Here is a 64,619-nt window from a genome sequence, read left to right on the forward strand (position 1 = left end):
CAGAGGCTGACCTCCCTCCGTCTGCCCAGGACACAGCACCAGGATTTCTAAATCAGGACCGAACGCAACAAAGTGTAAACCCTACATTCCATTCCTTCTGTAAGAGAGTCCTGTGAAAGTTCTCTTCTTGGAAAGGGGGGTGGGGATGGGGGGAGCTACCACTGGCTGCCTGCTTTCAGGGCAAATCCTTCCATCTCCCCATAGAAGGAGACTTTGAAAGGAGACTGTTTAGGGTGATGCATCGTGCCCCAAAGGTGGTCCATGTACATTCTGATACCAAACAATTTCATTTTAAAATAAGGTTTGGAAATAATGCATGTTACTGACTCTCAGAGATTCACACTGACGTGTTAAAGGTTCTGAGAAAAAAAGCTGTTTGTTTTTTTGCTTTTATACTTTATTTTTTTAATCATTTATTCATTTATTTTGGGCTGCATTGGGTCTTTGTTGCTGCACGCGGGCTTTCTCTAGGTGCAGTGAGCAGGGCTACTCTTCATTGTGGTGCGTGGGCTTCTCATTACAGGGGCTTCTCTTGTTGCAGAGCACGGGCTCTAGGCATGCGGGTTCAGTAGTTGTGGCGCATGGGCTCAGTAACTGTGGCTCGCGGGCTCTAGATGCAGGCTCAGTAGTTGGGGCACACGGGCTTAGTGGCTCTGCAGCATGTGGGATCTCCCCAGACCAGAGCTCAAACCCGTGTCCCCTGCATTGGCAGGTGGATTCTTAACAATTGTGCCACCAGGGAAGTCCAGAAAGCTGTTTAAGTTTAGTGCAAGATTTCCAAAAGCTATTTGACCATACTATCCTTTTTTCTCTTTTATGCAACACTTATAAACGTCTCTTCTGAAGAACACAAACTGGGGAATGCAGGTTTAATGGAAAATCGTGACCTTTGGTGTTAATAAATCTAGATTGGAATCACCATTGTATTGGTTACTTGCTATGGGGCCCTGGGAAATTTACTTAACCTCTCTGAGTCTCTGTCCTGCCATCTTTAAAAGTAAGCTAATAATTCCAACCTCATGAGGGTACTGTGAGAATGAAATAAGTGAAGGCATTGCTTGATACCTGATGGGAGTCCAATGAATGGTAATTGTCATTTATAAAAATGACACCTTGTGCAATGGCGGTTGTGAGGCACTTTCCAGATTCCCCCTTCCAGAATAAAGGAAGGAATTATTTCCCCAGCTGCTGAGAATGCTACCCAGGAGGGCTCAACTCTCAGCCCTCTTCAGGAATTATCTTGGCTGGAGACAGCATGTCAATGACATACCCCATCCTTCCAGCAGCTGTGGAGGAGCCAGGGTTACAAAGGTCGGACCCTCTCACCCAATATGGGGAACTGTCTGAAGGGTCATCTCAGCTTCAGAGCTTCCTGGGGAGTCGGCTAAGGCTGTCCTCCTCCCCCAGTCCAACTTTCCTCTGCTCCCCTCCCCGCTTCTTTCCCCCATTCCCTCCCTTCTACAGGTGTCAATCCAACAGCACTCCCTAAAAAACCTCCAGCACACCAATTTCCATTTCAGAGTCAGCTTCCTGAGGACCCAGCCAGCACCACTGTGATTCTAATAGCCCACCTTCCATCAGGACTTTGATGGCAGGAAGAAAAGGCAGTAGGGCTCAAACAGCCTCAGCAAGACCCAGATTTATGCATCTAATGAAGTAGGAGTTCCTTAAAGGAATACATCTTATGCCAGGCAAATGTCCTCCCCAACTATGTCTCTGACAGGTTCTCTCAGTAGCACGCTATGGTATCACCTGAGCAGCTTGAAAACCACGGGGCCTGTCAGACCCATCCCAGACTGTCTTAGGAGGCACTTTGGGATGACAATTGAGAATCAATATTTGTAACAAACCCTCCAAATGATGCTGGTGTGGGCTACTCTTGGACCACTGTTAGAGAATCAGTGCTGCAAACTTTTTCTCTTTTAGGTGTGGCAGGTCAGATAGCCTGTGCCATAACTGCTCAACTCTGCATTCGTTGTAGCATGAAAGCAGCCACAGACAAAATGTGAGATGAAACAGACGGCTGGACTCCAGTAAAACTTCATTTACAGAAACAGACCGCAGGCCACATGAGTCCGTACCGTAGGCCATGCTTCGGCACCCCCCATCCTAGACTCTTATTTTTCAAGGCATGATGCTAAGATCATCAACTTCACCTTGGACCCTGCTAGAAAAGGCTGGTTCTCAGGCCCAGACCCAGGCCCAGAATTACTGAATCAGAATCTGCAGTTTAACAAGCTGATCAGGTGATTTCTACTATGTTTAAGTTTGAGAAGCAATGCTATATAATGTCCATTGGAGCAAGGTCATAGATCTATATGGCCATGACCTAGTTAAGCTTCTCTCTGTTCCATGATTACAGAGGAAAGATTGGAACCTTCCCAATCTGTGCTAGGTATCTTGCAAAAGTGTGCCATGTAGAGCAGGTCGGCTCAAGTGCCCCTTTCCTGGGCAAACACAAGTAAATTCTGACTTTCTAACTGGTGGCCAGTGGTTAATTAGTGTGAAAGACACACATTTGTAAAAAGATATAATCAAGCTGATACGGGAGCCAGGTGGGGGTCAAAGAAACCTTTTAATCTTTGTGGGGAAGTAGAGTGGAAGAGACCATCTGGATTGCCAGGCACAAGAGCTCATCTTCCTGACTCATGCAATCCTGTTATTCTGGCAGAGAATATTTGTAATATTGCATTAGTCAAATGATTCTGCAACATCATTTAAATGACATAAAATGTCTGCTTGTGTCTGAGCATGATTCTGAGGGGAGACTTGTGCCAGCCCATCTGTTTCTCTGGAGAATAGATCCAGAATTAATTATATTAGAAAAAACAGGCTCATTTTGACAGGATGACCCGGGTAAGTGCGTATAAAAGGCCTATATGCTAGAACTGTCCTCACAAGGGGCATCACCAGCATAAAGGCAGATACATCTTGTCCTGCCCTCCACCCATGCCCTGACAAAAGCCCAGAGATGCTTTCCCAGTTGGTCTTAAGCACTCCATCTTCTAAAGCAGTGATTGGTAAACTTTTTCTGTAAAGGGCCAGAGAGTCAATATTTTAGGCTTTGTCAGCTATAAGGTCTCTGTTACAACCACTCAGCTCTGCACTGTAGTACAAAAGCAGCCAGAGGCAGTGCGTAAAGGAATGAGGGGGACTTGCTTAATAAAACTTCATTTACAAAAGCAGGCCGTGAGCTGGATTTGACCTACGGATTTTAGTTTGCTGGCTCCTGCTCTAGAGTGGTTTAAACCACTGCTTCTCAAATTGTAATGCGCATAGAAATCAGCAGGGTGTCTTGTTAAAATGCAGATTCTTATTCAGTAGGTGAGGCCTGAGATCCTACATTTTTTTTTATCCATTTATTTAATTTTTGGCTGCATTGGGTCTTCACTGCTGCACGTGGGTTTCCTCTAGTTGCTGAGAGTGGGGGCTACTCTTTTGTTGTGGTGCGCAGGCTTCTCATTGCGGTGGCTGCTGTTGTTGAGGAGCACAGGGTCTAGGCACGTGGGCTTCAGTATTTGTGGCACACGGGCTTCAGCAGTTGTGGCTCGCGGGGTCTAAAGCGCAGGCTCAGTAGTTGTGCCTCATGGGTTTAGTTGCTCCGTGGCATGTGGGATCTTCCCGGACCAGGGCTCGAACCCGTGTCCTCCGTATTGGCAGGCGGATTCTTAACCACTGCGCCACCAGGGAAGCCCGAGATTCTACATTTTTAACCAGCTCCCATATGGTAATGATGGTGGTGGTCTAGAATCATGTTTTGAGCAGCAGGGATTGAGTTTAGACCAGAAGCTCTCAAACTTGGATGCTCCCTGGAATCACCTGGAGAGCTTTAAAAATACCATTACCCAAGAGGAATGACAACGATGCCTCGTTCCTACCCTTACCCTCTGAAGTTCTTAGTTCACTGGTCTGGTTGAGACCTGAAAATCAGCTTTGTTTAAAGCTCTGCAGGTAATTCTGATATGCAGCTAAAATTTAAAATCATTGTCAGGATAGAATCTGGAAGTTGGGGCATTCATGTCAACTGTTTGGTAGAGGAAGGGATATTCCCCCAACAAACACTTCCTGAGCATTTAGCATGTCCCAGGGAAGGTCATCTATTGAGTGCGGGAAATGCAGGTGGAGTGGAGGACTTGAAGAAAATTGTGAAAATTCAGAACAGGTTCTCAGAACACTAGGAGAAGATGCAGAGCAGCGGATAAAGGGATTTCCCAGTGCTGTAAAGGGCCCGTTGCAGTTAGAGACATTTTCAACTGAATAAAAGGAAGAATTTGCTGACAGTAAACTGTCCAAAGTGGTCATGGGCTCCCATCGGAAATGGTGAACCTCTGTCACTGGATGATTTCAACCACTGGTGAAATCAGCACTTTTCATGCACAAAACCTAGGTATCAAGAACAGCCTAGCAGGGTGTTACTAGTAATTTTGGCTATTTGGAGTTAAACTGCTAACTTTTGCAAATGAATGACTTTAAAAATATACTTTAGAATATAGTCAAGCCTGTTTCTGTAACAGCATCCCTCTTAATTATTTGCATTATTGATTCACTTTGAGTGGAAAAAAAAAGGCATGACACAAAGTTAATGCCAGGAATTGCACACAACCCACTAACTCTCTTAATCTCATCAGGAGAGGTGTTGTATCTCACAGGTAGCATCAACCATCAAGTGTGGAGTAGTAGAAAAAAAGGACTTTGAACTGCTGAGACAGATGGTACCATGGTAGAGGGGATCCAAGAATTGAATTTGGAGTAGAGGTGTCGAAGCAGCAGCAGTTCAAACTCCTTCCAACTCTGATACTTTGTGATTCTAAGAAAACACCCGTGCTTCTGTTTTGAAAGTAAAAGCTTCCTATTAAGAGGAAGAATGAATCACTTCATAAATTATTCAGGGCTTGAAGTCCTTTAGAGAATTGCTCTCTGGTCTTTGAGGCAGGGATCTTCTCTTACAGCTCAAGTCTGGGTCAAGCCTGCATTTATTTTTCAGATGCAGAGAAAGGCCACACGTAGATAATTAGGCCATAGGAAACTAGGCCTCCTCGATCTCGTATCTTTATGATTATCAAAAGTATCACCTTGTGCATAGCTTGCAATAAATTATTTTCCTTAAAGCCCAGAATTGTTGTTTGGCCTAGATTAGGTGTTGCTGCAAGGGGATGTCATTGCTAGCAAGATGCAGTGTGACAGCAGTGTGCCTGCATTCACATACCAGCTTTGCCACTTTCCAGGCAGTTACCTTAGATAGGTTGCTTTTCTGCTCAATGCCAGCCTCATCATCAGTAAAATGAGGATAATGGTACCTATGTCAGAGGGTTAGTATGAGGACATAATACAGGTCGAGTGCTTAGATTAGCACCTGGCAGGTACAAAGGTGAGTATTCAGCCTACATTAGTTATTATATAATTCCTGCCTTGTAGGAGCTGAGAGAAAGATACACTTAAAGGACACAGTTCTACAACACATGCAGCCAACAAAATAAGAGCATAAAACAAAAACAAAATAGACAGTGGGTATTTTATTACTTTTCTTTTACAGATTCTACTTGTTTTTAAAATTAAGCACCAACTCTTTAGCTTGGCATCAAAGTCCATTATGATCTGATGCCAACATTTCTACACACATGACACATTCTTCCCCATTAAGTAAATAACCTATACTAGAACCTAACTGGACCATTAACTGTGATCTAATGGGCTCTATACCTTCTTATCTCTAAAAACTTAAACCTGTGTGTAATATACTTTTTACTCACCTTGACTGGTCAGTATCTCCCCACCCTTCACTATCCAGGCCAAATGACTTTCTCCATGAAGACTTTCTTTATAACCCCAGCAGACAGAACGTATCTATCTTTCTCTGTGACGTCAACACTTTATGCCACCATTACCATATTTATCATATACTCCCATGGTTTAGAGTTATTTTGTGAAGCCCACTAGGTTTTAAGTACCTTGAAAGACAGAAATTGCCCCTTATTCATCTTTACATCCCATCCTCTGACCTGACCCCACCATCACCACCTTCACAATGCAGGCCATGGTGCCGTATACACTGTAGGCATTTGACAAATATAGGCTGGGTCTGTGAATCTCTGGGATATAGGAGAACAGAAGTGTGGAGATGGGGGAGAATTTCCTATGTAGCCCACGTAAGAAAAGAGAAAGCATGTGACTATAACCCAGGGGCTTAACCACTTATTAAAATTTGATACTCAACATCTGAGAACAAATTCTTGCACACATGTAGTATTAGGCATCTTTTAGGTGCTAGCCACACTCACACCCCCTTCTAAAAGGACTGTCCCCCCTACTCAGAGATCCTGATGAAATGGTGGATGAGTCAACTGTGTTGTTCTACCATAGTTCACCCTCCAGCCTGAATTGATTGGATCAGGGCAGCCAATTCACAGAAAGCCTGGTTACCCACAGCCTCGCAAGACAAGATGAGCTCAGCCAATGGCTCTCCCACTGAGAACATCAAATTGGGACTTGGGAGTATTCAACCAAGAGCTATAAACACCAGAGCTGCTGTAATAATAACAACAACACAGCTGTATTTATTGAGTATGTACTATGTGTCATGACTATGCTGAGTATTTAAGGACATTATCTTAACTACTCCTCACAATATTCTGTGAGATTGAGGCTGTTATTAGCTCCATTGTATAGATGAGGAAACTGGAACACAGAGAAGTTAAGTGATAAATCAGGAGTCAAACTCAAGCAATCTGTCTCTAGAGTCTATGCCCTTAACCACTGTGCCCAAATGTTTGTTTCCCCAGGGCAGGGCAGGATGAAATGTCTGAAGACTGAGAGATGAGATGACCCTTTGAAGGTCACGGACAAGCCAAGGAGTAAGGGAGGAAGCCAGTCTTTGTAGGAAAACAAAACAACAACAGAAGGAGGGTCGAAGAGAGAAACATAAATGAAAGACTACACAGTGGCAGAAAGACCTCATTTCCCGTCAGCTGTAAAATTCCCAGGGGCTTGGCAGTGTTGTGTTTCCTGCCATAGAATTTTGTAACCCAACTGCTTATGATAAACTGACTTTTGTATGAGTTAAATTGAGTGGGGCTTCTTTGCAATGAAACGAACCCGTGTGCACTTGTTCAAAGCCTGTGTTTCCATATTGCACGTTCAGCCTGTGGACTCAGAGGCCCCACTCATTGCATGGTCCCCAACTCAGCCCTGCTCCAACTCTGCAGACCCTCTGGCTCAGGGAAAAATTCCTTACTCAGAGTCACAGGACCTTGTTGTAGTTCTAGCTCAGCCATCTTATTAACTATGTGACCTTGAACTGGTCCTCGATGTGTCTAAACCTTAACCGCTTCATTTATAAAGTGGGTGTCGGGGAGGGGATGGCCAATTACAAAACATTTGTCCTGCCTCCTGCCTCCAGCCAAAAGTTGTGGTTGCAGTTTAACTAAGTTAACCGAGTAGGGGAAGAGACTGTGCAAAATATGGAGCACTCTTTTCAGCATAGCATTCCTTAGGGCTTGTTTGTAAACTACAGCTTTTATCAGTGGTGCTGGGCCAGTCAGTAAAGAAAAAGGTAATGTTATCACCATCGCATTCCCTTACTCGTGTCTCTGTTTACAAGGTCACGGGTATTGCCAGAAAATACTCACAATTCCTTTCTTCTCACTAATGAGTCAACTCTGGAAGCACCAGTCTCTATCAGTAAGACATCTATTTTTCCTCTGCTGTGTGTACTCATGAGTGGAAAACACACTCCTGGGCTGGTTCTCCGTAGTCTTGGCTCTGAGTCTTCCCATTTCTCTGCTTCAGCAGACCTTACCTACTCTGCCAACTTGGGCCTATATGGCCTCCTTCTCACCCCCAACGAGAGTTGTGATCGCTGTCCAGGGAACCCTTAATTGACTGGGAAGAAACTTACCTGACAACAAAGAGATGGCCGAGACAGATATTACCTTGAGAGTCAGGCCAGCTGTGTGATTCTCTGATATAATTAAGATCAATTGTATCCTGTGATACAAGACAGAGGGGTTTTAAATCTTGTATAATTTCTTTGGTGAGTTTGTTGGTAAATGAACCTTTCTTATAAATATTATTTTGTGGGGTTTTCCCAACTTCAGAAACATTTATCATCTCAGTAAAACTACAAAAGTCACTAAATCATAGTCCTCCTGTTTTGTAACTCATGCAGACATAACCCAAATTTCCTATAAATAAATGATGAGATAGTTTATGCTTACTTTATTAAGTTAGGGAGTAGGGAGGCTCCTGAGACATAGGAGCCCTGAGGTAGGCTGGCAGATAAAATACAGGACCCTCAAGTTAAATTTGAATTTCAGATAAATAATGAATAAACAACTGTGGATGGAAAATGTCTCTTGCCATATCAGTAGACAAAGGATGTGGCAGCCATTAAGCCATCAGTCATTGCAGCCACCCCCCTGAGAGGTACACTGTGTCCCCTGAGAGGATTCAGGACAGAGAAAAACAGGATACTGGCCCTAGAGTGTTAAGGTGAATATCAAAGAAATGATTTAAATGAACCCAGACTCTTGCATCTTCCCATACATAGAAAAGTGCTAAATTCATTAATTTGAGGTGTCTGTTTTTTCTTTAATTAGCAGTAATCTTTTGTTTTAACTATCTTTTCTTTGTGTTTTTGGTTTTGTTTGCTTGTTTGTTTTGCAAAAACTCCTATATATCCTGGCTCCTCCCTTACCTTTTTTCTTTTTTTTCCCCTTACCTTTTCAGAAAAGTCCCTAAAAAATACCCGAGAGGCTGTCTCCCGGGCTTAAGGCCTCAATGCGTGCACCAAATAAAATATAATTCTCGGGCTTCCCTGGTGGCCAATGCAGGGGACACAGGTTCGAGCCCTGGTCCGGGAAGATCCCACATGCCACGGAGCGACTAAGCCTGTGTGCCACAACTACTAAGCCTGTGCTCTAGAGCCTGCGAGCCACAGCTACTGAACCCCCGAGCCACAACTACTGAAGCCCGTGAGCCTAGAGCCTGTGCTCTGCAACAAGAGAAGCCCCCGCACTGAGAAGCCTGCACACCTCAACGAAGAGTAGCCCCTGCTCACCACAACTAGAAAAGCCCGCACGCAACAATGAAGACCCAATGCAGCCAAAAATAAAATAAATTAAATAAATTATTTTTTAAGAAAACATAATTCTCAACATTTAGGCTGTGCATTTTTTTTTCAGCCGACACAACCAATTCTCCATGGGATGAACTTATACTAAGAAATTATTTGTTGTTAACTGAAATTCTAATTTAACTGGGCATCCTATATTTTTATTTGCTAAATGTGGCAACCCTATCCCATTCTGACTCTTATTAACAGATAACATTTAAATCCTGCAGTCCTCAGAATCCTCTATAAAATGAGAAGTCTGAACAAGATGAACCCTAAAGTTTCCTACAGCTCCATAATTACATAATTCTGTGACTCCAATACTAGTGAACAACAAATGTGATATTGGGTGAGTGATTTAATCTATGAAAGGATCAGTGTTCCCATCTTCAAAGTAAGGATGATAAAGCCAACATCACAGAATTGTTAGATGAGTGGACCTTTGTCAAAGAGAGACAAAGCCAGACATTAACGTGGTGAAAACATTTTATTCAATAAGTACTGACAGTAAGGGAAAGAGCTGAACTCCACTCTGATCTGTGCAGAGCTGACCCGGCATTTAAAGGGAGGATGAGCTAGTGGAGGTTGAGGGGGTGCAATTGGGGGCTCAAATAGAGGAAGTGAAAAATTACAAACGGTTAGTGTAAATTGACTAGCCAGCTGTGTCAGCTAGCTGGCAATTACTGAAACAAGGAATCTATCCTCCCACCAAGACTGGGAGACTGAGGCTCTGGATTCCATCTCAGAGGAATAACTTTTAAGGAAATTTCCTAGTGTTCCAGTGGTTACAACTCTGTGCTCTCACTGAGGAGGTTCCCTGGTTCCTGACCAGTTTCCCTGGTCAGGAAACTCAGATCCTACAAGCCTCTTGGCACAGCCAAAAAAGTAATAGCTTTTAAGTCCTTGAGAAAAACACTCCTGAGTTGTAGGAGATACATATACATCTCAAAGTGACAGAGGAAGAATTTACAGCTGTAAGGGTTTTTTTTTAGTAAATTCTCTAAGAAAGGAAGATCAGGGGCCTATTGTCAAGGACTGTCTAGAACTGGGAGTAAGTTATTTTGACGGCCCTGAGCTTTTCTAGCAGGAACTCAAAAGGGGGCTGGGTCATCCCAGGAACATGGCCTTAGGTGCTGGAAGCCACAGGCCATTGATCTCTAATACAGGGGTTTGAATGGAGTCCTCTTGTGCCCAGATCTCTTTGCACTTCTCACTTTCAAAAGTGCCTGGCACAGGAATTTGTGCTTAACAAATAACGCTCCTGTTATCCCATTAGATGTGAGGCCTCCCTCCTGGCGCCCTATCTGAACCGAAGTCCCCTGCCTTGGTCAGGGAATACCTTTCTGCTCACATTCATGCTGTCCATAACAAAACTGAGTTTGGTACAAGCAAGACAGGCTTTTATTCAATGGCCAGAGAATGTAGAAGAGGAACTCACGTTCCCGAAGGGAGGAAAGTGGGGAACTTTTAAGGGGTAAGAGGCAGGTGCATCATCAGAAACTGGGGAGAAGGACAGAGACTTCCAGAAACAGATGGCAAATGCAGTCCCTCAGGCTCCCTTGCACATGGCACAAATTGTGCCTAGCAGAGTACAGATCTCCCCTTTGGGTGGAGATCTTAGTATGGTAATGAAACAAAGGTAACTTTCAAACACCTGATTTCACCTGCACAGGTACATTCCTGTGGTGAAATCAGAGCCAGTTTGAGGTAGCTGACCACTGTAAATCTCTCAAAGCATATATCTCTCAAAGTACAGCTGCAAAGCATCTCTGCCAAACACCAGGAACTTTTGAAACAAACACAGAGATAAATCGAGGCAATGAAAGTGGTGACCTTTAGCCTATTTTGCCCACTATCTTGGATCTAGCTGGTTAAGTCTGGTTTTGTGGGGGGCCTTTGTGGCATCCTGTTGATAAAACACAACTAGCCTGTATGATTAAAAACATTTTTGGGGCCTGGGGCCTGGCCTGCATAGCAAGGGTGACAATTCCTTTATTCATTCAAAATACTATAAGATCTTTCGTAATCAAACTGTATCCAACCAGAATTTTTTACAGCGTGAAGAAAGAGGTTTTGATGCAAAGTTTTAGTGTAAAAAGGGGTATGGAAAATTTGCTTAACTTGCTTAAAATATCATTGTCTTAAGAAATTGTTGGCAAGTAATGAACATGCTGCAGTTTAAAATTAATCTTATTTTCCATTAAGACATCTCTTAAAACTTGCCATCAATGTTTTTGTTGTCATGGAATTGGTGATTTACAGGTACAAAATACAGATACTTAAATTATTCCAGAATTTGTACTGTACATTAGTTCTCAGCTTTCCCTCCCTTAGTCCAAATACAAAGATTTCTCAGATTCTGAATAGGTCAGGGTACTACATTGATTTAATCATATCTATATTGCTTCCAATCTGAGCTGGGCCTGGGGAAGAGCATACTCCTATTTTTGTTTCCCTTTACTCATTAAATTTCTATTTTTAAATGGTACTGAATTGTGAGTTTCATTTAATGCTCACAGAAGCAGTCATGGGTGGAATTGTATTCCTCCCTGAGTTTTCACAGATTCAGGCTTTGTATAAATAGCCCTTTTATCTTTCTCAGATGAGCTCCTTTCTCTCCACTCCAATGGCATTACCCTAGTTCTGACCTTCATCACTTCTTGGCTGGATTATTCTAATCATGTTTCACCTGGTCACTCTACTCCCAGTTTCAGTCACAGTATCTGTTAGAATAACTTGCATGTGAAAGAAGCACAAACTAAGAGTGGTATAAATGAGATAGAACTTCTCTGGTGCTCAAAAGTCTGGCTGGTGTGGTAGCTCTGGACCATGGGTGCCTGACTCCTTCTATCTTGCTGCTCTGCTCTGGTCTGCCACATACTCCCCATGTTGCAGTTCAGTCTGTGGAGAAAGGGACATGGATGAGGAGGCAGTACCTTTAAAGGCATAACCCAGGAACTGCACTTCAGTTCACATATCCCATTGCCCAGAACTTAGTCATATGGCCCACACTTAGCTATAAGGCAAGCTAGAAAATGCAGTCCTTATTTTGGACAGCCACGTGCCCAGCTAAAAAATTGAGTCTCTATTAGGACAGATAAAAAGGAGAAGGATATATAATAGTGATGTCCAATATGGTAGCCACTAGCCACAGGTGACTATTTACATTTAAATTTATTAAAATTAAGTAACAGCATAAATTCAGTTTTTCAGATGCACTAGCCATGTTTCAAGTGCTCAGTAGTGTAAGTGGCTACATACCATGATACTGGCCAGGACAGATATAGAACATTTTTATCATCATTGAAAGTTCCACTGGATAGAGCTGATATAGACAACCAACAATCTTGTCCACACCCCTCCAATTCTTCATACAAATTTCATCATATATAACTGATCACCTCATTTGTGTGTTTAAAGTTTTTCAACAGGTCTCTAATGCTTTCAGTATAAACTCCAAATCTCCTTAGTTTACCACATCAGTCCTTTGTTTAATCTGAACCCTTCTTATGACTCCATCTTCATCTACTACAATTCTCCACAAATGCCTTTTACTTATAGCCTGTGGAATTGCAGGTCTTGAATGATATCACACTTTTGCATATGTTGTGCTCTATTACCCCCAAATTGAGTTCACCTCTTGGTGGGTGTCAAGCCAAAAGACCCCCTACCTTAACTGCTTACAAAATCCCCCCTTGAGATACTTCACTCCTCAATCTCGAGTGCTACAGGGCCAAAGGTCAATCTTCTGTAATTGCTTCCTGCTGAGAATGGGTGATATAGTCTCCCTAGTTAGAGGAGTGAAACTCCCTTACTGCTAGAGCTAGATACGTTTTGGAGTCCACTGAAGCAGAGTCTGAACCTCGCTTAAAAAGCATTATTCTAGCAGTTGTAGGAGAGGCACAGCAAGATAGACAATAAACAGCAACTTTGCAACCATCATTAGCAGAGATATGAGCCAAGAGCCCCCTAAATCAAACCATTTTTCTCATATTTTCCCTAAACTAGGAAGGGGATCATTCAGAGAGGAAATTTGATTTTTCATATGCATCATAAGTTGAATCACATTAGAAGACTCATCAGGTATAAAAAACAGCATTTGGTATATATTATAGCATAAGTTTCTCCTAGAGAGACTGTTAAAATATCAAGGGCCATGCATTTTTGTAGGACCACTTTTTTTTTTTTTAATCATAGAAACATTTGAGTTCAGCAGATTGACAACCTGATTACCATCATTTTAAGGCTTTCTGGGTAAAATTCATTAAGGCCTCTATGTGAGTGATAATATCCTCTATTTTTTATTTCTAAATGCATTCCCCTCCTCAACAGCCAAAGCAGATGTACAATGCATATTTATAGGCCACAAAACAGGCCACTCTGGTCAGCATAAGGTTTGAGTTAAACTATGTATTCATCAGAATGTCTTCCTCAATTGGAAAATTTCTTTTATCATTTCCGCTTTTGATTGCAAATCTTTTGATAGATCAAAATATCTGTCCCTACATGACAGGGTGGTTGCTGCCTGTCATAGGTCCATCATGTCCATCAATGCTAAGCCTTCTTTTTGTTCATTTATTTGCCTAGTTATCCACATTTTGGGAAAACTAATTAGATATAGTGAACAAGCTCAGAGTTATGTTAATGGGGAAACATTTTATAGGCTAAACATGTTTTTATACTGAATTGTTACACTAACATTGTACACGTGCTTTTAGCAGTAGACTTAAAGCAAGCCATGATACATGCCATGAATAGTTGTGACAATTTCACTAGAGAATTTCCTTCCCGTCCTAAACATTGGGGGAAATTTCAATGTTGATAAGGAGACAAATGTTTGGTAAACAACTCAATTAAATTATTAGGATGGGTCTTACAGGCCTGGTCCAGATTTTCAGGTCAGCTGCCTACAACTGCTGTTGTCTTTTTCCCTTTCTGGTGTGGATGTCCTCTGGGGTCAGCAGTCCTTTGTATAGACCAGTCCAATACAGAGTCCCTTCTGACAAAAATCATTTTAATAATTCAATTAAACTTTACAATAATGTAACATAGTAGCAAGGAGCTATCTGGGAAGTGAGTCTTAGGCAGTAAACAGAGACCTCAGTCAACAAACTAGAATTTAATATCCACAGAAACATAATCTTTTTCTTTCTAAAATTACCCTCATTTCTACCAAATATAGCCAGATTAAGACTAATTTGCTTGCAAAATAAGTCTGGCTAATGGACCACATCGGTTCTTTTAAATTGACTGTGCTGAAACTTTTCATAAGGTAATTAATCTTTTCTGTTAACAGTTTTATGAAGCCATCAGGGTTTTCATTAAGATTCTTTAATTTCTTACCCAGTTCAGCAGTATGATCTGAAATTTATCAGAAACCTGTAATTGTCAAAAACTCCTTCCTGTGAATCTTCTTGAAGATAAAGCACTTTTGCAAAAACATTGGAGTAAAGCAAAAGCTGCCTATGATTGATAGAAGACTCTAAATGCATAATGAAACACCTGATCACAATGCAGTTGACAAAGAAACTTGATTATAGTAACTAGAATTATGACTGATAATATTTTATCAGGACATACCAGATTTTTAGGAATTTATATGATTTTTAGAATACTTGTAATAATAAAATTTACCCATACACCCATATGGATTTTTAGGAATTTATATGATTTGTAGAATACCTGTATTAATAAAATGTACTCATACAGCATAACCTAAGAAGGTTTAACACCAGTCATCTTACAATACTTCCCACATAATTTAACATACCAAATAATTCTAGTTAATTTAGTCTCTCTCTGAGATGCCTCAGGGTTCCTCCAAAGCATCCCAAAGTTAGCTGGTCAAAAGAACTTCAATTAGTATTTGATATTTGGGAAGATTGTAAAATATATCAAAAAGTTTCAAAACACCTGGTCAAATAGGATCAGAGGTCACTGTGAAATACCCATTCACTTAACCAAAGTGATAATAAAAGATCTCATAGGAAAATACAGAAAGTTCCAATCAGATCTCTCAAAAGGCAAATAAACTTATAATCTATTATCAAAAGCAGATCAACACTCTAAGAAAACTGTTTTCCCAGCAGAGAGAGAAAACCAAACACCAGTCTTGCATCAGCCTGGTCTTTATAATGAAGTTCATTTACTTAACTAAATTCAATCTAATCTTAGCCAATCCTAACCATTTACAAAACTCTTTTCTCAGTGTTCCTTTTCCATAAACCTTCTATAACTTTTTGTATCCATATATTTTGCCCCTTATTTTCTTTTCCATTCAAAAACAACTAGTTCTAGAACAAAATAACTTTTTGTTCATTTAGCAAATGAATTTCTATTCCTCATACCTTCTTTTACTCAAAACATGCTTCCTGGGCTTCCCTGGTGGTGCAGTGGTTGAGAATCCGCCTGCCGATGCAGGGGATACGGGCCCAGGTCCGGGAAGATCCCACATGCCGCAGAGCAGCTAGGCCCGTGAGCCATGGCCCCTGAGCCTGCGTGCCCGGAACCTGTGCTCCATAATGGGAGAGGCCAAAACAGTGGGAGGCCCGCGTACAGAAAAAAAAAAAAAAAAAAAAAAAGTGCTTCCTATTTTCCTCACATACTGAAATATTTCCCCTGTGATTTTAGTAACTTTAATTACATATAATTTTAACCCTTAAAAACCTGAATCTCTAACAAAAACCAAGAAGCAAGTAATTGTGAACTGTTTGTCACACCAGCACTTCCTGATTGGCAAACTTATGAACATATTCTATAACCTCTAGAAACATACATTTTCTCATAGCGGAATATCTTTCCTTAATGTGGTATAAGACATGCATTTAATAAACCCAAACATCTTTAGTTTCCCTCTCATAAGAAGACAAAAGTAGGTAAGCTTAGACCTATTTAGCAACTAATGTTCCAGTATTTTATCTTATTTGAAATGACCTAGTCAATGAATTCATTTAACTTAATTTAGTTGCAAGCTACCAAAATCTGGAAAGAGTATTTTTCTTTCTTTTTTTTTTTTTTGTGGTACGCAGGCCTCTCACTGTTGTGGCCTCTCCCGGTGCGGAGCACAGGCTCCGGACACGCAGGCCCAGTGGCCATGGCTCAAGGGCCCAGCCTCTCCGCGGCATGTGGGATCCTCCCGGATCGGGGCATGAATCCGTGTCCCCTGCATCGGCAGGTGTACTCTCAACCACTGCGCCACCAGGGAAGCCCAGGAAAGAGTATTTTCAAAGTAGAAATTCATAAAACATAATTGCTGCTAACAAGCTCACCTTAAAAAAAAAAAAAAAAAAAACTCTTATCTCATCTAATTTACTTAAAAGTTTCATTGTATAAGGTTATTTTCCTTGCTGATAAATTTGCAACAGATATAATACAATCGTATTTGACTTCTAGAAAACCTAGGTACAATAAAAGTATTATACTTAATGTTGATGACTCTAAAGACATGTCTATATTAATTAAACCAACAAGTTTAAGCTAGCCTCAAAACTAGATATCAGTTTAATATTAAATATTTTCCAGATCACATGAACCCGAAATTCATTCCAGTCAGTTTCTTTTTAGGTTTCTGAGAATTTATATAAGCACTTAATTTGCTTTAGGACAACTAAATAGAGCTCATTCACAAATTTTGGGCTTCTCTGGTGGTCTAGTTGTTAAGACTCCATGCTTCCATTGCAGGGGGCACGGGTTTGATCCCTGGTAGGGGAACTATGATCCCACATGCTGTGCGGTGAGGCAAAAAAATAAAAAACAAATTAATTTTGATAATACCATCCAGAGGTAAAGACATTTCATATCTGTAATGAACAAAGACATATTTACATCCACACAGACACAAACATCTCATAGTTTTCCTGCTTGAGTTTAAAAAGTACTTTTTTTTTTTTTCTTCTTTCAGTCTCAGGAATTAAGAATGGTCTAGATAAAAGTTCCTGAGAGGGCTTGCTTGGTGGCGCAGTGATTGAGAGTCCCCCTGTCGATGCAAGGGGACACAGGTTCGTGCCCCAGTCCGGGAAGATCCCACATGCCGCAGAGCGGTTAGGCCCATGAGCCATGGCCACTGAGCCTGCGTGTCCAGAGTCTGTGCTCCGCAAAGTTCCTGAGAGCCTGGGTAGAACATTTACTTCTCAAAGGCACAGGGAGAGAAATGCAGGTTACTTTTAGAAAGACAGTTGTTATTAACTGCATAGCAAAACCAGTTTTAGAATGTCAGAGGAGCCCCATCTTGGCCATTTCCAGGGTGAGATTTCCTAGTATTTTTTTTTTCCTGACACCCCTTTGATGATGTATTCCCTCTTGGAGAGGGGAACACCTTCGGGTTGTCAGCACTGGAAGTGTGGCTCTGGTATCAAACAAAAATTCAATTGGCTCTTCCCTTACTTCTAAGGTAATCCAGGGCTCCTCAGGGGAGACTGGGATAGTGTTTTGAAGATCCAGTTGGGGAGCCCCCAGGCCCCATCAGTCCTTTTCTTTGGCTACTGGGAGCTGAAAGGAAGGGTGGTGAGCTCAGACCTTCCCTCTCTGGGGAGAGTCAGAGCATTCCCTCTTCCAATGTCCCTCTTTCTTGCAGTAAGTGCATAGACTAGGTCCCAGTTTTGCTGGAGGCCTGCATGTCTCACGTTGGGGGCGGGGGCCATTCATCCATACCGGGGTGGTCCACCTTTTGTCTTCAGTTTCTTCTTTCACCATGTTCCGGTTACTGAAAACTCTAAAGGCCACTTCAACTAGTTGGGAGGTGGGGGTGTTAGGTCCCACTGCAATATTTTGAACTTTGCAGCAAATGTCTGGAACACGCTAAGATATGAACTAGGTGTTTATTACTACTGCACTTCTTGGATCATCAGAGTCCAGGGTGGGGTGTTGCCTAAGTCATTCTCTAATCTCCAAAAAGGTGGAGGGGTTTTTATCCTTTCCTTTTATAAAACAGTTCAAGTTGAAAGATGGTGTTATAATTTAATGAGCCACTCTCTGGCTATTTCTCCTAGTTGCCTAGTTGGTATTGTGGCCAGACAGTATTACAAAAGAAAGTAAGTTGTTTTTTGTCATTGGAGTATAGCTACAGACTTTCTGATGACTCAGAATGCATGTTAATTGGCTGAGGGAACCAATATCTGTTTCCCTATATCCTCAGATCTTGGTTGAAGATTTGTCTTCAACTACCAAGAGGTCTATAATAAGGGCTGATGGAGACACAGATTCAGCCATTCTTAGCCCACTGAAAATTTTCTTCTCTAGAGAGTTAGTAATAATTTCTTCTAATCAATAGTTTAAAAGTATATATGCAGGTTGTTCAGGTATACCAAACTGGCACCCCTCTAGAAATAATTCAAGTTACCAGGATCCCCTAGCAAGGGCCAGTACCAGGAGAGACACAGATTGTCTCACTGAAGGCTTTCACAATCAGGCATCCTTCTCCCCCCTTGAGATGGGGGCAGAGCCCTGAAGCCAATCTGTGGGATAAATGTCACTCACCTCTCCAAAGGGACTCCTTAAATTAAGATGTCCAGAGTGGCCATTGAGCCTGTTCAGTGAGTTGAGGTGCACAGACTTGACAAGTCAGGTGCCAAGAGGGATTCTCCTATGCCCTTCCCCACAGGTCCCCCAGCAACACAGATAAATTCACCTGGGTGAGCTGCCACAGCCCACTGCATAGGCTATTGGGAGCTGGAGGAATCCAAAGGGGTTAGGCGAGATATCCCATCTGAGCTAAAATTTGTTACTGGAAAACTGGGTTCACCTCTTGGTGGGTGTCAAGCCAAAAGACACAACCAAGCCAATGAGCAGTAGAAGGAAGGATTTATTACTTGCAGCAAGTAAGGAAAACACCAGGGATCTCTCCCAAAGCAATGTCTCCCCAAACAGCAAAATTGGGGAAGTTTTAAGCTAAGGGTACATGCATATACATTCATATTCATGGCTTAAGCAGAGGGGAATTCAGAATAGAATTGGAGCTTAGGTCAACAGAGTCCAAGCTTTAGTTGATTGAAGGCACGAGGGTCAAAAAAGGTCAATATGCCCCAGATTATGGAAAGTTTTTCTCTCACTCATCTTCATCATGTAAACCAAAACAGCCTACCTGCCAAGGCCTCTTTTTTCTCTCTGGATCTCTCTTCCCATTGGCTTCTCCAATTGTTTTCATCATGAAAGTCTAGGAATTGGGCATGAAAGAGACAGGTACTTCTCGAAGGTCAGGTGTCTTAGTCTACTTGAGCCACTATTGAAAAATAACAAAAAAAAAGGCTGGGTGGCTTTTCAACCACAAAAATTTATTTTTCACAGTTCTGGAGGTTGGAAGTCCAAGTTCAGAGTGCCAGCATGATCAAGTTCTGATGAAGGCCCTCTTCTGGGTTGCAGACTGACTTCTTGTGTCCTCACATGGTGAAAGAGGCCAGCGAGCTCTCTCATGCCTCTTTTATGAGGGCATTAAATTCATTCATGAGGGTGGTGGTTGACCTAATCACCTCTCAACATCCCTCCCACCAATATCGTCGCATTGAGCATTAGTATTTCAACATATGCATTTTGGGATGAGGGCATAGACAATCAGGGAATGTGGGCAAAACACTAAGGACTAAGTTTAAGATAGCATTCCTCTCTTCAGGAAAGGGGAAAGAATGGGAGCATTTACATTTTAATACTTGCTTTACTTTGTCATATTCGTAAAGAGACATACTGAAAGCCAGTCAGAGAACAAGACTTGCAATCAGAGGTTCAGGCAACCTTCCTGGGCATCTGGAGTCACAGTCTGGAGCAGAGCTGCTACTTTCTGATTGGATGATGGCAGCCGAAGGACTAGGTTCCAGGTGCTTCCTAGTATGGTCAGCATCCAGTCCAGGAACTCTGTGTCCCTCAACAAGCAGGGCAGGTGTTCTCCCAAGAGATTCCTCTGCAGCTGGCATCTGCTCCTTCACAAATCCTTTCTTCTAGGCAGAGGCTATACAAATAATTTTCTGCAGTTCTGCAGAAAGAAGAACTTGTATATTTTTGAGCTAAACAAAAATGTCACATCCTACTAATGTGAAAAACTTTTCATTTTCTTCCACTCCAAAACGCTAATCTCTAAGTCGAATCTAGTACCTTTTTTCTGCAAACATACTCAGGATTTCTCCTAAAAAAGATTCAAATGGATATCTCACCAAAAAAAAAAGTGGCAGGTGTTTATGTAAATAATTTTAAGCTGTTTCATAGTTTTTATTTTTATCTTTTGAGAATTGCTTTCACTTCTGGGGGAGAGTCACCAACAATGAGGTTGCTTTAAATTTGTGATCATATTGTTTAAACAAGTCACTTGCAGTTAATACTCCTGCATATTATATTCCTTCAATATTTCTATGGAAGACACCACTGTAGGTCAAGGTATTTTATTCTGATTTGATCTAATTTATCTCACTCATTTTTTTCCCCCCTTGGGTAAATGCCATTCACACTGATGTTTCTAAACGGTGGCCATTCACAAATTTTCCCCATACTGACCACATGCCCTCTTTGTCCAAGCTGTTGTACTGTATGTGAGGCTGTGTGTCGTCATGCCCATCATCTCTTTCAAAATCCATATCCAAACTTCCTTCTCTCCTGCATCCCATTACCTAATTAGCCTCACCACAATTTGCTAGCTCCTTACAGTCTTCTGCATGTTTCTAGGTCATTGCCAGGATGTGACCTGACATCTGCTGGTTCATTGTTTTCTTAATCCTTCCTATGTTATTTCATATCATTATTTTTTACCTATTTTTATTAGTTATTTCCTTTGTGACCTTGCCCTCTCCCACCAATTCACTGAGCCCAGGGGCTGGACAGAACAGTTCAGGAAACCTTCAATCCATGCTCATTTTTCTGACTTTGAGAAAAAAAAAAAATTAAAGAAAGATACTACTTTAAAACTTAGGAAAATAAATACATAAATTTTTGAAAAAACTTAGGGAGAGGCAGTCTGGCACACTGAAGGGATCTGAGTCTTTAATGTTAGACAAAGCCAGGTACAAATCCTAGTTTTGCTTTTGGCAAGTTTCTAAACCTCTTAGCCTCCTTATCTGTGAATTGAGTAAGATAATGTTTATCTCCTGGAGTTCTTGGGGAAATTGATGAAATAACCATGGAAAGCACCCTTCTAGAGCTCACCAACTTGGCAAGTGTTAAAGGAAAGGAAACTAGAATTATGGGTAAAAGAATTCCCAGCTCTCCAAAGCTCTCACTGCATGAAAAGTAAACACTCCTAACAGGCTGGCCTAACGTCCCCTTGAGAGGATGAAGTTTAGGGTGTGGGGGACAGTGTGGACAGGCTACCTGGAGGGGGCCACATCTACATTCCAGGGGTCATAAGGGAAAGGATCAAGAAATCAGCCATAGGGCTTCCCTGGTGGCATAGTGGTTAAGAATCTACCTGCCACTGCAAGGGACACGGGTTCGAGCCCTGGCCTGGGAAGATCCCACATGCCGCGGACCAACTAAGCCTGTGCGCCACAACTACTGAGCCTGCGCTCTAGAGCCCGTGAGCCACAACTACTGAGCCCACGTGCCACAACTACTGAAGCCTGTGCACCTAGAGCCTGCCCCCTGCAACAAGAAGCCACGACAATGAGAAGCCCACGCACCACAACGAATAGCAGCCCCCGCTCACCACAGCTAGAGAAAGCCCACGCACAGCAACGAAGACCCAACAGAGCAAAAAATTAATTAATTAATTAATTATTTTAAAAAAGAAATCAGCCATTTGGGACTTCCCTGGCCATCTAGTGGTTAGGACTCCATGCTTCCACTGCAGGGGGCACAGGTTCCATCCCTGATCGGGGAACTAGGATCCCACATGCCACGTGACGTGACACCACCAAAAAAATTTAAAAAAACAAACATTATCATTTACGACTTTGAAGATGATTAAAATTGTACCTAGCTTAGTTCATCCCCCAAACCCTAGCCCCCCCCCAAAAAAATCAGCGATTCATTCACTATCCTTTGAACCTCTCTTATAGAATGCCCTCTGAGTTTAGGTTTTTCCCACAGTACCCTGATTCAAACCTACTTCTTGGTTTATTTGGAAGCTGCCTAGATTAAATAAATAAATAAAAGGATAACACAAGCATCCCTGCGGAGGACTCCCTCCTTTTAGTTTTTCGTAGAATCTGAGTTAGACAATGCTTGTCATATGACAGACAAGGAAAGGTTTTTAAAATATCTACCCCAGAACCTCGCACAATAGCCTAGGTGTAGCTGACCTTGAAAATGATGAAGGAATAAATGAACGGAGGGATGGAGAAATGATGAGGAAGGAATGAATGACACAGAGCCAGGACTAGAACGCAGACAGAGGTCCTTGTTTGCTGCTATTTTCATTACAATTTCTTTCAAGATTCGTGTCTCACCTCCTCCTTTACAATTTTTCTTCCTCTGTCCTCTGGCTCTTCTATTTTCTCGCTCCAACCCCACCCGTTCTACAAGTGAGCCGCCCTTCTAGCTCTCCGCCCCTCCCCGCGCTCCGCCCCTCCGCCGCGAGGCCCCGCCCCTCCGCCCGGGCGCTGCGGGATGAATGGCAGAGTTGCCGCTGCTCCGCTCTGGGCGCTGATTGGCCGCCCGGCGCGGTGACGCGCCGACGGCCGCGGGAGCACGCAGGCCGGCGGGGCCGACGGGGGCGGAGCCGGGCTCCGCGGCGGGGCGGGGCGCGGGCGATCGTGGGTGGAGGAGCCGGGAGGCTGGAGGCGGGAGGCGCCGGGGCCGTTTAAGCGGCTTCCCTCCCGCCCCCAGCCGCCTGGTCTGGCTCCGGCCCTGTCCCGACCCCCGGCCTGGCCCACTCCGATCCTGCCTGGCCGAGTGGTCCGCCGGGCACGCGGCGGCCTCCGGAGCAGCCCAAGCCCATGAGGGCCGCGCGCCCGGCCGCCGGCGCTGACGAGACCGAGCTCCTGGCCCACGAGGAGGAGCAGAGGATCAATGCGGTTCCAGAATCGATTCCAGCGGTGAGAGGGATGGCGCCCCCGCCCCGCAGCCCGTGCCGGGACCGGGTCCCGGATCCCGCCTCCTCCCGCGTGGGTCCCGGCTCCTCACCTGGGTCCATCCCCTGTGGATCCCGCGCCTCGGCCGGGGACCGGCTCCCGGAGGATTCCCCTCCCTGCTGTCCCTGGGTGATCCCCTTCCTCCGAAGACCAGGATCTCGTGCCTGACCCGGGTCCCCCCTCGCGATCTGCGGATCTCGGATTCCCAGACCTCGGACCACGAGCCTGCCCTTCTCCCGCGGTATCCCATTGCTCACCCGGCTTCACCCCATCCAGACGGGGCTCTTGCTTACCCTGAGGACCCAAACCCCAGCCGCAGGCGCCGCCCGCGAGTCTTCCGACCCCGGCTTTGCCCTCCATCCCTTACCGGGAGCTTGGAGGGCTCCCGGTGCGCGCGGAACCAGGGCCCATTCGTTGCTGCGCCCTGCAGCGAGAGTTGTGGTAAAGCGGGGGTGCTGGCCGTTTTAGGTGCTTTGTCTTTGAACTGCCGTAGCAACGGGGAAACTGAAGCAGGCTCTGCCGGTTTAGTCTTGCCTGGCCAAGTCCGGGCCCTGAGGGTACTCAGGCTTAGAGTCCCAGGGCGTGCTATTTGGGGGCGCCGCAAAGGGGCAAGTTAGCGTCCGGGTGATGAGACCTACTGTTGAGGCGTCGGTGTTAGGAAACGAGGAGGCACCACTGGAAGGCTGGCCGGCTGCCCTTTCGCTGTAGAACCGATGGTAACGCCAGCCTGGGGAGGTACCGTGGCCTTAATCCCGACCCCGGGTCTCTGCCATCTAGCAATGGATGGAGGCTGGCCATAGTTCCAAGAGGAAGCCCTGGACTTTTTTTTTTCTAATCGCCTTCGTTTAAGTGGGTGAAAGTTCACCTCTCCAGTGTTGTGGTAACTCTCCATCCCTTTGTCTGAATCAGGCAGCCGTCCCCATTCCCAGACCTTCACCCTGAGCAGGCTAGCTTAGTGTGCAGTGACAGGGGGAATTTGAAAAAAGGCAAAGAATGCATGAAGTCTTCCAAGGAAGTTATTGTTGAGTTTTTAGGCACTGCTTTTTATTTCAAGATTTTAAAGTGCACTTTTTTTTTTCTTTCCAACTTCCTAATCCGTTGACGCCCCCTCTCCCATTCTGATCTTATTCCTCCTCCAGTCCCATAGGGTAAGGAGTGAAATATGCACAGGGAGAGTTGTGGTGGATTGTGCCATTAGAAGGGGGATCAGGTTGAAGACTTGGATTAACGTCCGCATATTGCTCATCACTCAGGGTGTTGAATGCCTGGCAGTATTCCCCTAGTGGGATATCATATCAGTACTTCTAAAGGCAAAACAAAACCATGGTGTTCTGGCTTGAGAACATGAAGTCAGCCATGAGGACTGGAGGGGCATTCAGGGAGGATGTTAACACAGGTTCAGTAATGGTTGGCAAAGCCCTGTACATGTGGTTTGTTTGATTTGGTTTTACTTCTCTGTACATCTCTGCTCTTCCTGTTTGCAGAGAACAGTGGCAATATTCTGTGAAATTACTTTAGATTAAGAGTTGTATTTCTTTTCTATCCTTTCAATTTTTCTCTAGAAAGAAGAAAAAGAAAAGGAACCTGTTTATTGTTGTCTTACAAACATTAAAAGTGTTAAGATAAATGAAAAACAAACAAACCTTATTTAGGACCCTACCATCTCAGCTGATGGAACTTTTCTTTTTCTTTTTTAAATAAATTTATTTATTTATTTATTTTTGGCTGCGTAGGGTCTTCATTGATGCACGCAGGCTTTCTCTAGTTGCGGTGAGCGGGGGCTCACCGCAACTAGAAGCCGTGGTGCACGGGCTTCTCGTTGTGGTGGCTTCTCTTGTTATGGAGCATGGGCTCTAGGCATGCGGGCTTCAGTAGTTGTGGCACGTGGGCTCAGTAGTTATGGCTCACGGGCTCTAGAGCACAGGCTCAGTAGCTGTGGCACATGGGCTTTGTTGCTCTGTGGCATGTGGGATCTTCCTGGACCAGGGCTAGAACCCGTGTCCCCTGCATTGGCAAGTGGATTCTTAACCACTGTGCCGCCAGGGAAGCCCTGAACTTTTCTTTTTGCTCGACACTAATCTATCCAGTCCTTATTATCACAGTTGTAAGGTGATTTTGCGCTCTACTTCATTCATTTAAAAATGAAAAAATACAGGCATTTTCTTTTAGTGCAGCATAGGCATTGTAATTTTCTCAGCGGCTGTACAGTATCCATGGATATTTAACAGTTATTTTCTTGATGACATCTAGACCTACCCCGATTTTCTTTGAACAATGAATGATACCATAATTTCTTGTTTTTCTGTATTATAGGCTAGAGTGGAAAGATATTTCTAAGAGTCAATTTGAACTTAGAAATAAAGCCTGCAAATAAAAAGTAATGTAACAAAAAAATCATGGTTTTTGTGGTCCATACATTAACATGTTGAGAGTACTGTTTTGCATCTCTTAAAAACTGTGTTTATTATACATCTTTTGAGCATTCAGGAGAGATACAAGTAGGTAAATAACAGAGGAACTAGAAAGAGGAATACACTATCTTTGAACCCATGTGTTCCTTCTGATAGATTTACCAGGACTCCATTGACAAGCATTTGACTGCGGTAAAAACATTTCATTAGACCATAGTTTGTGGTTATGTTTAAATTATAAGAAAACCTGAACACCTTGCTGGTTTGTTCATAATGGAAACTTGGCGGTCACTGTGGCTTTGGATCAACCTCCAGAGTTCTGACGTATCTGTGGAGCAGGGCTGTAGGGAGGCCTAGCCCAGTGTAATAAGTGGAGGGCTTTATGTAGGCATGGCTTCTCAGAAAGCTTAGGATGTGAAAAATCCCAGTGGGACACCCTTTATCTTTTGTGCTTTATCCCTTCCACACTTGATTCCACCCCCCATCCACCCCCCCCTCCACACAGAGTCATTCTCTCCCTTTCACAGCATCTCTGACTGATTAGAATACCTGCTAACATTTATTAAGTACCTACTAGTGCCAGGCAGTAGCTGGGTATTTGTAGATTACTCATCTCATCCTCAACTGTAACCCTAGAAGGCAAATTTTATACCCATTTAATAGAAGAACAAATAGGGTTAGAGAATAAAAGAGAGCTTGCCATCATCACACAGCAAGGGCTCAATTTCATGTTCCTCTCCACCACCCATGCAGCCATTCACCTCTGTCTCCCCGCCCACATCACAACATCTGTATGACCGCACAGAGGCCTAGTACCCAGAGCTTCTAATGTACCTTATTGGTATCTTATTGGTGCATGCTCATTTCTCCAGCCTGGCAACCAAAAATCCAAGGAAAAGGATGCTCCTTTCCTTAGCCCCAGCCTCATGACCACTGGTTAGCTTCAAATTGAATATGTGGCAAAGCATATCATTCTAAAGCATTAGAAGTCTTCCAGGACTGCCTATTGCCTTTTTGTTTGTTCGTTTGTTTTTTGGCGTGTTCTCAGAGCATTGAATCATAGGCATGGGGTAGTCTCCTTATATATGCCATTTCCCTTATTTAAGTTAAATGTATCCCACCACTATCACTATCTCTGGCAGCAGACACTTTTCCTAAACATCATGCTTATTCATATAGGGAAGCTAATTAGTAAGGTTGTGCACAGGGGTCAGCTTATGTTGCCCCATCAAGTGATGTTGAAGGAGCCCTTGGAAAGTCCATGGTATTGGCCTTTGAGAATTTTATTTTCATGAGATTGAGGATTCTCTTTGCTCTAAGACTGCCTGTTTTTCTTTGTTGCATACAGAATCCCCAGTGAAACTAATTGACGAGTGGATCTTTCTCGGGTAGGATAAAATACTCCAGCAGCAGGCAGAATGTCTGTCTTTCTATTCATTCATTCAGCACTTATTTATTAAGCTCTAGCAATAAGCTGGGCCTTGTGTTTGGAACTGGAAATGAAATGATGGACAAGATGGCCTTCATGGAATTCACATTACAGTGGGAGAAAATGAAATAAAAAATAAACAAGTTCAAAAAGTCCAATTCTTACTAATTGTGATAAGGGCTCTGGTGGAGTGAGGAGGGCTGAAGTGATCCTTCAGGTAGGATGGTTAGGGAAACCTCTCCAAGGAGGTTGCATTTGAGCTGAGCTTGACCGGTGAGAGGAGAGCTGGGCATTCTGGAGAAGAACGTTCTACTTAGAAGTAAACAGCAAACACAGACACCCTGAGGCAGATAAGACCTGGGTGGTTTGAGGAACAGAAAGGATGCAGTTGGTTGGAGGCAGAGAGTGAGAGGAAGGTAGCACCAGGCTGGAGAAGTGGTGAGGGCTTGTGGCCTGTGGAGGATGCAGTGTTATCCCAAGCACTTTGGGAAACCAGACAGATTTTAAGCTGTGGTTAGTGTTTGATGTGATCTGTTGCTGATAGACTTGTGGCTGCTGAGTAAAGAAGAGAGTCCATGTGTGGGCAGGCAGGGAGACCAGAGACTTGTATGTTTACAAACCAGAGGTGTCGATGTCTTGATTTAAGGTAGGATCTTTGGAACTGTAGCGAGGGGAACTGATTTGGAATATATTTTGAAGGTAGCATTGATGGCGGTTGCATGTGGAGTATGGGGAACACAGAGGAATCAAGGACAACTTCTGAGATTTGATCTTAGGCCTCTGAGATCTGCTGGTGGGTTGCAGGTTTACCTTTGGAAGGCCGCTGCTTTGGGCTAAATTTAAAGTGTGCTAAGGAGTGTCCCCAGGTCCCTCCCTCCATAGTTTTGAAATTCTATCACGGGGAGAGCATGAGGACACTGGGCCAGGGAGAGCAGAGAGAGTGTTGAAAGAGAAAGTGAGGGGATGAATGAACAAACCCTCATCAACTAAAAACTTTAATCACCTTCCCTCAAACCCTCTGAAGCTGGCTGGATGTTCTCTTCTAGCACTGGATAACCATTCGGGTGGCTTTGCTTTAAGTAGAGGTGTATTCCATAAGTGGGTGCTATTTCCCATAACTCTTGATAACGTTCCTCATTCTTTTTGGGGAGAAGAGAATAGGCTCAGTGTGTGGGAGTTTATTTGCATTTTACATCTGCTTTTCCATTTAGGTCTTGGGCCACTAATTTCTTCACAGTGATTTCTGCAGGAGGCCGTGTTGGAGGCTTGATTGTACCCTGGTAGATCAGAGAGAAATGGAAAAAATGCACTGTAAATTTCCTGGCAGAGCCATGTGCTATCCCATGGGGCCCCAGACAGTGATCTGTGCCTGGAATACTTGCTCTTCCCTTTCCGTATTGCCGGAATCTTGGCCCTGCCCTTAAGGAGAAACTACCTTAAGTCACATGGGTGGGATATTTTTCTCTGCAACTTCTGAGTTTTGTTTTGTTTTGTTTTGTTTTTGCGGTACGCGGGCCTCTCACTGTTGTGGCCTCTCCCGTTGCGGAGCACAGGCTCCGGACGCACAGGCTCAGCGGCCATGGCTCACGGGCCCAGCCGCTCCGGGGCATGTGGGATCTTCCCGGACCGGGGCACAAACCCCGTGTCCCCTGCATTGGCAGGTGGATTCTCAACCACTGCGCCACCAGGGAAGCCCCTGAGCTAATTTTTAACCTGAATGATTCCAGGTGGGCAGGGACAGAGTTGTCACAAACATGGCCACCAAGCTTCTCTGCTTATAGGAGAAAATTTGAAAGTCTATCCCTGTCACTGTGTAATAGCCTGACTATTTTTAGATTGGGCTGCCAGAGATATAAATTGCTATTTTAGTCTGCAGCCTGGTGGTGGGTAGTCAAACCCTACTTACTGTGCCCTGCACAGGGTGCTCGCAGTTTAATCTACCTTCAACCATCCCGGAGCCTTGCTCTTTACCCTTTACAATTCCTAATAGGGTATGCTACTTATAGCCCTGTCGTTATGTCTCAGGCTAATGATTTGGTAGATCCTTGAATGCTAGGGACACTTTTAAAGCATCCTTCCCAAGAGTGTAATTATTTTCCTTTTTACTAATAACTGCTGTATAGCAACACTCTCATTCCTTAGGAAATTTAGTAAAATTATTTAAAGGATTGTCACGGGAGAAAAGATTTATTTATCTGTGTGTGAGAATAGCTTGGAATAATTCTGAAGCTGTTAACTGCACATTTCTCTTAAACAGTTTCCAAGCCATCTGGTGAATTCCATTCCATATGTGTATATTTTGCACGCTAGTTAGATAGCTACCCATTGGTGGTCCAAGTAGGGTATCTTCAAGGTCCCAAATCCATTTCCTAGTGGATCTGCCACTTGAACTCTCTATGTTGGGTTAGCAGGGACTGCCACTTTATTTATTTGCTCTAGGGATAACAGGCACTTCTTAATTCAGGGAGAAAGTATTGGCTAGTCTTTTGTTCTTAAAGTGGGCACTGTTTGGAATCGCTCGACCATGTGTTTTAGTCAGTTTTTGGCAACCTGGCTGTGCCATTTGGTTTAGCCTGGTACCATTTTTTCATGTTAATTAATAAGGTGTGACTAGTAACAAATAACAGAATCTCCTCCCCCTACCCCCTTAACCTAGCTCAAGCAAAAAGCTACTTTATTGTGCAAAGGCTGTTGACATCTTGCATGCCCCAAGCACAGGAATGCTGAGACCTGAATGCCATCATGGCTCTCTTACCTCCGTTATTTCTCTGCATCTGCTTCTTTCAGGCAGCTGCCTTTTTATCTTCCTGAGTTTACATCTCTCTCCTAAAGAACACACAGACTAAACCAGAATCCCTCATGAAACATGGCATGGGTATGAATTGGGTCTGGGGGATCCTCACCCACACACTGAAATAGAAGAAGGCTGTTTATCTCTTCATGTCCAATGGTATTTGTGCTTTTCACTGCTTTGCTGGTTGCCACAAAATTAGCCCAAAGGGGATATGGAATATGGGCGTATGTCTATATGTGTAACAGATTTTGATATTTAGATACATACACATGTGTGTATGTATGAATTTTATAGCCAGTGTATCAGGTGCCAGTCACGTATTTAGATTTTGAAGGAAACTCTTTTAATTCAGGAAGAATGCAGGTGAAAACATACCTCTTGTTTCAGGTGCCAGGAGGCAGCCTGAGAGGTATCATTTATTTATGCTGTCTGGTGCCAGAACAAGTAATGCAATAGAGGGAAACTAGTTCAACAGGCCTGCTAATCATGGGATGGAGGCTTTAAAGATCTACATGTATAAGCTTTATACATTTTGAGAGAAAAAAATAGAAGCCTTTCAAACACACTGAATTTGCATTAAATGGTGGTTTCTGGTATTTGTTAAGTTTAGAAAAATGACCTTGATTTTTTTTTTTCTGTTAAGATTTAAGATTTGGTTGTACCATTTTTTTTATTTTTAATTTTTTTTTACTATGGGGGTACCAGTTGAAGGGGGTGGATATGGTTTTTGTTTGTTTTTGGTTGGTAGAAAGTTTTTCTTTTAAATGAACTGAAAGACTACTTAATCCAGTAAACTAGGGCATTCGCTTTAAGATTATGGCTGTTGGCTCAGTTTATACCTGTTTAGTGGCTTTGGTTTTGTTTCCATAACTATGTATTTCCAACAGTCACCTCTTCAGTTAGAATAGACCAAACAACCACTGACAAGCTTCACCATTGTTCTTTACACGCTCTGAGCTTTTCTCACGTGATGTCTTTGTCTCTACAGGTTCATGAACCACCGGCCCCCAGCCAATGGCCGCTACAAACCAACTTGTTATGAACATGCTGCTAACTGTTACACACATGCAGTGAGTATGAGTTTTCTGCCTTTTCCATCCTTCCCAAAGGGCTTTGGTGGGAGGAAGGGGCAATCATCTCTGTTAACCTTAGCCCCGTTAGCCGGGTTTACCCATCTCTGTGACCTTACCTGCCAAAGTGTCAGTGCTAGGTCATGTCACCAGAAACTGTGAGTATGTCAAACACTTTGAGTGCTCTGACTACAGTCAGCTCTGTCTATCCTGGACTTGCTTTCTCAGACAATATCATCTTTGAGAGAATAATAATAGTAAGTACCTTAGTTATTAAAAAAAAAACAAAGAAAACTCTGAAGACTGTCACCCCTGGAATGAAATGAATGACCTTTTCAAGACAGTCAGCTGTGTTTATTGGCAAGAAGAATTCATCATGTGTTGAAAAAGGTGGTTTTTTTCCCTGAGTGATCCCCTAAAACAGGTAGTCACATCCTCTCCATCTCCACTGTCGTCATTGCTCCTCAGAGCAGATGTTAGTCCATATTGTAGAAGAAAAGTTTGATTTAATCCCTAAATTCTTAATTTTTTTGATAGTAGAAGAAAAAGCTGATTTAATCCCTAAATTCCTAATTTTTTTCTTCCTTATAAAAACAAAACATATTCATTATAAGAAACATAGAAAATACTGAAGAATATATGAGAAAAACAGAACTACTTAGAAATAAATTGTTAACACTTGGGTGCATTTCTTCTTTTTGTCTTCTTTTTGTAAATACGTGTGTATTTTCATAGTTTTCCTATTAATTTCATTTTATTGGCATTTTCTTGTGTCATTATAAATTTCCTTTTATCTATGATTTCATTATTCCCTTTGAAAGTTGTACTTAGTGAGACTTTTGAGGGGAAAGTGGTGGCTGGTGTATAGTCTGAAGACAAGAAATAGAGAAGGAGACCAATTTATTCCTTTAGTGAAGTGTTAGAGCAGGCTAATTTAATTATTTTAGACAGTGTTAGTACAATGTGTAGGTTATATACATATGTTATTAGAATAAAACTTGCTTGAATTCAAGTTGTGCCTTTTCATTTCTTGAACCCTTCTTCAAAGAATAGTCAGTATTTCTATAAAGGAGTCATGATGCCAAATAAACCTGAAATAAGCTAGTTTTTGGTGGATTTCTTTGTAATCTAATAGAACAATGCTGTTTAGTCATTACTTAGCAGAAATCAAACTTTATAAAGTATCAGTTTTATGTATTGTAATCGTGGAATTCAAATATTACTTGGTAATATTGAAACGTTATTCTCATCACTGTCCTTTTTCTTCAGGTGCTCAAAAGATTTTTATTTAAATAATTAATATGCTGAAATCTTACTAAATTTTTTTTCTTTAGAAAAAAGTTTATACCTGACATGCCTGCCCTGGATTCCATAAAAGGGCTTCAATAATGAAATTTGGAGTAACCTCACTAGTGGACAGTCTCCCTGGACCCATGGTTTGGATTCTCGGGGCAGGAAGGATTTAGTGGAATTCTCTACACTTGAGCCGACCCCTATCTTTGCATTAGTGAACGCTTTGTGAAGTGAGCTTCACAGCACCAGAGGGTCAAAATGTTTAGAGTCCAAACTTGGTTTTAAAGGATGCACAGCGGGCTTCCCTGGTGGTGCAATGGTTGAGAGTCCGCCTGCCAATGCAGGGCATAAGGGTTCGTGCCCCGGTCTGGGAAGGTCTCACGTGCCACGGAGCGGCTAGGCCTGTGAGCCATGGCCACTGAGCCTGTGCGTCCGGAGCCTGTGCTCCGCAACGGGAAAGGCCACAACAGTGAGAGGCTCACGTACCACAAAAAAAAAAAAAGCACATCCTAATTTGATTGTCAGCTATACTTGCCTAGATATCCATCTTTTATTCTTTTTTTTTAGTTGAAGTATAAATATAATATTTACAATATGTCAGTTTCAGGTGTACAGCAAAGTGATTCAGTTTTATATATATACACACACACGCACACACATTTTTCAGATTGTTTTCCATTATAGGTTATTACAAGATATTGAATATAGTTCCCTGTGCTATACAGTGAGTCCTTGCTGCTTATCTATTTTATATATAGTAGTGTGTATTTGTTAATCCCATACTGCTAATTTATCCCCCACTCCCTTTACCCTTTGGGAACCATAAGTTTCTATATCTGTGTCTGTTTCTGTTTTGTATATAGATTCATTTATATTATTTCTTAGATTTCACATAGAAGTGATATCATATATTTATCTTTCTCTGACTTACTTTACTTAGTGTGATAATCTCTAGGTCTATCCACGTTATTGCAATTGTCAATATTCCATGCTTTTTTAGGCTGAGTAATAGTCCATTGTGTGTGTGTGTGTGTGTGTGTGTGTGTGTGTGTGTGTGTGTATAATATATATACCCATTCATCTGTTGATGGGCGTTTGGTTTGTTTCCATCTTTTATTCTTAACTAAATGTCTGATGAATTTAACAGAGATTAAAGTTACTTCTGAAGTTAATTGTTCACAGGCCCCTAAGAAAATGTAGGGGTGTGTGTATTTAAATCAAGGTCAGCATTAGGATATAAAGAATATAAAAGTTTGAATAACAGTTTATATGGCCTGTTCCTTCATTTATTGTTCCAATGTACATCCACCATTTTATGGATATGCCTTTACCAACTGCAAAACACTGATAAAAGTTATGAAAAGAGTGCTCTGATAGTTTTCATAATACTGACCAATAAAAGCAATGAGTGAGGGACTTTCCTGGTGGTCCAGTGGTTAAGACTCCACACTCCCAACACAGGGGACCCAGGTTCAATCCCTAGTCGGGGAACTAAGATCCCATATACCACAACTAAATTCTTCGTGCTGCAGTGAAGACCCAGTGCAGCCAAAATAAATAAATAAATAATAAATTTAAACTAAAAATAAAGCAACCATAATTTTGAGCATTGAAATATAATGGTTTGGCTGTTGAGATGCACAGCTCACCTTTAAGAATATTATTTGCTTGAGATAGACCTGAATAATCCCTTAGTTTATCTCTTCTGAATTGTCACAAGGAACACTTGTAGAAACCAAAGTTAAGGAAAAACTGACAAAACATCCACATTAATTTTTTAGAACAGAAAATGTCATCTTATTAAACTTACTAAACTGTATCCCTGATTTTTGGATTTTAGAGAGCAGTAAAATTTCTAAAACTGACAAAATAAGAAACTTCCATCTAATGTCATCATTTCATTAAAGAGAAGATACCTTAACATGAAAAAAGTAGAAAGGACATAATCTCAAAATTAAATTGTTTCATGAAAAACTTTCTTGTCCTTAATTTTCTTTTTGTTCTGGGCCATTGAATACTTAAGCATTTGAAATTCAGTGCTCATCTCATCTGTGGGATTTAATATTCTGTTTCAAGAGGGAAATAGAAGGTGTTGGAGACAAAAAAGATAAGATTGCTAAAGTTTGCATTCTTTGCCAGGTATGTTTATTCCGCTCTCTAATAAAGTTGTTTATCTCTTCTGATGATTTCTGTTATTATAAAATGTTTACTAGTCACACTGATGTGACTAGACATTGAAATTTGTGTCCATATGTAGTGTAAAATGTGCAGAAATCAAAATTCTCTCTAAGATTCTGGTCTCTTAAAATTATTTGAATAAGTAGGAGTGGATTACTCTTGCCTACATGAAAGGTGCTATTAAAAATGAAATAACCCTTTCACTCTGCAGTAGCTCACAAATTGGTGGAATGTAGACATCCAAACTAGAAATCAGGACATATGATTTGAACAAATGATTTATTGGAGTGTGGTATGTACATAATAGTTACTGACTTGATTCATGTAGTTACCCTTTGCTGAAATATTGGGATTTCAGTAGCACATGGGGAAAACAGGAAAGAATATTTAAAGATCAAGACCTCCCTGGGAAATCTGGGTACATGCTTGCCATTTGAATATTTTAAGTGCCTACCCTAAATCACATTAGAGAATAGGATGAAAGGTGTTCTTAGCTAACGAAATTAGGATAGAGGACATTTGTTTTGCAACAACTGAGTAATGTTTCATTCTTACTGCTTGACTGTGTACCCATTGGTGGACACAGGTCCTGGGCCCTAAACAGCAGTACTTGTTTTCAGTGCCGTAAATGGACTACTTCATCAGGCTCTCATTATGATTATCCAGGAAAGGCAAATGTTTGTTTTAAAATGATCTTCCTAAAATTGCCCCTGGTAAACCTATGTATTTCTAGTAAAGTTCTCAATTCCGTGTTTTGCTGAATATTTACTTTTCTTTGCCTTTCTCTCAGTTCCTCATCGTTCCAGCCATTGTGGGCAGTGCCCTCCTCCACCGGCTGTCTGATGACTGCTGGGAAAAGATAACAGCATGGATTTATGGAATGGGCCTCTGTGCCCTCTTCAGTGTTTCCACAGTATTTCACATCGTATCATGGAAAAAGAGCCACTTAAGGTACGCTGTTTTCAACAGGTCACGCAACAATAGTTGGCTTGGGTTAGCCTCTCACGCTGGCATGCTTTGGTCAGGTGAGGCAAAGAGTGGACATTTTCCTGCCTGGTAGAGTCTAATGCTGTCCCAACACTCAGGAAATTTCCTATAGATTGGACAGAATTTGAGCACCCCTATCTGTGTCTTAAGAAAGCAGGTCTTTGCTCGGAAACCGAACAAAATCACATTGCGTCCCCAGGACTTACAATGTAAAATCCTGACACCTGTTTTCCAGTGTGTCAGCACGCTAAGGAAGAGCATGGCAGCTACAGGGCGATGACCAGTACTCTGGACTTGCAGTCACCAGTTGGGCTTTGAGTCCAAGCCCTGCCACTTAGCCTCGTGTAGCCTCAGTTTCTTCATCACTCAAATGAGAATTAATGCCCGACTGGCGGGCTATTGTGATAGGTGAATGAGATGATGCATGTGAGAATGATTTGAAAATTACAAATCACTACAGCTGTGCTCCAGGTATATTACAGCTCGGGTTTACTATTTTGCAAAGTTCAGCTTTCAGAATTAGGTCCCGTGCATCTACTCAAACAAAATTCATATATGTTGCTACAGTTAGCTGTCAAGCACTTCCCAAACAATATTGTGATCGCTAGCCTCCCAATGAGAAGGACATAAAAGCATTCATCCTTTGAGTGAAGGGTTAATTTGGGCGATACAAAGGTAGCAGAACACCATCTAGTTGCTTATGAAATGGATTCTGCACAACCCAAAAGGGCAAAGTTTCTTCTCAAAAAGGAGGACTCAGAACAGACTTAGAGTGATTTAATGTCATATTAGAAGATAACTTTTGGGGGCTTCCCTGGTGGCGCAGTGGTTAAGAATCCTGCCTGCCAATGCAGGGGACACAGGTTCGAGCCCTGGTCCGGGAAGATCCCACATGCCGCAGAGCAACTAAGCCCGTGCACCCCAGCTACTGAGCCTGCTCTCTAGAGCCCGTGTGCCACAACTACTGAAGCCTGTGTGCCTATAGCCTGTGCTCCACAACAAGAGAAGCCACCTCAGTGAGAAGCCCGCGCACCACAACGAAGAGTAGCCCCCGCTCGCCGCAACTAGAGAAAAGCCTGCACGCAGCAACGAAGACCCAACACAGACAAAAAATAGATAAATAAAATTAAAAAACAAGGTAACTTTTGGTTTTATAGATAGAATGTTCAAAAAAATCTCGTTATTCAAACAATCTAATATTAAAAAGATGCACTTTATTTAAGAGCAGGATTTGGGATTCATATGATGATTACTAGTTTCCTCACATGTAAAATCAGACTTTTAGAGCTGGAAGGATCCTTAGGGAACATCTGATCCAAACCCCATAATTTTCTCCTGGGGAAACTGAGACTCAGTGATTCCCCCAGAATCTGATGACCATCCCAAGATCTCTGACTCCCAGTCCTGAGGTTTATTTCCACTGCACTCTTTACAATATTGCTTACAGTTGGCAGTCTGCTACCTTTGCCTATAAGCTGACAGTTCCCAGGGCTTAACATAAAACCACAGCATTGAATCACGAGGGAGCTCTGGTACACACTCAAAAGCAAGCCTCCAAAGTACTTGTCCTGGCTCTTCAGAGTGCACTGTTGCAGAGCCCAGAGGCAGGAGCACTTCATTATCTTCTTGGCACAATCCAGTGCTTGTGGTTGCCTTGGCTGACTTGGCTTTGCTGTCTAGATATCTGAATCAAAGAGTTGTAGGTGCCTGCTTCGTTATTCAGGGCCTCCCTGCCAGAGCCTGAGAAGAAGTGTCATAGAAACCAGTCTCTTGAACCTTGAAACAGCACTGCTAGAATCATAAGCCACATATGGATTTTTGCTCTGCATTAATTCTTTAAAATATCCCAAGTATAGCCTTAATTTAAGTAAAAGAGGGAAGGGAACAAGCATTTATTGAGTACCTACTATGTGCTAGGTGCTGTGCTAAAGGCATGGCTACGTCGTCTCATTTAATGTTCACACGCACTCTGTGATAGAGATGGTATTACTTCTGCTTTACCCTTGAGGAGAGTGAGGGTCAGAGATGGGTGGTGGGTCTTGAATAAAACTGCACGCTTGACTTTACCTGCTGCAGCAGTGCATAACAGTCTAGAAAGCAGAATTAGAAAGACCCCAGACCTGGCTTGGAATCACAGTCATCCAAGGAGTTATTCTTCTCTTCCCTGCATCTTCTACCTCATCTTCTAGCCCTTTTAAATCGGGATCTTCTGGACTGGAGTTTGTGACTGTATTTTATAAGCTCCCCAGGCGATTCTGCAAGGCAGTCAAGTTTGAGAAACATTAATCTAGTGTTTGCTTTTTTAGACCTAAATTATTTCCACTTCTTCACTAACATGTGACTAGCACTAACAGTGACTAAAACATCCTCAGCCTGCTTTGGTCAACACAGAGTGTGTAATGAGGCAAAATCTAATACTTGTGTGCCACCAAACCACAGCTACTACCCCTTGGACTGAAAATGGATTCAAGACAATGCAATGCATTTGTACTTTTAAATTACCTCAGGAACTTCCCTAGCAGTCCAGTGGTTAACACTCTGCACTTCTACTGCAGGGGGCGCAGGTTTGATACCTGGTCGGGGAGCTAAGCTCCCGCACACTGTACGGTGTGGCCAAAAATTTATAAATAAATAAATAACCTCAGTAAAGGGTGGATTCTGTCTAATCCATTTTGTGAATAGACCTCAATGAGCCAAATCTTTGTACACTTGCTGACTCTTCAGTTTTAGAAGGAAAAACTTGCTTAGAAACCCAGGTCGTGGGGCTTCCCTGGTGGCACAGTGGTTAAGAATCCGCCTGCCAATGCAGGGGACATGGGTTCGAGCCCTGGTCCGGGAAGATCCCGCATGCCACGGAGCAACTAAGCCTGTGCGCCACAACTACTGAGCCTGGGCTCTAGAGCCCGTGAGCCACAACTACTAAGGCTCGTGCGCCTAGAGCCGGTGCTCCGCAATAAAAAGCCACTGCAGTGAGAAGCCTGTGCACCGCAACGAAGAGTAGCCCCCGCTTGCTGCAACTAGAGAAAGTCTGCGTGCAGCAACAAAGACCCAATGCAGCCAACAATAAATAAAATAAATAAGTTTGTTGAAACAAAAAAAGAAGAAGCGCCCAAGTGGCTACCCTCTTGACAGCAAATGAGCCTTTTTTTTTTTTTTTCTGGTTTGTGTTATTGCTGTTCCTAAATTAGTTTCTAAATTTGCTTTATTGCAGCTTACTGTCTACACTAAGATTTGGAGTAAAAGCTACTTCTAAGACATTCTAAAAAGAATGTGGCTTTGGGGAGTATTTACTGAGCCTTCATGATTTTGTGCCCTGCACTATGATAGGGGTTGAGAGGTGGTCTGCCCTGAAGGAATTTCATTTTCCTATTAGATAGGATATTAAAAAAATAGAAAATATCAGAAAAGACAGATTTTGAGTTCCTGATTATTGTGGGGTTCTTACATGGAGAGGATCTGTGGTATATGCAATCTTAAAAATAATATAAAGCTTTTACTTGTGGCTCCATATTATTAAAAATAGCTGTGCAACTTTGAAGGCCAAGTTATAAATGCCATGAGAACCAAGAACAAGAGTGGCAGTTGTGACATAGTGGAGTGATAACCCCTACTTCCAGTTGTAAAATTTTCTGAAAACTCTAACTTGTTCCCCCCCCCCCCCACAGGACAGTGGAGCATTGCTTTCACATGTGTGATAGAATGGTTATCTATTTCTTCATTGCTGCATCTTACGCCCCATGGTAAGATACAGTCTTTATATTTTTGAAGATAGTGTTTTTATGGGAGAATTCTCGGTCCTCCTTCCCTCCCTTCTTCTATCTCTGCTCCCTGGTTCCCCCACCCCAACACACATACATGCTTTTTTTTTCTTTCCCATTTTGATTTACTTGGGTCAGATTGCAGATTTTAAGGGGAGAATGTTGCCACCATTCAGAACACGTAGCTGGCACTGGATTGTTTGAGAGACGTGCTACTAAGCTGTGTGCAGGCAGCGCGCTCACTTTTGAAATACGTCACCTTGCCGTCCGTATTCTTTCCGTATGCTTCTGTTGCTGCTCAGGATACCTGGACAGCTAATTGTTTAAGCGGAGGTACTGTAAATACGTACAGAGAAAACAAGCTCACTTTTGAAATTTATAGTCTTCACAGCACAGTAGCTACTATGTATGGAGTGCATTTCTCATTTCTTTAGCTATATGAATAAGAGAACTAGCCTAATTAGTTAGCTATTTAAAATACCTAGTATCCAGTTCAGTGTCCTTGTTCTTCCTGCCTTTTTGGTATAGATCAGATAGAGTCTTTTGCTGCTCTGAAACCCATAATTAAAGAAACATTGATTTTCCTCTGTCAAGATATGGTCCAGTTTTAACCGTTCAGAAATTCATATTATGCCATCAACTCTATGTCATTAGAAACAGCAGGCCTCTAGATTCTGACTAATGCAGCATCCATCATTCAAAAGAAACCTAGTTATCTGTAGGAGTAAAGAGTAAGTGCTGTCTCTCCCTAGTAACTGTTACTAAATTATACGTCTGAATCATACTGGAACGAGAGTACTTAAAGGCTTTTGTGAAGTATACCTCAATTTAAAATAAGTAAATAAAAATTTTAAATGTAGACTGAGGAATCAAATATTACAGTAGGCAGTTTGTTCGCATGTAGTCTTCGATATGCAGGTGATACCTTTTCCATTTGGAAATATTAATTTTGTAGTAATAGCCATTCAGAACATTTTATTTTCATATCTTTTCTTAATCTGAATTTAGTATAGATGAATTTGCAGCATTTTAAATTCAGACCTCACAAGAGTCCATGGTTAAATTCTAACCTACAAAGTATCTTCCATAACATGTATTGGGCTAGATCTTCTCAGGTTCTCTCTTGGTGGAGAGATAGATAATGGAGACACTGGTCTGTGTATTAGGTATCCACTGTGTGTATGTGATCTGGTTCAGGGTTTTGTTGCATTCTCGGTAAGCTTTGTAAACAATCTGCTCCCAAATACGTAGTCAGGAACAACAAGGCAAGTAGCCTTTACAGCAGTCTGCCTAATAAGGAAAGTCGGGCATCACAGATGTGCTGGGACTTACTTCTACATATCTCCTTTTAGCTGGTTCTATTTTTAAACCACATCGGAACTAATTCTGAGTCTTAAAGCTTGAACGACAATTTTATCCTTGAGTTATTAATTTTATCCCAATTGCCCAAATACTTCCAACCGCATGTTGACTGCTTTTTCTTTCTGGTCTTGCCCTGGTACCTTCTCTCCCAATTTTCAAGACTAGAGGAAAACACAGGTTGTATGAATTCCCTTCATTTATTTCTTCTGTTCTTTGTTGTCATGTTTGCATTTTTAGGTTAAATCTCCGTGAACTTGGACCCCTGGCATCTCATATGCGTTGGTTTATCTGGCTCATGGCAGCTGGAGGAACCATTTATGTATTTCTCTACCATGAAAAGTAAGAGAAAATAATTTACATTTGATAGCTTTAAAATTAACTTCCTAAATTTTATCTACATTACAGTACAATTTATATTTGCAGTTCAAAATAGTAGAAATACATAAATAGAATATAGATTGTTTTAACAAATTTTTAGAACCGTTTGATATTCATCATTGGTCTACAGATTGCTGCAGACAGAAATGAATGGTGCCTGTGTGATATGTGATATAGTTGAAGGACAAGGTGCACTTGTTCCTCATCTAAAATGACAGTTTTGGAGTCAGTCAGACCTCATTTCACATCCTCAGCCAGGATAGTCTTAGCAAACTAGCCTTATCCTCTATGACTCACAGTTACCACATGAGAAAAATAACTGCTTTTCTAAGTTTCTTTGAAGGTTGAAGATAATAGCTATTAAGCCCCCACAGAACACCTAGTTAGGAACCCAGAGGATGTTCCAACCTAGGACTTCCTGAGAAAGGGGACATTTGGAAGGGCATCTAAACCCTTAGTATCCTCACCATGGGACACACCTTTTTTAACCCATTATTCGTATCTCCTAGTCTTAAGTGTGAAGCAATATAAAAAGAAAACTTATTGAAATTTAGCAGCTTAGTTCTAGAGGAGACCTTCAAGGTCACCTATTTGTGCTTCATGTTTAAAAAATGAGAACATTTAGTACATGCATCAAATTAGTGACTCATCTGGGATGAGGACCCATGTGTCCTAGTTCCTATTCCATGGCTCTTTTCATTATTTCACATGCCTTAACTTGAGAAACTCAAAACCGTGAAATAATTGTCATTGGATACAGTTTATTAAATTCTTTATCTATTGTTTTTGGCAGAATGACCCTCAGAATTAAACATAACTTGTGTTTGTCACAAAGTAATAAATTGTTTTCTCTTTTCAGAAGAAAGTGGTAGTTTTAGCTAACTTCTCTCTGACTTTGAAATTCACTTAAATGCATTTTTGACCATAATTAGCAATTCTGAGTGGTATTATGTATTATATATACATATCCAAGGGAACAGTTTGCTTCTCAGGCTCAAACCCCTAATTTATATCCTTGGATAAATTAGGAAGTACAGTAAGACAGCTATCTTTTCTCCTATTCCAGGCCTTCTAATATAAACCAAACCCACATTCTTCCCCAGTTCCCTGATATGATTACTTCATGGTGGACTTTCAGTATAAAACACTAAGAATGAGATGCGAGTCACCCTTGGCCATTTGGTTTGGCAGGTATTACAGAGAACCGAAATGGTGCCACGTACTGTTCTAGGCCCTGCAGACCCAAACATAAGCGGAACTTGGTCCCTGCCTTCGAGGAACTTAGAGTCTAGTTTGATTAGGCATAAATATAAGTTGAATTTCAGTATAGTGTGTTTTTTAGCGTTTTCAGACTTCTGCACCTAAGGTGATGAGCCTTACAAACTGGAGTTTGTACAGATAGAAAATTGAGAGATAATCAAAAACACATGCCCTCAAAAAATAAAAAAAATACCAAAAAAAAAAAAACCCAATAACAACAAAAAACACATGCCCTTAGTTCCTTAGGGCTCCCATCCCTTTGCCACTGTTAAACTGCTCCAAGCTATTCCCTGTGCAGCTTCATAATTTCAGTGTTTTATAACGATGGATTGGAATGGCAATGAAGGCAAACACTCTGGGATTAGAAACAGAAAATGCATGGTGAATTGGATTCAATGATAGCTTTTGGCAGAGACCATTTTGCATGTAGTATGTGGAATTTGATGCCTTATCAATCCTGAAAGAAATGCTAGTTCATTGTTACTCAACTACAGTATTTCAGTTAGAGCCCTAATGGTATCCTACAGGGAAAATACATTTCATTTGAATAGTCAAGAGTTTACATTTGTTTTTCAAAAGAAAAAGGGAAAAACTGGTAAGGAAATAGTCTGAGTGTTGTAGGAATAGATAAATTAAGTTAAATTAAATTAAATTAACACATTTCTATTCTGCAGGTATAAGGTGATTGAGCTCTTTTTCTATCTCACAATGGGGTTTTCTCCAGCCTTGGTGGTGACATCAATGGTAAGAAGTTACTTCATAATTTAAGTTATTTCACCTTATTTTCTTTTAAATCACTGTGACTCTTAATATGTCTATAGATACGCTCTGAAGCTTTTTTTTCCTGAAGTTATGACATGTCCAATAGCTAGAGATTCAAAAGAAAAAATATATAAATTACAAAGTGCCACAACTTGTACTACCTACTGTCTGTAGTTTGGAAAAGCTATACATCTAAGTGTGACTCCTTCCATATGGTAATCTGCTGCATTTGTTCTTTGGGAAACCCTTCTGTTCACCCCCCCTCCACTCCCACCCTTTTCCCAAAGAGTTGTGAGATTATGTGAAGGTGGGAATTTCTACTTGGATTACTTAGTGTCTTAACCCTAAATCCATGGTGAGGGTAAATTTTGAGGTTTCTTACAATGAAGACAATATAAATTAGTGACTTCTTTTTTTTTAGAGCAGAAATTTTTTTTCTTAATTAATTTATTTATTTATGGCTGCATTGGGTCTTTGTTGCTGTGAGCGGGAGCTACTCTTCATTGCCGTGCGCGGGCTTCTCATTGTGGTGGCTTCTCTTGTTGCAGAGCGCTGGCTCTAGGCGTGCGGGCTTCAGTAGTTGTGGCATGCGGGCTCAGTAGTTGTGGCGCACGGGCTTAGTTGCCCCGCAGCATGTGGGATCTTCCCAGACCAGGGCTCAAACCCGTGTCCCCTGCATTGGCAGGCGTATTCTTAATCACTGTGCCATCAGGGAAGTTCCGTGACTTCTTAAAACTTAAGAATCGGAAGGACCTCGAAAGGTCATTTGGCTCAACATTTTATTGGATATTTCTCAAATCCCTTCACTCTTACTTTTCCTTTCACTTGCTTTTAAGTCGTATTAGTTCTCTTTCTCAGGAAAGTGCTTTTTTTTTTTATCTTTGCTTGAAATTTTCTTTTGGGGACTTTGATGGGTGAAAGTGTGGCATTCATTACCTGTAGTAGGCATTTGCACATATGTGTTTTGTACTCCCATTCAAACTGATTACTGTTGAGAAATCAATGTTTATCTGTCAACCTCACGATCCCATCTACTGGTCACTTGTGCCTTTAGCTTATGTTTTCTGCATTTTGGGGCACCAGTCACTGGGTATTTAGTTTGAACTCTCTTCTCAGCTTACAAGGGTCAGAATTGTACCTATAATTTCCTCCTGAGCTCATAAGCAAGTTATAAGAATGTAATTTTGCCATGCATAGTTCTTGCCCTGGTCACAAAAACACCTGTAAAAGGTTTAGGATTTATAGGTTTGCTTATGTTTTTTCAGAGGGTATGTCTTATGAGAATGTATCAAGATATGTTCTTTGAGGTATGAAATTTATAATGGCTTTAATAATTACCTCGTAGCAAAAATACATACAGTTTAGCTGGTAAAGGCAACAGGGAATAGTGCGGGGAGGGATGTGAAAGTCAGAAATGAGAAGATCTGCCTTGAAGGCCATACAGATAGAGGGCGATTAAAGACACCCAGAGCAAGGTCTATGTTGATGGGTCACTAATCATTAGAGTGGAACTTCAAGTAAATTCCCTCCGGGTATCATAAGAGCAAGTTTATCCAGTATTTTTACTAGCCTAAATCTTTCATTGACATTTTCAAGTACAATAGCAGGTGACTAATGTTTATGTTAATCAAACAGGAAAATCCCCACACTTCCCCAGATAGAACTTAGAATCAAGCAGAAAAATACAATTCATATAAAATAAGAAATTACCATAAAGTTTTACAGTGTCTTTGACTGGGCAAAGTACAGCCTGCTATGGGAGCACATGATAGGTGTACCAGAGGAAATGCTATTTAAGCTGATTCAGAAACACAAATAGGAGCCAAGAGATGGCAGGAGTGATGCAGGTGGCACAGGAAAAGGATACAGCATGAAGGAGGCCCCAGAGATACGGAAAGCACGAGCATCTGAATGTGCATATATGCATGAGGGGGTGTAATTATGCAGGTAGCACAAGTCTCCTGATAAAACTGGTGAGCTAGACAGAGACCAGATCAAAAAGAACCACACAGGCCATCTGAAGGAACAAGGAAACGGTACAAGTGATGAAGACTCAAACCTTTGGTGTTCCGGTCAGAATAATGGGTATCGGAATTACCCTTCTACCATAAAGAACTTACAAAAGTAGGAAGAGTATGTGAAACAGCTATTTTTTGGCATTGGACACAGACATATAGGACTATGATCCTTGTGGGGAAAGAAACCAAAAGATGAACTTCACACGCACTGCAGTTTTCTCCCCGGAATGCTTTCCAAACTGCGAAAGAAAATGGAGTCCAAGAGCAGCAGTCTGGCTGGAGGAAACAAATCAGCGTTTCAGCTCCCGAGCCAGCTGCAGTTTGCAGGCAGGGTACTGGAGAGGAGGGAACTTCACAGAGAAGAGTCTCCAGAAATCTACAAGGGGTTTCCTTGAGTCCTTGCCTGAATACTAAGCTACATTTGTGCAGGGAAACACTCTGCGTGCCCTGGCTGAGGATAGCTGTTGGAAGGCTGTGAGATAAATGGAGATTCCAGAAGGAGCCTAGTACTGGGAGATACTAGAGTTCCAGCCAGCCAGAGCGGGAGACCATGCTGAACAACTTAGGTATTCCATTGACCCTAGCAAGACCACACCTTAGGATAAGAGCTACTCTGGCCCTAGAGTGAGGGTGGCTCTAGCACTGCCATAACAAAGCCCAGAAACCTCGAAAGGATAAAACTGATCCTTCAGTAAATAAACTGCCTACTGGAACAAACTCAACATTCCTTCGAGGAGGACAACAAAATCTATACTCTTTAACAGCTCAGCATCCATTATCCAACAAATACTACTAGACAAGCAAGAAGGGCCAAATAGAAATTCTAGATCTGAAAACTATATGATAAGAAAAAAATTTATTTGGAGGGGTTTAACAACAGATGGGATACTGCAGAAGAAAAGATCAATGAACTTGAAAATGAATAAATAGGCCTCAGACTGGGAGAAAATATTTGCTTTCTCTCTATATATCTGACAAAGGATGTGTATCAAATATTGTAGCACTCTAAGTCAATAATAAAAAGCCAATCCTATAAAAATAGGTAAAACACTTGAACAGACACTTTACAAAGAGAAAGAGATACAAGTATCCAGTAAGCCCTTGAAAAACTGCTCAGTGTAACTAGTCATCAGAGTCAGGGAAATGAAAATTAAAACCTCAGCATGCCATCACTACACACCCTATAGAATAGTTAAAATTAAATTAAAAAGACTGATGCCACCAAAACCCAGCAAGGATGTGAAATAATTAGAACCCTAATTCATTGTTGGGGAGAGTATAAAATGGTATAACCCACTTTGGAGATTTGTTTAGCAGTTTATTATAAAATTAAGCATAAATTTATGACAACAAAAATGAAAACATATATCTACAAAAGGACTTGTAAAACAATATAAATGTTAATTTTATTCATGATAGCCCCAAAATGGAAAGGATAAACAAATTATGTTAAATAAATCAATGGTATGCTAAATAATAGAAAGGAATGAATAACTCATATACAGTAGCACATGCATGAATTTCAAAAACATTATATTGAGTAAAAAGGAAGCCAGACATAAATGTACATACAGTATAATTCCATTTATGTGAGGTTCTAGAACAGAGAGGCTTAGTCTGTGGTAATAGCAATAAGAACAGTGGTTGCCTTAGTGGAAGGGCAAACCTTACTGTTCACTTAATATCTATGCATTACACTATGTAACTTAGTCATCAATTTTTAAAACACCCCCTCCCCCCAAAAAAGGAATATAAGTTCAGGAAATAAAGCATATTAGTTCTTGGTTCAAATCCTGATTCTGACACTTAAAAGTTACGTGACCTTGGTAGATTATTTAACCTCCATGTAGTCTAGTTTTCTCATCTGTAAAGTTTGTATAAAAATGGTACTGAAGTTAGGGTTGTGAAGATTAAATGAGTGCTTCAAACAAGTCCTGGTACATAGAAACATAGTAATGACATTGGTAATGAAGAAGACATACCTGGTTTTGTTTGTTTCAGGATTAACTATGTTCTGGTTCTTTGAAAATTGATAAGCAGATGTGGTATCTTGAGGAACTACCTATTAACAGAATGTATGTCAAAACCAACCTGTATGCTTGGTTTGCTCTCTTGTTTATTGTTTTAGTGCAAGAAGGAGTGGTGTCTCTCGGGGCAGCAACCAGCTGTGTGACTTTGTTCAGGCTACTTATTTCTCTGGCCTTAGCCTCTTCATCTCTAAATTAAGGAGGTTGTGTTGGATGAGTGAGTCTTCACTGGGGAGTCAGATGCCCCTGTGAGAATCCCATGAAAACCTCAATCCTCTCTAGGAAAATGCCTCTAATAACACATCACAGAGAATTTTGTATAATTAATGGATACTAATTGCTTTATAACCTCTAGGAACTAATAAATGTAGCTGGGGTTTTGTTTTGCTATGTTTTACTTTTTAAATAAGATGAAATCTGACTGATGTGCCATCTTACCAAGGTTAAGGAGAAGTCCAGTATCAGTCAGTCTGGATTGGCTCCTTTCTCATCTTTTGATCTTACGAAAACCATGGTGCTTGTGTGAACTTTGAAAATAGGGCTAATCCTCACCCCTGGCCCTGCATCGTCACACTTGGTTCTTAGCTCGTGTCTGTTGCTGCCATTGCTCTGGCCGAGGCCCATGGGGCCGTTCAAGTAGGTGGCTACACTGGAGCTTCCGCATGTTCCTTGTTGGACTGGGCCACCAGGACCTGCTCCAAGGCTAACAGGGTTACAGCCATCAGTGCCCAGGCCTCTGGGACACCCACATACCTGTCCCCTTCCAAGGCCTTGCCACAGTTTGGCTTAGGTTTCCACTCACCCTGCAGAACCTGAGACCTTTCTGTTCCGGTCCCCAGAAATCCTGACTTGTTTCTCTGTCATCTTCTTAAGCCCTGCCTCTGTTCTCTTCCCCTCTCATTCATACAGCCCAGTCTAATCTTGTAGATGGGTCGAGGTCTTTGAAAACCAAGAGTAGCCTATAAATATTCCTTTTTGTGCTAAAGCACACCTGACTGTTAATTTCCTCCTAAGCTAAGAAACTCCCAGGCACAAAGACCAAAAGGCCTGGCAACATCTAGAAGGTTAGGATATATATTGTGCTACATGGTCTCAGATCCCAGAGGTCACTCTTAGCTATGATTTTCCTGTATCAGTCATAAGGAAGCCATAAGCTCACAGAAGCAGGTGAAGAGTCTGGGAAAAGCGATTAGTGTCGAACAGTGTTTGAGGAGGACAAAGGGAGTGAAAACCAGGCTGAGATGTGGATTATAAATGGAGTGGCATGGGTGTAGGGAAGAAAGCTCCTAGAGAGGAAGATGAAAGCCAAGGGGTGTACTTTATTAAAATGAGCTGTTGTTCATTTTAGATGCGATCGTAGTCTAAGCAGAAGTGCTGAAACATGGTATAAATGAGCAGACGGTGCTTCTTTTTCCCATGGGAACTGTAACCCGACTGCTTGGTCAAATCAAGACGGCCGATTCAGAGGGTAACCCAGGTCAATTTAAGTGTAATTCGTGTTTACAGTTGAGGATTCTGTCTGTTCAGAGCTACTTCATTGTCTAGAAAATCAGGAGACTTAGGGGAAATTGCAGTGATCTCTTTAGCTTGTCATATCAGAATAACATCAAAACCTTTTAATTGTTTTCCTCTGTTGACAGAGTAACACCGATGGACTTCAGGAACTTGCCTGTGGGGGCTTAATTTATTGTCTGGGCGTTGTGTTCTTCAAGAGTGATGGCATCATTCCCTTTGCCCATGCCATCTGGCACCTGTTTGTGGCCACGGCAGCTGCAGTGCATTACTATGCCATTTGGAAATATCTTTACCGAAGTCCTACAGACTTTATGCGACATTTATGACCAATCTTTACTAGGTCTCCAAACCAGTATTATTTCAATTATGGCACTTAGGAGCGGGGTAAGAGCTGAAAACTGCACAGAGGGAAAAAAAAAAGAAGAAGACAGCTGTACTGACTTCCTATCTTTTGAATATAATTACTGTGAAAGTATAAAAGCTGTGTTCTGGAATTTTCCCCCTCACAGCAGATAAATAAGGTAGTGAATTAATTATTCATTCCATTCCACTATCATGAAGTACTCTGGATAGACTTGGCCAACTGATGTTTACAAACCAGAATTTTATATTTTAATTTTACAGATTTTACTACATAATTTTTCTAAATTACTAGGTCAGGCTGTAAAAGTCAGTGCAATAACAAAACTTCCTTTTTAAGAGAAAATGGTTTCTATCACTTTCCCATTAGCTGTGTGAAGAATCATGGACAGAATTTACACTACTTTTTACCATGTTTCATCTTGGCATAACATGGTTATTTTTTAAATAGAAACTTCAGTTTTTTGTAAATTTTTAAAAAATACTTCATTGAAGCGCATTTCTGCAGTTCCTCATTCATGTGAATTTTTGCAGCAAGCTGTCAACATTCCACAAATGAACAGACATTATACCTCTTCTGATGGTTTTATTAAGCATGGAGAAATTGCCAATTTTTAAAAACTAGAAGTTTTCCAAAACTCTTCTGCCAGCCTCTGACTCTGAATGCCATGTTGCTTTGGGCTGTATACTTGACCTAGTTTGGTTTCCCAGCAATGGAAAAGTATTTTGATATCATTAACTTTTTCAAAAGATTCAACTTTTTCTCTATGCCTTTGCCATGTCTCCTTCAGGGTCTTTTTCAACAGCGGATGAGTATCTAGTCTGTACTAAGGGAGTATCGTTGGGCTGGCCATCCACTGAAAACTCCCGAAGAGCGTTACGGGTTATAGCGAATAGTGGTCGTGCCTGTTTGGTGCCCAATGGTTAAGTCATTGTCACTTAGCTTTATATTATCAGTTTGATAGTCATTTTAAACTATGGAACTAGATGCATAAATTCACATTTCTACCTTTCCTTTGCATCTTCTGATACACTTTCCTCTTTTTCATGGAAAAGTATTTAAAACACTGTTTGACAGATAAACTCATGTGTCTGTCGTCCATGGGTTATATCCTGGCTCAGTGGAGTGGTATTTAATATATTGTTTTTGGTTTTCCTTCAGTGTCTTATATTAAGATTAATGTATTAGTTGCTTTGTTGGTTAATCTCCTGTTGGTGTTTCAATAAATGAGATAACCTTGCCTTTAGATCAGGTGCTGCTACTGCCTGTTTTCTAGTGATGGGTTTGATCATTGGAATTGTTGGTTTGACAATACATTGAATTCAATTCATTGAAATTTTGTACTGATGTAGCTTTAAATGAGGGTTTATTGTGTGTGTGTATGTTTAGAACTCTTTGACTTTGGTAAATTGTGTGGGAATGAAAAACAGAAGAACAGCCTCTTGCTGGTGAATTCTTAAATAGGCAAGGTATCCAGTGATAACACCAACCAGACCACACCTTCTGCATGATTCTGAACATCTGGATGCCTCTTGTTTTATTGTGTATATTTTATTTTAACTGTATTAACTTTTGTGGATTCATTTAAAGTCTGCTCAGAAGTACCACTGTCAAAACCACTAAAATGTATGTAAAAAATTGTGCTGTAGACTAAAATAAAATTGTTACTTGGATTTGTTCCACTGTCTCTAAATTAGATGACTGTGAAAATGATAATGCATTTTTGAAAGCCTGAGCTCATCTAGCATATGTAATACGTATAGTAGCCTTTTTTTTTGTTTTGAGAAGTCAGGATGGGAAGAAAAACAAATGTACCCTGACATCTAGAATTTTCTAGTCCAGTTTTTAATAATTGAATTGCCAGAACCAGTGCAAACATTAAAATCAAACCACATTTTCAGTTTAAAATATACTAGTCTGGGCCTAAAGATTAGAAATTGTATAAATGATGTATCTTCATCCCAGAGAAGAGTTTTGGTTTAGTTTATATAATATACCGTAGGACTGAGGTTACACGCTTTTTTGTTACCAAGCAGACACACATATTGCAAACGTAACAGCTCTGTGTTTGTTAAGATTTCATTCTCCCTCTTCTGCAGTGTGGGAAACAGAGTCAGAGCTGCTCTGACTGCTTCATGCTTAGGGAGCTGAGACAGGAACCCAGGTCTCTCCAGCTCTGAAGCCTCCTATTCACTTTACACCACAGCAAAAACAAGTGAATCGAAACATTGAACTGAAAATTCGTCAGAGTCAGCAAAAACAAATGAATCAAAAAAATTGAACTGAAAATTCATCAGGCATGCATATGGAAAAGAAAACTAATAGTCACGCAGTTTAGAGCCTAAAAAACCCTCGGGGAAACCTCCATCAAGTCTAATTTTGAAGATTGAGTGTCTTGAAGCGTTATTATTCCCAAGAATTCTGTCCTCTAGTCCACCAGGGTAACCTCATCTCTCTCTAAAGCATCTGCCCCCACTTCTGTGCTATCATCTTCCTTATCAGTATCTCCAGCCTAAAACTTTTCTGAAGGCCACACCTCTCTAATCAACTGCCCAGATGCCCCCCTTCCCCACCTCTGGAACATTTTACTCACCCTGTTCCAAACGCAGTGCGTTTTCTTTCTTTATTCCCCCACCAAACCCATTTATCTGAAGAGTCCTATATCCCGGTTAATGGCGTGGTCGTAGCCATCTACATCCTTGATTTCTCTCGCCCCTCAGATCCAACCAGTCAGCCAGAACTGTCACCTCCACTTTAGGCCCAGCTCCCTGATCTGGTTTCTCACCCCCTTCCCACTGCAGCTAAAAAGCCTAGCAGCTAAAAGCTAACTAGGGCTAAAAAGCCCTAGTTAGCTGTCCTCAGACTACTGCAGCCACTTCATTTGTACCCCTGCCCTGGTCACACCCATCAGACAGGCTCATCCTCCACACTTAGCATCATTATCTTCCTGAAAGAATCTGAGTATGTCTCTCCCCTGCTTCAAAACTGCCATTGAGGGCTTCCCTGGTGGCACAGTGGTTAAGAATCCTCCCACCAGGGCTTCCCTGGTGGGACAGTGGTTGAGAGTCCTCCTGCCGATGCAGGGAACACGAGTTCGTGCCCCGGTCCAGGAAGATCCCACATGCCGCGGAGTGGCTGGGCCCGTGAGCCATGGCCGCTGAGCCTGCGCGTCCGGAGCCTGTGCTCCGCAACGGGAGAGGCCACAACAGTGAGAGGCCCGCGTACCACAAAAAATAATAATAATAAAAGTAAAAGAATCCGCCTGCCAATGTAGGGGACACAGGTTCGAGCCCTGGTCCGGGAAGATCCCACATGCCACGGAGCAACTAAGCCCATGCGCCACAACTACTGAGCCTTCGCTCTAGAGCCCGCGAGCCACAACTACTGAAGCCCGTGTGCCACAACTACTGAAGCCCATGCGCCTAGAGCCTGTGCTCTGCAACAAGAGAAGCCACCACAATGAGAAGCCCGCGCACCGCAACAAAGAGTAGCCCCTGCTTGCTGCAACTAGAGAAAGCCCGTGTGCAGCAACGAAGACCCAATGCAGCCAAAAAATAAAAATTAAAAAATTAAAAATTTAAAAAAAACCTGCCGTTGACTATGAGTCTATATGACTCAAGCCAATCTCTTTCTCGTGGCCTCTTCCCATGCTAACTCGTCCTGATCCTCTCCCCTGCTGAACCCCACAGGCGAGTCCCACGACAACACCTTGCCCTCATGGTGCTTTTGTAACTCTGCTTTTGTACCTGCTGTTCCTCGGCCTGGAATGCCTTTACCCCAGCCTTTTCCCTGCCCTGAAACATTTGCTGGGTCCAAACCTCCACCAAAGTCAGCCAGGCCCAGGCCTCTTTGACGCCGCGGCACTGCCGCTCCTTCGTGGCCCCTGTCGTGTTGCACTGGGATGCATTTGCTTGTCTGCTCCCTCTGTGGCTGGGGATTGCCCTCTCTCATGGCAGGAGCTGAGTCTCGTCCACCTCTGTCCCCAGCACAGCTCTGGGCTCACCGTAGGAGTGGAAAGAGGGCTTGGGAATGAAAGAAGAGAGGGAGAGCTGGGTTGGAGGATAGTGTCACAGAAGAGAGAGACTGAAAATGAAGTGTTTTTAGGGTGGACTTGATTTTCACCCTGTTGATCTGGTCCATGAAAGTCAAGGTGGCTCTCACTGACTGGCTGAAGCCTGACTTTCAGTTCCTTGGCCTCACTGGCTTCCCTGACCAAGAGCCAGCTAGAACATTTGTAGCAACCACAGCAGAGTTGATGAGAAATTGGCGTGGAAACATTAGACAGCGTGTCCTAAATAAGGAAAAATCCAAGCTTGTTTACTGAAGGGTCCAGAGGACCAACTACCCATCATTTAAAAGTCTGAAAAACGATTTTGCCTCTGCTGCATCCTTCGGGTCCTCTTCTCTGAACATAATAATAAACTGAAATAGCACTCAGTTCTGCAACCCTTGAACCTCGGTGCAGACTGCACTCAGAAAGTAACAACTTTAACATAATTCTACATATTATTTTGTATATTTTTACTCTCAGAAAACTAAAAATTACATACAGTTCACTCATCCTAATGCATGTTCCTGTATTTCCTGCCATTCTTCTTTCCCCCCTATTTATGGGATTTGGTTTTTGTTTTATACAGTTGTAAGTATGCCACATTTGCAATTATTACACTGCTTTTTCCCACTTATTACATTATAAGCACTTAAAAAAATTATTATACAGTTTTTAAATTTTTTTTAATTTTTGGCTGCATTGGGTCTTCGTTGCTGCACACAGCCTTTCTCTAGTTGTGGCGAGCGGGGGCTACTGTTCGTTGCGGTGCACAGGCTTCTCATTGTGGTAGTTTCTCTTGTTGTGGAGCACGGGCTCTAGGCTCATGGGCTTCAGTAGTTGTGGCATGCAGGCTCAGAGTTGTGGCGCATGGGCTTAGTTGCTCCACAGCCTGTGGGATCTTCCTGGATCAGGGATCGAACCTGTGTCCCCTGCATTGGCAGGTGGATTCTTAACCACTGCACCACCAGGGAAGTCCCTATTATATAGTTTTCATAGCCAGAATTTTTTTTTTTTTTTTTTTTTTTTTTTTTTGCGGTACACGGGTCTCTCACTGCTGTGGCCTCTCCCGTTGCGGAGCACAGGCTCCGGACACGCAGGCTCAGCGGCCATGGCTCACAGGCCCAGCCGCTCCGCCGCACGTGGGATCTTCCCGGACCGGGGCACGAACCCGTGTCCCCTGCATCGGCAGGCGGACTCTCAACCACTGTGCCACCAGGGAAGCCCCATAGCCAGAATTTTTAATGGCTACATCATCTTTCCAGACCAGACATGAAGCCAGTTTTGCTTAGTCATTCACCTAATTTGGGGTTTTTAGATTCAGATTTTTCATTATTGTAAACAATGCTGCATGAACAACTTTGCATAAAGCTTTGTCCATGTTTGTGACTGGGCCTTTAAGGTTATAATAAGAAACAACTTTTAAGTTAATAATAAGAAACAATTGAGTGCTTCCTATGTTTGGGGAACTGGTACTGTGCTAGTTACATGGATTATCTCACTCTTTACAGAAAACCTTAAGGGTAGATAATTTTATTATCTCCATTTTACAGATTAGGAGACAAGCAGAGATGAATGAATTTCCTTGTCCAAGGTAAGTGTTAGTGCCTGATTAAACCCAGGAAGCCTGGAGTCTTGGTGTTTTCATTCTCAGGAGTATAATCCCTGGGTCAAAGTTTTATTAATGGGTTTACTCAAAGGAAGACCTTTTAAAAATAAAACTCATTCCAAACCTCCAGATTTTTACTTGGCATCTTCAGGTTATGTCTGTTCTTCTTATGTGCCAATTAAATGGAGAGTGGAAGAAGAAAATCTCTAAATGAAACTGACCTCAAGGAAGCCGATTCACCTCCCTCCTTGGGAAACAAAATAAAGTGTCCCAAGAGGACACAAGGAATGTCTTTAGTTTAACGAGGTTAGAATTACTGCATTCATGTCTTTCTGCTGCTTTTGCTGGTTGGAACAGACAGTGCCAACCTGTTCTTACAGTCTGTGCCTCTTCCTACATCCCAGTGATGGGTGATTTTTCCAAGAAACAGTGCCACTGTGCAGTGTAGCCATTTGCAAAGGGAGTTTATTCCCTTCAGGAGCCTGTTCAACACAACAGCACATTCTCATTCTCCTACACAGTTGACTGTCCCTCAGAATAAGTCAAAACACTGGCTAGGCTTCAGAGGGACTTGGGAAACATGCTTTCAGCCTTACTTTATCTCCTGGGAGAGGTCACAGGTCCCCTTGCTGTTCTGTGCCAGGCCAAACTTAGTACACCCAAACATATGTGTCAGCCACCGAAAGGGTCAGGAAAATTTATCCATCAAAAAGATTTGGGGCTTCCCTGGTGGCGCAGTGGTTGAGAATCCGCCTGCCGATGCAGGAGACACGGGTTCGTGCCCTGGTCCGGGAAGATCCCACATGCCGCGGAGCGGCTAGGCCCGTGAGCCGTGGCCGCTGAGCCTGCGCGTCCAGAGCCTGTGCTCCACAACGGGAGAGGCCACAACGGTGAGAGGCCCGCATACCGCAAAAAAAAAAAAAAAAGATTTGGTTCTCTTAAAATCACAAGTGTTTTCTGATCTCATCTGCGAGCTGTGTGTTTAGTCGGTGTGGAATCAGCCAGCCTGGGACAGATTGGCTGGTGAACTTAGGCAAGTCCCTCGTGACCTTGGAGCCTCCGTTCCTACCTGCAGAAGGGGTCCAGCACATCCCTCGTGGTGCAGCCCTAGGATGAAATGATACCCCCAAAGTGTCTAGTTCATGCATTCTGGCATGTGCCTGGCACTAGACAAATGTTAGCTTCCTTCCCATATGGCTGAGCTTTTAAAATGATTATAGCCCACCTGCAGAGATTTACATGCAGAAGCAACCTGAACGAACAGTTAGTAGCACTCTTAAAAGTCTTGTGCAGTTTTTCGCTCTTAAAAAGGTATGGGGCTTCCCTGGTGGCGCAGTGGTTGAGAATCCGCCTGCCGATGCAGGGGACACGGGTTCGTGCCCCGGTCCGGGAACATCCCACGTGCCGTGGAGCGGCTGGGCCCGTGAGCCGTGGCCGCTGAGCCTGCGCATCCAGAGCCTGTGCTCTGCAACGGGAGAGGCCATAACAGTGAGAGGCCCACGTAACGCAAACAAACAAACAAACAAAAAATGTATGGAAGTGTGGCCAAAACTAAACGGAGACATGTGGTCACCCCTGGCTTTCTAATGATTTTGTGCCCTCTGTAACAAATGTTCTCTCAATATTTCTTGAAACAGACGCTGAACACTGTGTGGACAAAAGGTGGACAAGGAAGGCTGGGCAGTTCTACTTCTGTGCACAGAGAGGATGCTTCCTGCACTTAGTCAACCCAAAGGCCTCTAGTTAACTGGACCCACGCTCTTGGACAGCAATTTGGTCACCGTCTGTTGTTACCTGAGCGCACCACTTGGGAGGCTCACCTACCAGGTGCACCTCTGTTGGCTTGTTAAAGAATGACTTCTGGCTACAGTGCTACAATGTCTCCTCCATCTTGTTTCTTTCCCAGCGAAGCTGCACATTCATTCATCAAATATTTAATGGGTGTCAAGTCTGTGCTAGGGACTGATCCACCGCCGGGGATGCTATAAAAAGACAAAACCCTCTGCTTGTCACTCAGGCCAGATGATCCCCTGGCTCCACTCCCTTATCTGGTTCCGAGGCCTTGGTGGGGTTTTGCTGACCTGTTTTTGACACTTTCCGGATGAATGTAGCCAGGGAACACGACAGTGTGAACAGACAAGTAGAAAGTGAGGCTGGTTTAACTAGCTTTTCAACAGGGCTGCCTTGCTTGGTTCAGTAGGTTTGCATCTGCTGGACTGGGTTCGAATTCTGTCTGAAAATTAGTTCTTGCTTTGGAAGAGCACTGAAAGCAGAACCCTGTGTGAACTCTGCCCTCAGATGTGTGATCCCTGAGAGGGAGCGAGCCACCCTGCACCCCAGAAGCTCATAAGTGCAAGTGTGTCAGGGTGCCTTTGAAGCAGGCTTTCCCCAGCCTCCCAGGCAAGGGGTGAGGAATGAGAAACACCTGACCAGCGAGATGTTTCTCTTGGTGTTTACAGTGCCTGGGCTGCCTCTAGCCCCGCATTGTTCACCCCAGTCCTGGGGTGTATCAGACATGTGTCAGTGGCTGGGGAGACAGTACCAAATAAGGTAAGTCTGTGCCCTCCAGGCTCCCACATTCTCCTAGGGAGGTCAAGGGAACAAACTAGCAATTATAATGCAACCTAATCACAGTGTTTATATTGGCTGCTATTACTGGAGGAGTGATTAACTCTACCCAGGGGATTCCAAAGTCCTCCCTGTAGAGGCAGTTTCAGCTGAGACTTGAAGGGTGTGTGAAGAATTACTAGGGAGACAAGAAGTGAAGGGGCAGTGGGTAGAGACAGGGTGGGGGAAGACAACATTCCCGGCCTAGAAACAGCAAGTGCAGGGACACCTGGCAGCTGAAAGCAGGGCAAGTTTCAGGAACAGCATGGGGTGCACTTGGGAAACGCCGCATAGGGTATCTGGAGGGAAGATGATGATAACATAGAAGTAACAGCTTATATGGATTGAGTGCCAACTAAGGGCCTGTTATACATGATCTCTCTGGAGAGGGGGGAGAAAGAGGGAGAGAGAGAGAGAGGGAGACTGACTCATCTGTTCTTTTGGAGAGCAAGGAAGATGATCCCATACACACGTGGATTTTTCTGCCGCAAACTCTGAATCCTAGACGGGTTTATTTTTCCAGTATTTCTGGGCTTCCTTTTCCTTTTTTCAACCTCTCCTAAGCACATAACATCATAGAATTCTTAGGGGAGGCAAATATTCCATGGTTCATCTGAGCTAACTCCTGAGTTACTATATAAAATTTGAAATAACGCCTGGTAAAGTACGTTATGAGTTGGTTGGATGGGTCTTCCAACACTAGGGACTGTTATCCTTTGCTGTTGACATAAATAATCAAGATTCGAGGCTATTATGGAGACCATCAGCCAGGCATCCAATTCATTCAACAAAGAATGAGCCCCTCCTATGTGCCAGATGCTGTTCCAGGTGCTGGGGATGCAACAGTGAACAAAACAGACACAAGTTCCTGCCTCATGGGGCTGACATTCTCCTGGTGGGGAAGCAGACTATAAATAAAATGTATAAGTAAAACACTCAGCGTGTTAGATGGTGATAAGTGCTATGGAGCAAAATCAATAGGAAAGAGGCGGGGGGTGGGGTGAGATGGCAAGGGTGGACTTGTGCTCACCGACGGGCCGAGAAGCCTTCTCTGAGAAGGGGAGACTAAGTAAAGACCTGCGGGGGCCATGTTTCCTGCTGGGAAAGGCATTCCTGGGAAGGCCTGAGGATGGAGTGTGCCAGGCACAGAAGGAGGCCTGTAGGGAGCATTTTTTTTTTTTTTTTTTCTTTTTTGCGGTACGCGGGCCTCTCACTGTTGTGGCCTCTCCCATTGTGGAGCACAGGCTCCGGACGCGCAGGCTCAGCGGCCCTGGCTCACGGGCCCAGCCGCTCCACGGCATGTGGGATCTTCCCGGACCGGGGCACGAACCCGTGTCCCCTGCATCTGCAGGCGGATTCTCAACCACTGCGCCACCAGGGAAGCCCTGTAGGGAGCATTTTGAGCAAGGGATGAGCAGTTCTGGAGATGAGGTCAGAGAGGCTGATACAGACTATCTCCTTGGACCAACTTTGAGTAAACCTCCTGAGTCCTCTTTCTGAACAGTCCCTGACCTTGGGCTCTGTCCTTGGCTCATTTAGTCCAGTTTTAGCAAGAATCCTGCTGGGTCAGTTCAGTAGAAAATCCCCCACCCTTGATAGCTAATGAAATTCCTCGTCCCCCAACCATTGATATCTTAGTAATTTTCCATCCTCTGACCACCTCCCCTCCCCCACCGGCCCTGGCCTTTGGGCTATAACTCCGCACTTGTCCTTGTATTGAGTTGAGTCTCCTTACACCCAAACCCCACTGCAGTAGCCCCTGAAAGACGTCTGACTTCCCATCTTTAACAAGTGTCATGGATAATTTTTTCTTTAATAGGGGAATGGAATGATGGATACATAGGGCCTTGTAAGCCACTGTAAGGTCCCCGGATGCACGTGTGGGGTTGTTATTAGAGATCATCCACGTCTCAGGGTTAGAGAGATCCCAACGCTGGGCTCTGCATAATGAATTGAGTTCTGGCTCCTAAATAGCAGAAAGGACATGGGCAAATCCCTGAGTTTTGGTTTCTTTGTCTTTAAAATGCAGAGTTTAGTAATAAGACCAACCTCAGAGGATAGTGAAACACGTAAAAGTATTCATTTAAAAACAAGCTCCGGGGCTTCCCTGGTGGCGCAGTGGTTGAGAATCCAGCTGCCGATGCAGGGGACACGGGTTCGTGCCCCGGTCCGGGAAGATCCCACATGCCACAGAGCGGCTGGGCCCGTGAGCCATGGCCGCTGAGCCTGCGCTCCGCAACGGGAGAGGCCACAACAGTGAGAGGCCCGCGTACCGCAAAAAAAAAAAAAAAAAAAAAAAGCACCAATCTTAGAGATAATAAGTGGTCCTGTGTATTCCCTCCCAAGCAGGCTTGAATTGTCTAATTGTTTGGGAGGGAGATTTGCAGCTAAGTCATGGAGGGAACTGAACTTCCTCCCCCTACAAGTACCCCCACCTCCACCCCTCCCTGGTTTGTCTTTGCTCCTGAAAAAGAAAGCTGCTTTGTGCTGTTTCTCCACCTCTCTTCTGCCCATTGATTTAACTTGTCCATGTGGAGGCCTCAGTAGTGGAAATCTACTCTGTATCTGGCCCAAGCCTATCTTTATTCTTTATCAGCTTTAGGAACTTGAGCCAGTGAGAGATGAAAGGCTGGCTCTTCAGAGGTCTGTTTCGGGGGCTGTGACCTGGCCAGTGGAGAGGAAAGATGAATAAGTAACTTGACTCAGCCTTGATGTCCTCAGTTTGAAAGGGAAGATTATGCCATCGCCTCACCGGGCTATGGTGAGATTATTTGCATGAAATGTCCAACACAGGACCTGACAATCACTAGATGCCGAATTCCATTTCCAATTGCTCTTCCTCATCAGAGGTGCTCTGGAGAATGTGAAATAGCTCTTGGCTAGGATCTTGGCTAGGAACTAGGGTAAGGCAGATGGCTCTCCTCCCCAGCTCCTCTCATCCCATGTTAGTGAAGGGTGGCCCTCCTCCTAGCTAAGGCTCTTCCTCAAGCCCATCGGCAACGGGGCCCGTGCTCTACCAACCACGCCCCTCATTTTTCACCTTCATCAGACTTGCCCTGCCTAGGAACCTGACAGCACTGTCCACTCTCCCTTCTGAAATCTGCCCTGTCCTCCCTGACATGCTGTCTCGTGGTTCCCCCCTGCATTTTTGGACTCTCTTTCTCAGTCTTCTTTCCTGGATCGTCCTGCTCTACTTGACCTAAAATGGTGGTTTCCTGGGGTCCTCCTTGGCCCTCTTGCTTCCTCTCTTCCCCTACTCAGCCTCAAGTGATCTCACTGACGCCCATGGTGAGGGTCTCTAGCCTCAAACACTCTTGTCTTCCAAATCCTCAAACGTATTTGCATACTGGCTATTTCCACATAGATGTCCCATACTCACCTCAATCTTTTCAAAGCTAAATAAATCATCTTTCTCCCAAACCTGATTCTCCTCCTGTGTGTCCTATGTGCCAGCAGTCTGATCATCTACAGTCACCTAAGCCAGTGACGCTGAAAGCTCAGCTTCTCTGTACACCAGTGCTGAATCAAATCTCGGAGACAGAGGTTTGGGTAAAGTAGAAAAGGATAGCTTTATTACTTTGCCAGGCAAAGGGGGGCACAGCAGGCTCCTGCCTCAAAAAACTATGTGTCCCAACTTGGAAAGGATAGTGAGAAGTTTTATAGTAATGGTTCAAAGAGAGTGTGATCAGCTCATGGACGTTCTTCTGATGGGTTGGTGGTGAGGTAAGTAGCAGTCAGCATCATGGACCTTCAGGTTCCAGCTGGCCTGGCGTCTGCATGTTTGTGGGCAGCATACCATCGTTAATCGTCAACTTCTCCCACCTGTAAAGGCTTTCAGTATCTGCAAAACAGCTCAGAAATATTGTTGTGTGTATCTGTTGATGGGGAACCAGTACCTTGCCCCAAGGCTGCACTGTTGTTTCTCTTGACTGTTTGTTTCTCCCTGGTCTCGCATCCCCTCCCTTCCCTAATGAACAACTGCTTAAATCTGCCCATTGGAACACAGGGAAGGTCATGGAGGCTGAATGAAAGTAATCAAAGAAATGGGGACACAGGAAGGCTTTGTGCCCAGGAGCCCCACAGGGCCCTGCTCGGTGTCACCAGGAATCTGGGAGCCACTCTAGATTTTCCCTCCCTCACATCTGTCCCCCACATTCCATCAGTTCCCAAGTCTCATACCCTCCACTCAGATCTCTCTCTCCAACCCTCCCCTCCTCCACCAGCACTGGCTGAGTGGAAACCCTTATCCATTTTCAGCTGGTTCATGGTGAAAGCTCCCAACAGGTCTCTCTGCCACCCACCCCACTCCTTCAATCTCACACGTCTCTATTCTAATCTCCACATTTCTGCCAGAGCATTCTTTCTGAAATGAGGATCTGACTCAATTCCCCAAAGTAGTTCCCCATGTCCTTCAGGATAAACCTAGTGCTGGATCTGGCACCCACTTACCTACTTACGCATCTCTCCTGCCGTTCCACAGGTACCCTCCAGCCACTCAGAATGCTTCCTCTTCCTCAACTATGCCACTGCTATATCATGCCTTCATGGCTTTGCACATGCTGTGCCCTCTTCTTAGAATGCCCCCCCACCTTCACCTTCATCCATCCACATGATAAATTCCTACTTAGGCTTCAAGTCCAAGTGTTACCTCCTCCTGAAAGTCTTTTCTGACTCCACTGGGCTTAGAAAATGCTCCTCCTTCACAATCACCAAAGGCATTCCCTTATGATAGTTATGAATCGCACCCATGTGGGGCTCATCTGTTTCCCACAACAGACCTCAAGGTAAAGGAAGTTTTCTAGTCTTTGTACACCTGATCCTTAAGAAGTTCTCAACACATAGGAGCTACTTGGAACATACATTGAATAAGCAAATGAATGAATGATTAAATGAAGACTTGATGGTCAGTGGCACTGAAGAGAGCATTTGTTGAAAGAACATCCGTAACACTGAGAAGACAAGAAGCTGGGAGACCAGGCTGTCAGATGAGCCATCAGCACGTGTACTGAAGTCTTTGAAAGTGAAAGCAAAGAGAGACAAGTCTTGAGCCAGGCTTAATCCCAGATGACCTTCCTCCCCCCACCCAGTATCTATCTGGGTCACCTCTCTCTTCTGTTTTGCAAAGCTAAGCCTGAGCAAACAAATTTAAGGAGGTAAAAAAATAAAAAATAGCAGTATTGCAATGTTGAATTTACATGATCCCATTCCTCGAGAAGATCTGCCCTTTGAGACTATGATCTGCCCTTTGAGATTTTGATCTGCCCCTTAGCATGGATAATCAAGGACAGACCACATCTCTTTCTCAGGACACTCTGCTTCCTGAAGCATCAGCGCAAATTCATAACACCTTATGGGGTGAAAGCTGTGTCCAACCAACCAAATCAACCAGGAGGCATCCAGCTTCCAAAGCTCTGAGGTCCCATTCCAGCCAGGTCAATCACTAAGGTCCTTTCAGATTTAATTCCAGGGCAGCAGAGGCTGCCAGAGCCCTGGACTCTAGTAACCCACAAACCCAGGTGAGTTCAAGGAAAGTTCTAATAATAACGTCTCCCAGCTTGAGACATTCTACTTTGGAAATTTTCCAAGAGCCTTCACAGCTGTCACCCCGCTTTCTTTTTCAGTTTTCCTGGGAGGCCATTTGGTGGCAAATAACATAATTCCTATGCTACAGTTGAAGAAAGTGAATCTCTTAGGAGGGAAATAATAACCCAAGATCACACAGTGAAACAGACATCAAGCCAGGACCTGCACCTGGGCAAAAATACCTTCTGAAAGTCTGCTTCACCAAGTCGTCTATGAAGCATCAGCTGCTTTTTATTTAAGTCTGGGGGAAAATTAAATTTGGGAAAAAAGAATAGAAGCATAATTAAAGGATCTGGCAGGAGAATATAAAACCCGGAGGGAACAACTCATTCCTCTGTGCCTTTTTTTTAGCTGCTTGAGCACACATATGATTTTCTCTTACTTCTTATTCCCAAATGTTCTTTTTTTTTTTTTTTTTTAATAAGTGAAATCTTAAATCACTGAAGCCCAAACCCTTCAGCACCTGATTTTCTTGGGGCCTGACCTTCCCTTGATTCTCTCTGCTGAGGGCTGCCCAAGCCACTCAGCCTTATCCTTTCAATTTTAAAAATTTTTCATTATGGAAAATTACATATGTATACAAAAGTACACAGCAACGCAACTCTAAACAGAAAGACAAATAGTGCAAAATAAAAAACCTAGGCCTAAGTATGTATTTTCATCTCAGGAAATCATTAGCTCATTTTTCTTCAACTACACTGAGGCAGCATGAACTCAAGATTTTAAGGAAAATGTCTGCACCCAGCTTTTCCTCTTCTGAACTGCATGGCTTTTGGAAAGTCGTTCTGAGGCTTGGTTTCTTCACTTGCAAAATAGGAGTAATCAAGCCAACCCCACAGAACGGCTATGACAATGAAATGAGATAATGTCTGGGAATATGTTTTGTAAGTTATGCAATGCTCTTAAACTGCGAAGAGCTATTATTAATCTTTTACAGGGCCTTTGGAGCATCACCAAGGTGTATGCAAAAGTGTAGCTAATGTTCTCAGGAACGTAGACAGAGGTTTGTGGGACAGGAGCTCTGTCTGTCATGTCCCACTCTGTTTGGACTTGGTCCTGAACTGGTCATCTCATGCCATTTTGCTTTTCACCCATTTGACTACCAACCTTGCTGCCCACTACTTCTTTTCCTTCTCACTTCAAGGATAATTTGTCCATCAATCTTGTCTTCCCAACTTTACCTAGGTTTCTCTTGTCCACAGTTCCGTTTTTCCACCCAGACTAGACCAACTCAGATGGCCTTTGTTTAGAAAGACCTCTTCTGGGACTTCCCTGGTGGTCCAGTAGTTAAGACTCCATGCTTCCACTACAGGGGGCATGGGTTTGATCCCTGGTCATGGAACTAAGATCCCACATGCTGTGCGGCACAGCCAAAAAAAAAAGAGAAAAAATTAGAAAGATCTCTTCCACGTGGCACCTGTGGTCCTCATATTCCAGTAATATTCTGATTGGCGGTACCTCCTCCCAGTAGCCGTGACCCAGGCAGCAAGCATCGTGGGCTTCGAAAGGATGGCAGGGAAAGAAGACCCCTTTTGCACACTCAGCCTCTCTCCTGTGTGTTGAGGAGGGACCCCAATCTGCTTGGAAGGTGGTTTAGGGACCAATGGTGAATAAGTTGAAATCCATGACCTCATGAAGCTTATATTCCAGAAAGGGAACTGACTATAAATGAGTACAAATACAAATAAATAATAAGCAAAATAAAAAATAAATAATAGTTCAAATTGTGAAAGAGATAATGCAGAGAGACTGGAGCAACAGACTGGAGGTAGGGGCGGCTAATTAATATAGGATGGCCAAGGTCTTGAGTTGTGGCTTTAGTTTTGTAAGTGCCCTCCCCACCCTGCCTCATCATGAACAAGGAAGGTAAGAGCTCCACTAGCAGCTGGCAGCCATCCCATACCCTAAAAGGACCTAGTTATAGGATAACACCATCATTATAGATAACAGAAAAAGGGAAAATTGTATCCTTGGTGCTGTGGTTAAGTCAATGTATCAGTGAACCCTGAAGCCCACCTAACTCTGGACATCCTAGTTAGGTGAGCCAACAGCTTGTCCGGGACATTTTGATTTGG

The 64,619-nt window shown here is 42.9% G+C and overlaps 1 protein-coding gene and 1 long non-coding RNA gene across 3 annotated transcripts; both read left to right on the forward strand.

Annotated features, from left to right (window-relative positions):
* The first annotated feature begins 22,739 nt into the window (after positions 1–22,739).
* On the forward strand, positions 22,740–50,370 carry MMD (monocyte to macrophage differentiation associated). 2 transcript variants are annotated; one of them, XM_059048933.2, is made up of 7 exons: positions 22,740–23,058; positions 30,717–30,798; positions 35,060–35,220; positions 38,922–38,996; positions 40,614–40,715; positions 42,689–42,758; positions 48,462–50,370. In XM_059048933.2, exons 1-7 carry the CDS (start codon positions 23,033–23,035, stop codon positions 48,660–48,662), a joined length of 717 nt encoding a protein of 238 aa, XP_058904916.1. In that variant the 5' UTR covers positions 22,740–23,032; the 3' UTR covers positions 48,663–50,370. The 2 variants fall into 2 exon arrangements, with proteins under 2 accessions (XP_058904916.1, XP_058904917.1); XM_059048934.2 differs by lacking the exon at positions 38,922–38,996.
* A 3,890-nt stretch (positions 50,371–54,260) lies between these two features.
* LOC136793234 (uncharacterized) lies at positions 54,261–56,232 on the forward strand. Its single transcript, XR_010838232.1, has 2 exons — positions 54,261–54,339; positions 55,992–56,232. It is a non-coding gene; the product is annotated as an uncharacterized lncRNA (long non-coding RNA).
* The last annotated feature ends 8,387 nt before the right edge of the window (positions 56,233–64,619 follow it).

The sequence above is a fragment of the Kogia breviceps genome, chromosome 19 (assembly GCF_026419965.1).
Source record: "Kogia breviceps isolate mKogBre1 chromosome 19, mKogBre1 haplotype 1, whole genome shotgun sequence".
In the NCBI taxonomy this organism is placed as follows: Eukaryota; Metazoa; Chordata; class Mammalia; order Artiodactyla; family Physeteridae; genus Kogia; species Kogia breviceps.

Excerpts from the sequence above, each read along its gene's own strand:
- MMD (XM_059048933.2), top strand. The coding sequence starts at position 23,033 with ATGCGGTTCCAGAATCGATTCCAGCG. Across the intron at positions 23,059-30,716 it reads TTCCAGAATCGATTCCAGCG|GTTCATGAACCACCGGCCCC; the intron begins GTGAGAGGGATG and ends TTGTCTCTACAG. Across the intron at positions 35,221-38,921 it reads TGGAAAAAGAGCCACTTAAG|GACAGTGGAGCATTGCTTTC; the intron begins GTACGCTGTTTT and ends CCCCCCCCACAG.